Source organism: Bolinopsis microptera, chromosome 4 (genome assembly GCF_026151205.1).
Source record: "Bolinopsis microptera isolate Bmic1 chromosome 4, MBARI_Bmic_1.0, whole genome shotgun sequence".
NCBI classification, from domain to species: Eukaryota; Metazoa; Ctenophora; class Tentaculata; order Lobata; family Bolinopsidae; genus Bolinopsis; species Bolinopsis microptera.
Genome location: NC_087075.1, coordinates 639,330 through 711,418, shown reverse-complemented (window position 1 = coordinate 711,418; position 72,089 = coordinate 639,330). Strand labels below are relative to the sequence as shown.

The 72,089-nt window shown below is 40.9% G+C and overlaps 2 protein-coding genes across 2 annotated transcripts; one reads left to right on the top strand and one right to left on the bottom strand.

Moving 5' to 3' along the window:
* Window positions 1–39,513: 39,513 nt before the first annotated feature.
* LOC134813918 (uncharacterized) lies at window positions 39,514–41,113 on the bottom strand. Its single transcript, XM_063821851.1, has 5 exons — window positions 40,942–41,113; window positions 40,728–40,836; window positions 40,379–40,551; window positions 40,105–40,231; window positions 39,514–39,717 (listed from the first exon to the last, which is right to left on the bottom strand). The coding sequence occupies exons 1-4, from the start codon at window positions 41,022–41,024 to the stop codon at window positions 40,111–40,113; spliced, it is 486 nt and encodes a 161-aa protein (XP_063677921.1). The 5' UTR covers window positions 41,025–41,113; the 3' UTR covers window positions 39,514–39,717; window positions 40,105–40,110.
* A 911-nt stretch (window positions 41,114–42,024) lies between these two features.
* Window positions 42,025–43,631, top strand: LOC134813917 (uncharacterized). The gene is given in 6 exon segments (XM_063821849.1): window positions 42,025–42,202; window positions 42,308–42,368; window positions 42,370–42,417; window positions 42,594–42,766; window positions 42,914–43,040; window positions 43,428–43,631. Coding segments are annotated over 5 exon segments (486 nt in total). The 5' UTR covers window positions 42,025–42,119; the 3' UTR covers window positions 43,035–43,040; window positions 43,428–43,631.
* The last annotated feature ends 28,458 nt before the right edge of the window (window positions 43,632–72,089 follow it).

Sequence of the window (72,089 nt, the reverse complement as noted above, 5' to 3'; positions counted from 1 at the left end):
TTTTACCCTGAGTTATGTTTTAGTTCAATCTTGACACAATTTTAAAATTGTAATTTAATTATTTTATATATATGTATTGTCCATAACTAGGGTGGCCTGCTAACAGAACCATGATCTGCCTTGATTCATCCTTCAGCACAGAGAAAAGCTCCTTTTTTTATACATTATGATTACAGAGGATCTGATATTTAGATATATTGCTGTGCTGTAAAAATTGACTTTATTTATTTATTTATTTATTTTATATCAAATTGATTTATTGTAAACTTGTTTAATATGTAATAAATGGCATAAAATTGAAATTTTTGTTTAACTGAAATTTTTGTTTAACTGATTAATGATCTGCTATGTCTTCTTACGGTCGTGCTTATTTTATATGATTTGGTTGCAAGAGTAAGTATTTTTTGCAGAGTTAATTACAGATTTGAGGATCCTTTGGTATACCTTGAAGGTTTGTTCGAGATCATGGTCTCCATCAGGGTTTGTCTTAGTTTTAGATGTGTTGTTTATTCCTGGTCCGGTTAGCTTTGCGTCTCAGAACTAAAGAGGTCCACTATGCTTTAGTGAGCTATGCTGTCCACCTACGGGTTCCCCGTGAAATAGGAAAGGCTGTGATAAAGCTTCTCTGCAGATCTGTCTGAGATGAACTGTTTTCGAGCATTGAGATCTTCCGCTGTAGAAACTGATTAGAACCAGTAAGGGTGTCGTCAAAATCTGCTGTTACTAGATGATTGTAGAGCGTCCATTCACACTTCAATGAAGAGTGTGGCAAAGCTAACCCGGCCCCCTAATCCTAGATCAATTAGCTCAAGATAAGCCCTTAGCTGTCTAGTTACTGGAGGAAGAAGTGCCAGCAATTCACGCTATCAGTGTGTCCTCATAGTCAGAGTGAGAGAGTTGAAATCCCTAACTCTGTCTTATCACGAGCCTGTGTCTAGCGTGTGTCAGCCCTTGTGCATTAGCTGTCTTAACTGAAAAGACCTGAAAAGTGGTTACTGGAGGGAGAAGTGTGTCTTTGTAGTCAGAATGAGCTAATTGGGATCCCTATCTCTGTGATGGGTGACTTCGATGGGACCTGAAAGCTTACAGAGAATTTCCTGGTGGTTTAATACCTAGCTCTTAGAGCTAGGTACCTGTGTCTAAAGTGTCATCATTTGTAGGTGTACTATCTTGTACCATAACCTGATATCTGAAAGAGAAATTTCCTGGTGCTTGGTAGCTATTAGTGTTGACTTCTTGGTTCCTATGGGAATTTTGAGTTGGCAAATCCCAACCTTTGCTCTCAACAAGAGAGCACACCACTCGTTAGTGCCAACCAGGCCACACAACTTGGAGGTTCAGAGAGTATTTTGTGACCCAGACCCGAAGCAGTGGCGTAACAATGGGCTCCGCTGACCCTGCTGTGCACAAAATCGTCGTTTGAATGTGGGACAATTTTGAAAAATTTAACTGGGGTACTGGCAAAACTGCACGTTTTGCTCTAGAAACACACTTTTTTAGAGATTTTACCAGCGGATCCTCTGTAATCACCTAATTTGTTCAATTTTAGGGACGTGTGCCAATAGGGGAGGGGCGCCAACAGGGGGCGCATTTTCGACGGGGGCGCCAACAGGCAAGGTTACGCCACTGACCCGAAGGCCACCCATAGGGGCTTCTGAGCGTTTCAATGTAACTACATCGTATTCATGATCTAAAAACAAGCCTGGTGTAACATATTTTATACTTTGCAGACAGGGGATCGTCTACACATGTAGTGATATTTAGTGATATTTATAGGTTTTGTTTACTTTCTGAGTACAGGGACCACATCTCACAAACGTACACTTCCGCCTCGCATTCAACACACTAACCCTTAACATCAATCAAACCATATTAGGCTCCCACGTTTCGCACTTCTCATTGGTCAGTTCCATTCCCGCCATTTTCACTCCACACTAGATACATACCTACAGTAAAACAAAGTATTTTAGTAAAACAAAGTATTTTATTTATTAGCAGTGCAATCAATTCATATGATATAATTATAAGAATATAATAATAAATAAAATAAATACAACATTTATAAACCGCCTTATAGCTAAATCATATAACTCGATATAATTTAATCCTGGAGATAAACTCCAGTGCTTTCTAAAGCGGCTCTTACATTAACTGAGCTTAGTTTAATAATAGTATGTCACACCTATTAACTGTTACGTTTGAGTTTTTTTAGATCTATTTTTATATTGATATGATTTTTATATACCTATATATATTCATCGCATAATTTCCATGTCCGCCTGAACAAACCTGGCACCATCAAATCTTACCTCTAGAAACCCCAGAACTCATCAAGCCTAGTCTGAATTCAAAACTAGTTGACCAGCTACGTACAGTTTCCTGGACAACTGGAACCTTTTGGGCCATGCACAAGCCAATAGCATGTATGGTCCTGCAGTGGGGTCTCCTTGTCCTTGGATCTGTGTTTTGATCCGTCTTTTCTTAAAATTTTCCATTTGTGTCACTTAGACTCACCTATTAAATGTTAATCGACACCACTGGTCCTAGTTAGATTTAGCCAGGTGTTGCTGGGTTTCAAGTAAAAGCTTTTTGATACGGCTCTTGATAATTGAGATGGGGGAGGAAAGGTCGGAAAATTTACTAGAGCCAGGGACCATGACATTGTTTTCATTAGGAGTGCATTTGTCGAATATTTTATCAACCAAACTGTTCCATATAGTCGTACCTTTGAAGACAAAATTGTGTTTAGAAATGTCAAGTTTGTGTCGGGGGACCCGCATAGTTTGGCTACATGTTCTGGAACTTGTTTGGAATAAACTTGTCAGAGAGATGGGTTGATGCAGTTTCAAAATTTTAAACAGTTCAGTGGATATATGTTGGGTGTACAGGTTGTGGATTGACATGATTTTCTCGGTATTGAATATTGGCTTAGTGTTTTCCAAAGCAAAGCTCCTTTTTGCGATGTGTTCACTGTATGGTCTTGCACGTGCAAATGTTTCATAGTACTCTGCCCGGTCAAAGCTAGGTTTGCTTCCAAATAGAAGGCGTACGCATCTTTTTTGGATGGAGAACAGTTTAGAACTTCACGTCATGCACCTGTTCACCGTTGTAGCATAGTATTATGCCTTGACCTAATTTAATCCAGTGTTCTCGGCCCACAGGTTCCTCCTATTAAAAATTTTTTGATTTTGGTAAATGTGTGCTGACTCCACTATGTATTTAACCTAATATTTAGTGTATTACAGGTAGACATTGACTTAGGTAGGTATTTTTTCTCTTATGTAGATATTAAGAATTTGGTAGATTTATTATATTATTAATTGTATGACTATTTCCATTAACGGGTGATACTCGTAAAATATCTGTTCCATATACAGGACCGTCGACGAGTCCAACTCGGCGCGCGTCCTGGTAGGTTGTAAACATACAACTATTTCCATTATTGAGACGTTTTAAATATTTTAAATATGTTAATATTTAATTTTAGAGGATTTTTGAAGTTTTTTGACATACTGTGCATGCCACTTTTCGCGCGCAAAGCGCCGCCGAAGGCAACATAATATCTCTGATATTTGGATACGAAACATGTATCAAAAGTTTCTATAGGACTGGTTCACAGTGTGAACAGATTCCAGATTTATATATTTTTAGACTGATATTTAATAAATGATTAAAAGAACCAATTTTAAAGTTGCCATACTAAAACCTTTAGGTCCAAAAATATACTTGACGGATGTTACTCGTCTAAATTTCTTCGAAGTAGCGCGCGCCGCTTTCTTTTGTCATACGTTGTATGACACGCCGCGCACGAGTGCGCGGCTCCCCCTGTATCGTAGAAACTCTACACTATAGTTGATAGTGAAGCGACAGTGGGGGTCACCACGTGATACAAGCTTTCTTCTCGTGCCCGATGGCACGAGCTACGAAGTAGCGCGCGCCGGGCCAAATCATTAACAACGGTCAAAAATATACCCATTATGCTCACTTAAAAACAATTTTAAATTATAGTAGGCTATCATTCTATTAATGCACCACACGTAACTTTTTCAACCCGTTCTCTAGCTGGTCCTGAACGACTATTCGAAACCCTAACCCTCTAATCTGATCCCAACCCTAACCCTAACCCGGCCAATCCTTAACAAAAGCATTTGCTGAAACCCTAACCCTAACGAGAAATTAGACTAACTTCCTCATTCCTTATACGGTCATATCACGTGATCGAGACAGTTTTTCGCCAATATCTCGTCAGGAGAGCATTTTAACCCTAATATATGTCATGGGGGGTGATTCGGAATCAGCGTCCGAAAGTTTTCATACGTTGTATGACCCGCCGCGCACGAGTGCGCGGCTCCCCCTGTATCGTCAGGACCGTGAAACGACCGTGGGGCCGGGGTCGCAACGTGATACAATTCGAAAGTACATCGATTGAAGTTGGTTTCAACTGTTGGAGGCCCTTTTAGAACAATCTCGAAGATCGACTGTAAAGTGATTTAGCACGCTCGGCGAAGTCCTCCAATGCTTTTTAGAGGGTATCAAATAATTTAACTATATTAACTATGATTAAGTTTAGTGGCGCGCTAGTGCATGACGTGCACGTGAAAGACTTTAAGGTGAAAATGATGAGAAAGATACATAAAAACTAATAACTTTTAATAAACATGCTTTTAAGACTGTCAGCGAGTCCAACTCGGCGACCGTTTTGGTAGGTTATTAATTTACCTGGCACAAGCTATGTAAGTTATTAATAATCTACAACAATTTCTTCGAAGTAGCAGCTATGCAACGCGAACGAAGTACAAAGTACAAAGTAGCGCACACCTGATCAGTCCATTAACAATAAACAATGTTAACTACATATGTTGTCCATTGTTAATGGACTAGCCCAGCGCGCGCTACTTCGTAGCAGTGTAGCACTTGTATTTCGTAGCACTTGTATTTCGTAGCACTTGCTTTTCGAGAAGAAAGCGGCGCGCGTTACTTCGAAGAAATTTAGACGAGTAAAATACGTCATCCCAAATCACAAATCGCGCGCATTGCTGTAACTTCTTTCAAACTTTTTGAATCGAGATAAAATCTTTTGATATGTATTTAGAATCAATATATGTGATATGCACTTATACAAATCACTTAAAATACTTTTGAAAGAGAGTAACAAGCTCAAAAACCCTAGTGACGTATTTCTCTGTGAAAAGCACAATAGCGTGAATATCTTTTGTCGAGGTGCCTCGAAAGTGATTCTAAACGATTCCTCGTTCAATTTCGGTAATTGTTTCATGTCAACTTAGTGCAGAGCTGAATAAAGCAAGTTATAAAACTATTTCATACGTTTCAAATTGAATGTGCTTTCGGTGGAGATATAGCGCGCGCCTTACTTGAGTAAATATTTTCAGAAATAGTACTGCCAAAGGCAGAAGACTGAACAAAAAGAATTTACTTTGACCATTGCCATTGGTGGTTGATTTGGATAGTACACGCATGATTTTCAATAAAGTTGTCCATTATTTATGTTTTCAATCAGTCACAGCTTACTTGTAAAAGTCAAGACAATATACAATAAAGATTGTAACTTGTTTATATCGTTAATTTACTACTTTCTTCAATTATAAATGCAGTACTGAGAGTATCACTATCAGCAGAAAAAAAGAAACCTTATCAGCAGAAAAAAGAACAATATTTATTGCAATATTTCAAAAGGGACTGATTGAGCGAGCACTACTATCTTGAAACGGGTAGTCGAAACGTGAGTCACCTCATCAAATTAAACCGATGAATATTGCAATTTCTCAAATGTTCCGCGGTCAATTAATCATGAAAAGCTCCAAAGTGCCTACTAATCAGATAATTGTACCTCGAGTAAGTAAAGTAACCATCTTACTATATACTAGCTAGTACTTTTAATTAGTGAATGAGGAGTTCTTTGGGGGTATGAGGGATTCTGTCTGTTCATAAAGTTGTGAGTTGCCCGTTCTTAACCTTACCGCTTATCTTTTAAATGAAAATCTTTATCCCTCCCCGGACCAGACTTAATAATGGTTTCTTACTGTCGATTTAAATTCAGTAGGCGAATATAATTCTTTGTAGAGATACTGATAGTAGCTAAACGTTAAGCTATACACAAAATAATCAGCGCGAGGGGTACTGACTACACGTGGGGTACTGACCACACGTGGGGTACTGACCACACGTGGGGTACTGACCACACGTGGGGTACTGACCACACGTGGGGTACTGACCACACGTGGGGTACTGACCACACGTGGGGAACTGACCACACGTGGGGTACTGACCACACGTGTGGTACTGGCCACACGTGGGGTACTGACCACACGTGGGGTACTGGCCACACGTGGGGTACTGGCCACACGTGGGGTACTGGCCACACGTGGGGTACTGGCCACACGTGGGGTACTGGACACACGTGGGGTACTGGCCACACGTGGGGTACTGGCCACACGTGGGGTACTGACGACACGTGTGGTACTGACTACACGTGGGGTACTGACTACACGTGGGGTACTGACCACACGTGGGGTACTGACCACACGTGGGGTACTGACCACACGTGGGGTACTGACCACACGTGGGGTACTGACCACACGTGGGGTACTGACCACACGTGGGGTACTGACCACACGTGGGGTACTGACCACACGTGGGGTACTGACCACACGTGGGGTACTGACCACACGTGGGGTACTGACCACACGTGGGGTACTGACCACACGTGGGGTACTGACCGCACGTGGGGTACTGACCACACGTGGGGTACTGACCGCACGTGGGGTACTGACCACACGTGGGGTACTGACCACACGTGGGGTACTGACCACACGTGGGGTACTGACCGCACGTGGGGTACTGACCACACGTGGGGTACTGACCACACGTGGGGTACTGGACACACGTGGGGTACTGACCGCACGTGGGGTACTGACCACACGTGGGGTACTGACCGCACGTGGGGTACTAAATACACTTATGGGGATGGGCACCAAACCACGAGAAGTGTGGATTTGTTATGTAAACAGGAGGTGAGGAGGTTTGTTTTATGTTTTATGTTTTATGTTTTATGTTATGGTTGGAGTTAGTTTGTTTTGACCTACAGCTGTTCACCTCCCTACCAGTAGCCAGAACCAGATTCCCTAGTTTATTAATGAAATATTAAATTTAATATTCTTTATTTGATCGACATTGGTGTTGCGACAGTTGACTGGTTTAGTCACGTGGGGTACTGCTTGTCACGTGGGGTACTGCTTGTCACGTGGGGTACTGCTTGTCACGTGGGGTACTGCTTGTCACGTGGGGTACTGCTTGTCACGTGGGGTACTGCCTGTCACGTGGGGTACTGCTTGTCACGTGGGGTACTGCTTGTCACGTGGGGTACTGCTTGTCACGTGGGGTACTGCTTGTCACGTGGGGTACTGCTTGTCACGTGGGGTACTGCTTGTCACGTGGGGTACTGCTTGTCACGTGGGGTACTGCTTGTCACGTGGGGTACTGCTTGTCACGTGGGGTACTGCTTGTCACGTGGGGTACTGCTTGTCACGTGGGGTACTGCTTGTCACGTGGGGTACTGCCTGTCACGTGGGGTACTGCTTGTCACGTGGGGTACTGCTTGTCACGTGGGGTACTGCTTGTCACGTGGGGTACTGCTTGTCACGTGGGGTACTGCTTGTCACGTGGGGTACTGCTTGTCACGTGGGGTACTGCTTGTCACGTGGGGTACTGCTTGTCACGTGGGGTACTGCTTGTCACGTGGGGTACTGCTTGTCACGTGGGGTACTGCTTGTCACGTGGGGTACTGCTTGTCACGTGGGGTACTGCTTGTCACGTGGGGTACTGCTTGTCACGTGGGGTACTGCTTGTCACGTGGGGTACTGCTTGTCACGTGGGGTACTGCTTGTCACGTGGGGTACTGCTTGTCACGTGGGGTACTGCTTGTCACGTGGGGTACTGCTTGTCACGTGGGGTACTGCTTGTCACGTGGGGTACTGCCTGTCACGTGGGGTACTGCTTGTCACGTGGGGTACTGCTTGTCACGTGGGGTACTGCTTGTCACGTGGGGTACTGCTTGTCACGTGGGGTACTGCTTGTCACGTGGGGTACTGCTTGTCACGTGGGGTACTGCTTGTCACGTGGGGTACTGCTTGTCAGGTGGGGTACTGCTTGTCACGTGGGGTACTGCTTGTCACGTGGGGTACTGCTTGTCACGTGGGGTACTGCTTGTCACGTGGGGTACTGCTTGTCACGTGGGGTACTGCTTGTCACGTGGGGTACTGCTTGTCACGTGGGGTACTGCTTGTCACGTGGGGTACTGCTTGTCACGTGGGGTACTGCTTGTCACGTGGGGTACTGCCTGTCACGTGGGGTACTGCTTGTCACGTGGGGTACTGCTTGTCACGTGGGGTACTGCTTGTCACGTGGGGTACTGCTTGTCACGTGGGGTACTGCTTGTCACGTGGGGTACTGCTTGTCACGTGGGGTACTGCTTGTCACGTGGGGTACTGCCTGTCACGTGGGGTACTGCTTGTCACGTGGGGTACTGCTTGTCACGTGGGGTACTGCTTGTCACCTCACGTCAATTTCAAGGCGGAATTATTGCAATTTAGATTACCTGAGAGATGGCAGCTGCTTAATAAGGCAAATATTTGAAATTCAATTTAATGAGGGACTCAGTGCAAGCCGCATATTTGAGTATTAGATTAAATTTGGAGTCCACCCCTTGTTTTGTGTGTAAAAATAACTTTTAAATTGCGTTTTATTTGACAGACGTCTGTTCACGGCAAGTCTCTCATTTAAACATTATAAAACGATCAGGCTGATGGTGTGGTGATTGGCGGAGTGGTCTATATATATGATCTATAATACTCTATATTATATATGTATATAATATCGTCTATATAGGTTCATACTAAAGCAGGAGGAGGCTGGGTATTAAAGTATTAATGAAGTTTGAGGACTGACAGTAGGAATAGATGGTGCACTACCTAGTAGGAATCTTATTTTCAGATCGCTAAAAATTTCATAATCCGTTGAAGTTGTACTGTTTTTAGTGTGTACACTGTACTTATGAAGTAGTGTTGTACTCGTTATTATTATTCTACAGCTGTGGGGTGTAGGGCCTGCATATGTTTAATATTATATTCTATATTCTTGATGTCTAACTTTCTAGGATCTGTCTCTTTCTTGATTGATTATGTCACTGAACCTTTATTATACCTACATGTATTGTATGGTTTCTGCTTCTATTTAGTTTAGTGTGGTTTACAATAAAAGATGTTTTAATTTTGTCTTTGCCTTATGATGAGTTATACTTTGTTCACGTTTACACATTTGCTCACATCACTCACAGTCAGCCGCTCTGACATGGTTAACCACCTTCCTTGTGTTGTTGGTTAATCATATGAGCGGGATATAAATACCTCATTTCATTTCATTTCATTTCATTATTCTACAGTGGGGTGAAGTAGGGCCTGCATGTGTTTACGTTTCGCTGATTTGAACTACGGTGAAACTCAAACTCAAACTCACAGACAACTCGAAATTAATTTCAAAGTTGGCAAGAGCGTAAAATGTAAGTATAGCGTCAGGCGATTAAGGGGGGGGGGGGGGGGGGGGGTTCAACCTTGACGTCACCACAATTTGCAGGTAAATTTCTCATGATTTATTGATACCGCAGCGCGGGGGCGTTAAGTTGAGGGTAATTTATAAGGCTTCATGAATCCACCAGCTTAGTAATTAGATTGCTTGGGACTTGGGAGGTTAGATCGCAGCTGCTATGTGGGGCTCAAACCATAAATTTTAAGTTTAAATACTCGTCTACTTCCTGTTTACAAAGCTCAAGTTACCAATAGTTTATACCTTAAAAGCTCTATTTTGCACATACCCACACATTTTGTTAAACTGTCCTATCCCGCTCGACTGTATTATCATTACTGGACACTATCCCGCTTCGACTGTATTATCATTACTGGACACTATCCCGCTCGACTGTATTATCATTACTGGACACTATCCCGCTCGACTGTATTATCATTACTGGACCCTATCCCGCTCGACTGTATTATCATTACTGGACACTATCCCGCTCGACTGTATTATCATTACTGGGCACTATCCCGCTCGACTGTATTATCATTACTGGACACTATCCCGCTCGACTGTATTATCATTACTGGACACTATCCCGCTCGACTGTATTATCATTACTGGACACTATCCCGCTCGACTGTATTATCATTACTGGACACTATCCCGCTTCGACTGTATTATCATTACTGGACACTATCCCGCTCGACTGTATTATCATTACTGGACACTATCCCGCTCGACTGTATTATCATTACTGGACCCTATCCCGCTCGACTGTATTATCATTACTGGACACTATCCCGCTCGACTGTATTATCATTACTGGACACTATCCCGCTCGACTGTATTATCATTACTGGACACTATCCCGCTCGACTGTATTATCATTACTGGACACTATCCCGCTCGACTGTATTATCATTACTGGACACTATCCCGCTCGACTGTATTATCATTACTGGACACTATCCCGCTCGACTGTATTATCATTACTGGACACTATCCCGCTCGACTGTATTATCATTACTGGACACTATCCCGCTCGACTGTATTATCATTACTGGACACTATCCCGCTCGACTGTATTATCATTACTGGACACTATCCCGCTCGACTGTATTATCATTACTGGACACTATCCCGCTCGACTGTATTATCATTACTGGACACTATCCCGCTCGACTGTATTATCATTACTGGACACTATCCCGCTCGACTGTATTATCATTACTGGACACTATCCCGCTCGACTGTATTATCATTACTGGACACTATCCCGCTCGACTGTATTATCATTACTGGACACTATCCCGCTCGACTGTATTATCATTACTGGACACTATCCCGCTCGACTGTATTATCATTACTGGACACTATCCCGCTCGACTGTATTATCATTACTGGACACTATCCCGCTCGACTGTATTATCATTACTGGACACTATCCCGCTCGACTGTATTATCATTACTGGACACTATCCCGCTCGACTGTATTATCATTACTGGACACTATCCCGCTCGACTGTATTATCATTACTGGACACTATCCCGCTTCGACTGTATTATCATTACTGGACACTATCCCGCTCGACTGTATTATCATTACTGGACACTATCCCGCTCGACTGTATTATCATTACTGGACCCTATCCCGCTCGACTGTATTATCATTACTGGACACTATCCCGCTCGACTGTATTATCATTACTGGACACTATCCCGCTCGACTGTATTATCATTACTGGACACTATCCCGCTCGACTGTATTATCATTACTGGACACTATCCCGCTCGACTGTATTATCATTACTGGACACTATCCCGCTTCGACTGTATTATCATTACTGGACACTATCCCGCTCGACTGTATTATCATTACTGGACACTATCCCGCTCGACTGTATTATCATTACTGGACACTATCCCGCTTCGACTGTATTATCATTACTGGACACTATCCCGCTTCGACTGTATTATCATTACTGGACACTATCCCGCTCGACTGTATTATCATTACTGGACACTATCCCGCTTCGACTGTATTATCATTACTGGACACTATCCCGCTCGACTGTATTATCATTACTGGACACTATCCCGCTCGACTGTATTATCATTACTGGACACTATCCCGCTCGACTGTATTATCATTACTGGACACTATCCCGCTCGACTGTATTATCATTACTGGACACTATCCCGCTTCGACTGTATTATCATTACTGGACACTATCCCGCTCGACTGTATTATCATTACTGGACACTATCCCGCTTCGACTGTATTATCATTACTGGACACTATCCCGCTCGACTGTATTATCATTACTGGACACTATCCCGCTTCGACTGTATTATCATTACTGGACACTATCCCGCTCGACTGTATTATCATTACTGGACACTATCCCGCTCGACTGTATTATCATTACTGGACACTATCCCGCTCGACTGTATTATCATTACTGGACACTATCCCGCTCGACTGTATTATCATTACTGGACACTATCCCGCTCGACTGTATTATCATTACTGGACACTATCCCGCTCGACTGTATTATCATTACTGGACACTATCCCGCTTCGACTGTATTATCATTACTGGACACTATCCCGCTCGACTGTATTATCATTACTGGACACTATCCCGCTCTACTGTATTATCATTACTGGACACTATCCCGCTTCGACTGTATTATCATTACTGGACACTATCCCGCTCGACTGTATTATCATTACTGGACACTATCCCGCTCGACTGTATTATCATTACTGGACAGTAATTATGTGAGACATGCCCTTTAAAGTATGACTGTGCCAAAAAAACTAGCTAAATAATGGAAAAATCAAATAAATAGAATTGAAAATGGTCTCGAAAAGTCAAAAAAATGTGACTTAAATTTGTGTAGACTAAAAATTTGCGAAATTTGTGATTGAAATTATGGTAACCTAAATTGTTGTAACCAAATTTATTGTGAATCAAATTTATTGGCCTTAAGGTACTTTGCTTCACCGAGTTTTGTAAGTATGAACTTCATAATTCCGTAGGAGCTCTACCTTCAGTATGAGCTCTACCTTTGCGTTAGCCTCATATTATTAACTTCTATATCACTTCTTTATTAATTTCTTTATTAACTTATTATTATATGCAACTTCTTCATTACCAAAATATAAAACGTGAAGGATCGTAAGAAAGTATAATCTTTTATATGAAGATATTCTCGCGTTATAGTGAGTACGTTTCCGCGCCAACAAATTCAAAACTCGATAATTATTATTTATATACATTAATCTAATATGGCCACGTTAATATCTTGCAGAATCCTTGAGGGTTGAGTCCAGTTTGAGTTGGGACTGCACCCTGCACCGTCTGTAATGTCCTATATTGGTAGGGGGTGTACCCTGCACCGTCTGTAATGTCCTATATTGGTAGGGGGTGCACCGTCTGTAATGTCCTATATTGGTAGGGGGTGTACCCTGCACCGTCTGTAATGTCCTATATTGGTAGGGGTGTACCCTGCACCGTCTGTAATATCCTATATTGGTAGGGGGTGTACCCTGCACCGTCTGTAATGTCCTATATTGGTAGGGGGTGTACCCTGCACCGTCTGTAATGTCCTATATTGGTAGGGGGTGTACCCTGCACCGTCTGTAATGTCCTATATTGGTAGGGGGTGTACCCTGCACCGTCTGTAATATCCTATATTGGTAGGGGGTGTACCCTGCACCGTCTGTAATGTCCTATATTGGTAGGGGGTGTACCCTGCACCGTCTGTAATGTCCTATATTGGTAGGGGGTGTACCCTGCACCGTCTGTAATGTCCTATATTGGTAGGGGGTGTACCCTGCACCGTCTGTAATGTCCTATATTGGTAGGGGGTGTACCCTGCACCGTCTGTAATGTCCTATATTGGTAGGGGGTGTACCCTGCACCGTCTGTAATATCCTATATTGGTAGGGGGTGTACCCTGCACCGTCTGTAATATCCTATATTGGTAGGGGGTGTACCCTGCACCGTCTGTAATGTCCTATATTGGTAGGGGGTGTACCCTGCACCGTCTGTAATATCCTATATTGGTAGGGGGTGTACCCTGCACCGTCTGTAATGTCCTATATTGGTAGGGGGTGCACCCTGCACCGTCTGTAATATCCTATATTGGTAGGGGGTGTACCCTGCACCGTCTGTAATGTCCTATATTGGTAGGGGGTGTACCCTGCACCGTCTGTAATGTCCTATATTGGTAGGGGGTGTACCCTGCACCGTCTGTAATGTCCTATATTGGTAGGGGGTGTACCCTGCACCGTCTGTAATGTCCTATATTCAGTTGGGCCTGCACCGTCTGTAATATCCTATATTGGTAGGGGGTGCACCCTGCACCGTCTGTAATGTCCTATATTGGTAGGGGGTGTACCCTGCACCGTCTGTAATATCCTATATTGGTAGGGGGTGTACCCTGCACCGTCTGTAATGTCCTATATTGGTAGGGGGTGTACCCTGCACCGTCTGTAATGTCCTATATTGGGAGGGGGTGTACCCTGCACCGTCTGTAATATCCTATATTGGTAGGGGGTGTACCCTGCACCGTCTGTAATATCCTATATTGGTAGGGGGTGTACCCTGCACCGTCTGTAATGTCCTATATTGGTAGGGGGTGTACCCTGCACCGTCTGTAATATCCTATATTGGTAGGGGGTGTACCCTGCACCGTCTGTAATATCCTATATTGGTAGGGGGTGCACCCTGCACCGTCTGTAATATCCTATATTGGTAGGGGGTGCACCCTGCACCGTCTGTAATGTCCTATATTGGTAGGGGGTGTACCCTGCACCGTCTGTAATGTCCTATATTGGTAGGGGGTGTACCCTGCACCGTCTGTAATATCCTATATTGGTAGGGGGTGTACCCTGCACCGTCTGTAATATCCTATATTGGTAGGGGGTGTACCCTGCACCGTCTGTAATATCCTATATTGGTAGGGGGTGCACCCTGCACCGTCTGTAATGTCCTATATTGGTAGGGGGTGCACCGTCTGTAATGTCCTATATTGGTAGGGGGTGTACCCTGCACCGTCTGTAATGTCCTATATTGGTAGGGGGTGTACCCTGCACCGTCTGTAATATCCTATATTGGTAGGGGGTGTACCCTGCACCGTCTGTAATATCCTATATTGGTAGGGGGTGTACCCTGCACCGTCTGTAATATCCTATATTGGTAGGGGGTGCACCCTGCACCGTCTGTAATGTCCTATATTGGTAGGGGGTGCACCGTCTGTAATGTCCTATATTGGGAGGGGGTGTACCCTGCACCGTCTGTAATGTCCTATATTGGTAGGGGGTGTACCCTGCACCGTCTGTAATATCCTATATTGGTAGGGGGTGTACCCTGCACCGTCTGTAATATCCTATATTGGTAGGGGGTGTACCCTGCACCGTCTGTAATATCCTATATTGGTAGGGGGTGTACCCTGCACCGTCTGTAATGTCCTATATTGGTAGGGGGTGTACCCTGCACCGTCTGTAATATCCTATATTGGTAGGGGGTGCACCCTGCACCGTCTGTAATATCCTATATTGGTAGGGGGTGCACCCTGCACCGTCTGTAATGTCCTATATTGGTAGGGGGTGTACCCTGCACCGTCTGTAATGTCCTATATTGGTAGGGGGTGTACCCTGCACCGTCTGTAATGTCCTATATTGGTAGGGGGTGTACCCTGCACCGTCTGTAATGTCCTATATTGGTAGGGGGTGTACCCTGCACCGTCTGTAATGTCCTATATTGGTAGGGGGTGTACCCTGCACCGTCTGTAATGTCCTATATTGGTAGGGGGTGCACCCTGCACCGTCTGTAATGTCCTATATTGGTAGGGGGTGTACCCTGCACCGTCTGTAATATCCTATATTGGTAGGGGGTGCACCCTGCACCGTCTGTAATGTCCTATATTGGTAGGGGGTGTACCCTGCACCGTCTGTAATATCCTATATTGGGAGGGGGTGTACCCTGCACCGTCTGTAATGTCCTATATTGGGAGGGGGTGCACCCTGCACCGTCTGTAATGTCCTATATTGGTAGGGGGTGCACCCTGCACCGTCTGTAATATCCTATATTGGTAGGGGGTGTACCCTGCACCGTCTGTAATGTCCTATATTGGTAGGGGGTGTACCCTGCACCGTCTGTAATGTCCTATATTGGTAGGGGGTGTACCCTGCACCGTCTGTAATGTCCTATATTGGTAGGGGGTGTACCCTGCACCGTCTGTAATGTCCTATATTGGTAGGGGGTGTACCCTGCACCGTCTGTAATATCCTATATTGGTAGGGGGTGCACCCTGCACCGTCTGTAATGTCCTATATTGGTAGGGGGTGTACCCTGCACCGTCTGTAATATCCTATATTGGTAGGGGGTGTACCCTGCACCGTCTGTAATATCCTATATTGGTAGGGGTGTACCCTGCACCGTCTGTAATGTCCTATATTGGTAGGGGGTGTACCCTGCACCGTCTGTAATATCCTATATTGGTAGGGGGTGTACCCTGCACCGTCTGTAATGTCCTATATTGGTAGGGGGTGTACCCTGCACCGTCTGTAATATCCTATATTGGTAGGGGGTGTACCCTGCACCGTCTGTAATGTCCTATATTGGTAGGGGGTGTACCCTGCACCGTCTGTAATGTCCTATATTGGTAGGGGGTGTACCCTGCACCGTCTGTAATGTCCTATATTGGTAGGGGGTGTACCCTGCACCGTCTGTAATGTCCTATATTGGTAGGGGGTGTACCCTGCACCGTCTGTAATATCCTATATTGGTAGGGGGTGCACCCTGCACCGTCTGTAATGTCCTATATTGGTAGGGGGTGTACCCTGCACCGTCTGTAATATCCTATATTGGTAGGGGGTGCACCCTGCACCGTCTGTAATGTCCTATATTGGTAGGGGGTGTACCCTGCACCGTCTGTAATGTCCTATATTGGTAGGGGGTGTACCCTGCACCGTCTGTAATATCCTATATTGGTAGGGGGTGTACCCTGCACCGTCTGTAATATCCTATATTGGTAGGGGGTGTACCCTGCACCGTCTGTAATGTCCTATATTGGTAGGGGGTGTACCCTGCACCGTCTGTAATATCCTATATTGGTAGGGGGTGCACCCTGCACCGTCTGTAATATCCTATATTGGTAGGGGGTGTACCCTGCACCGTCTGTAATATCCTATATTGGTAGGGGGTGTACCCTGCACCGTCTGTAATATCCTATATTGGTAGGGGGTGCACCCTGCACCGTCTGTAATATCCTATATTGGTAGGGGGTGTACCCTGCACCGTCTGTAATATCCTATATTGGTAGGGGGTGTACCCTGCACCGTCTGTAATATCCTATATTGGTAGAGGGTGTACCCTGCACCGTCTGTAATATCCTATATTGGTAGGGGGTGTACCCTGCACCGTCTGTAATGTCCTATATTGGTAGGGGGTGTACCCTGCACCGTCTGTAATGTCCTATATTGGTAGGGGGTGTACCCTGCACCGTCTGTAATGTCCTATATTGGTAGGGGGTGTACCCTGCACCGTCTGTAATGTCCTATATTGGTAGGGGGTGTACCCTGCACCGTCTGTAATGTCCTATATTGGTAGGGGGTGCACCCTGCACCGTCTGTAATGTCCTATATTGGGAGGGGGTGCACCCTGCACCGTCTGTAATGTCCTATATTGGTAGGGGGTGTACCCTGCACCGTCTGTAATATCCTATATTGGTAGGGGGTGTACCCTGCACCGTCTGTAATATCCTATATTGGTAGGGGGTGTACCCTGCACCGTCTGTAATATCCTATATTGGTAGGGGGTGTACCCTGCACCGTCTGTAATGTCCTATATTGGGAGGGGGTGTACCCTGCACCGTCTGTAATATCCTATATTGGTAGGGGGTGTACCCTGCACCGTCTGTAATATCCTATATTGGTAGGGGGTGTACCCTGCACCGTCTGTAATGTCCTATATTGGTAGGGGGTGTACCCTGCACCGTCTGTAATATCCTATATTGGTAGGGGGTGTACCCTGCACCGTCTGTAATATCCTATATTGGTAGGGGGTGCACCCTGCACCGTCTGTAATATCCTATATTGGTAGGGGGTGTACCCTGCACCGTCTGTAATGTCCTATATTGGTAGGGGGTGCACCCTGCACCGTCTGTAATGTCCTATATTGGGAGGGGGTGCACCCTGCACCGTCTGTAATGTCCTATATTGGTAGGGGGTGCACCCTGCACCGTCTGTAATGTCCTATATTGGGAGGGGGTGCACCCTGCACCGTCTGTAATGTCCTATATTGGTAGGGGGTGTACCCTGCACCGTCTGTAATATCCTATATTGGTAGGGGGTGTACCCTGCACCGTCTGTAATGTCCTATATTGGTAGGGGGTGTACCCTGCACCGTCTGTAATATCCTATATTGGGAGGGGGTGTACCCTGCACCGTCTGTAATATCCTATATTGGTAGGGGGTGTACCCTGCACCGTCTGTAATGTCCTATATTGGTAGGGGGTGTACCCTGCACCGTCTGTAATATCCTATATTGGTAGGGGGTGTACCCTGCACCGTCTGTAATATCCTATATTGGTAGGGGGTGTACCCTGCACCGTCTGTAATGTCCTATATTGGTAGGGGGTGTACCCTGCACCGTCTGTAATATCCTATATTGGTAGGGGGTGTACCCTGCACCGTCTGTAATGTCCTATATTGGTAGGGGGTGCACCCTGCACCGCCTGTAATGTCCTATATTGGTAGGGGGTGTACCCTGCACCGTCTGTAATATCCTATATTGGGAGGGGGTGTACCCTGCACCGTCTGTAATGTCCTATATTGGTAGGGGGTGTACCCTGCACCGTCTGTAATATCCTATATTGGTAGGGGGTGTACCCTGCACCGTCTGTAATATCCTATATTGGTAGGGGGTGTACCCTGCACCGTCTGTAATATCCTATATTGGTAGGGGGTGTACCCTGCACCGTCTGTAATGTCCTATATTGGTAGGGGGTGCACCCTGCACCGCCTGTAATGTCCTATATTGGTAGGGGGTGTACCCTGCACCGTCTGTAATATCCTATATTGGGAGGGGGTGTACCCTGCACCGTCTGTAATATCCTATATTGGTAGGGGGTGTACCCTGCACCGTCTGTAATATCCTATATTGGTAGGGGGTGTACCCTGCACCGTCTGTAATGTCCTATATTGGTAGGGGGTGCACCCTGCACCGCCTGTAATGTCCTATATTGGTAGGGGGTGTACCCTGCACCGTCTGTAATATCCTATATTGGTAGGGGGTGTACCCTGCACCGTCTGTAATGTCCTATATTGGTAGGGGGTGTACCCTGCACCGTCTGTAATGTCCTATATTGGTAGGGGGTGTACCCTGCACCGTCTGTAATGTCCTATATTGGGAGGGGGTGCACCCTGCACCGTCTGTAATGTCCTATATTGGTAGGGGGTGTACCCTGCACCGTCTGTAATATCCTATATTGGTAGGGGGTGTACCCTGCACCGTCTGTAATGTCCTATATTGGTAGGGGGTGCACCCTGCACCGTCTGTAATGTCCTATATTGGTAGGGGGTGTACCCTGCACCGTCTGTAATGTCCTATATTGAGTTGGGCCTGCACCGTCTGTAATATCCTATATTGGTAGGGGGTGCACCCTGCACCGTCTGTAATGTCCTATATTGAGTTGGGCCTGCACCGTCTGTAATGTCCTATATTGGTAGGGGGTGTACCCTGCACCATCTGTAATGTCCTATATTGGTAGGGGGTGCACCGTCTGTAATGTCCTATATTGGGAGGGGGTGCACCCTGCACCGTCTGTAATATCCTATATTGGTAGGGGGTGCACCGTCTGTAATGTCCTATATTGAGTTGGGCCTGCACCGTCTGTAATATCCTATATTGGTAGGGGGTGCACCGTCTGTAATATCCTATATTGGGAGGGGGTGCACCGTCTGTAATGTCCTATATTGAGTTGGGCCTGCACCGTCTGTAATATCCTATATTGGTAGGGGGTGCACCCTGCACCGTCTGTAATGTCCTATATTGGGATAGGGGGTGTACTGCCTAGTGCCTAATATTGGGATGATCCTGTACATGTCAACATCTCATCACCGTAAGTATCAATTTTGCTTGTACAAGACATTCATGCGTTGCTAAGATACCAACTTCTAATCCAATAATACGATCATCAGCTCACACTTGACAAATGAAGCCATGTCTCGTATTATAGTATTATTTCTTCTCTCCTCCTCTTTCATTAACATTGCAGCTTTAATACATGTAGAAGGTCGTGTTTATTGTTTGTTTTTTTAGAAACATGCTTGTGCCATGTGGCAGCAATGTAATGTCCTATATTGCAATGTGGCAGCAATGTTTACAAAACCAACTGCTCAGGTTTCTGATCGTGATAATCGTGATTTGAACCCCCCCCCCCCCCCCCCCCTTATGATTTGAGTATTTGTTAAGTTTGTTGTAGTAAAGTAAGATTAGGGGCAATTTATTAGGGTCAAGTATTTATTTAGGTTTTAGGGTTTTAGTACAGTTTTTGCCATAGTTATTTAATTCTTATAGTCCACAAGGGTAGACAAATTTCCCAGGCTTTCCATGCAGCATCTTTTAGAGCCCTTTTAGTGCAATAGTAATACAAAAGTACAAAGAATGTATCAGCTCACTTCTTATCCCTTATATCACGAAGCTGGCGCATGATTGGCTCATATTGAACACGTGACATACTGTTACTATGGTTACAAAATTCGTGGCGACTTACAGTCTGAGTCTCTAATCTCTATTAGTATTAATAACTTTTTTGTGTTTACCATTTCTATATAAATTGCTCACTATTTCAATTGATAAACCTTGAAATTTTAGGCCGAAATTTTACGTGTAATTCTATTGTGTCCCCGAAAGATATTTTTACCTGTTTTTTGTTTTGAAACTACCACTAAAATTTATGTTAAGAATTTGATCTTTTACTCTCATATTCAATGTCCATGATCAGACTGTGATCTCGAGCTCTCTGGGTTACTATAATTGTAGCCATTATAGTAAGTCTACTCCTTTTGATGGTATAACCTGTAAGCTGAATTAGTTTTTTATATTTAGGCCGGGTTTGTACTTGTAAATATACCGAATAGAAACTTGCCTTGTTTTGACACCTCCAGTAAACGAATTACGTAAGTTATTAAAGGGTTGCGTGTGGGCAGTTACTTTTGGGCCACCCTGTATATATATATATATGAGTAAAAGCATTATTTGCTGTGCTCCCCCTGCTTATAATGACCCCTGTTTATAAGGAGATACTAGAGCATTTCACTAATTGTCCTTATATAAAGAGCATAGCACAATACATATACTATATACACAATACATTAAGCACTATGTGAATGTCTTACTGGACAATGGAACAACCAATAGTGGCACTTTGGACTCAATATAAAGGAGCGTGACAATAGTCAATATGCAGTATTATTAATAGCTCCACGTGCATATATAACTCATTTAAAAACATATCACTTTACACTCCACCCCTCCACGTGCAGGGTGCACGTGCAGGGTGCACGTGGAGGGTACACGTGTAGCATATTGAACATGCTAAACATACTCACTCTGGAGTCTGGTACCCTATAATCATACGCTCATTGTAATGAGATTGCCGTTCTATTTATTACATTATGTTTATTACACTATATTAATTACATTATGTTTATTACACTATATTTATTATATTGTGTTTATTACACTATATTTATTACATTATGTTTATTACACTATATTTATTACATTATGTTTATTACACTATATTTATTACATTATGTTTATTACATTATATTTATTACATTATGTTTATTACATTATATTTATAACGTTATGTTCATTTCTGTCCCTTTTATGTCTCGCAACGCGGCTTGAATATAATAAAGCAAGTACTATGTAGCACTAGTTGTAAAGATTTAGAGAAATAATGGGATACAATACTATCTACTTGAACAATGATAATGAGAGAATACACAATATTGTACTACGTGAATCTTTACTAGTCAATTGCTTTACAGAATAACACACTCCACTACGCACTCTCACTGCAATGACTAACAAAGGTAATTAGTAATTCAATATATAATAACTCAATCACTTCAATTATATAAAGTATCCAAATCACTATCAATCAATGTAACTTCTCTACTACAATACGCCGACACTATTACTTGTCTTCTGTTGAGATCTCTACAATACACCGACACTATTACTTGTCTTCTGTTGAGATCTCTACAATACACCGACACTATTACTTGTCTTCTGTTGAGATCTGTGGAGTTCTTCTCTGAAGTTCTTCGTACTGGAATCTATCTTAAGTACAATCCAATTGACTTATATTCACCGATAGTCCACACTGGTCACACCGACCGTACACTGTAATCTATCTTCTCACCGATAGTACACACTGGTCACACCGACCGTACACTGTAATCTATCTTCTCACCGATAGTACACACTTCACACCGAAGAACACAACTCCTAACACAAGTCCACCAACATACAACCGCAACTGGCGTGGCTAGCAGCACTGGTACACCGTAGAGCAACCACCAACGTCGAGTAGACGAATAGCCTCCAAGATCACATCATTTTCCTAGAATGGATTAAATTACGTTAGTATGGTATTTAATGAATAATGATGTACTTAATTATATAATATCATCATTAACAGTATATTCACGTGGTTTGGTAAATGGTATTGTTTTGATTCCATCACATGTAGTCCAAACTCTCGGAAGCACTACTCGGCAATAACGATAAACCTCAGCTAATTGGACACTAATTACTAGCTACCTAAGCTGATAGCAAGCCATGAATGCCGTAATTCTCTGTACGAAAACTTGTCTGTCACCACTTGATGACGTCATCAAGTTAGGCGGTTTTTAAAAACTTCTTTTTTTACAAAGTAACAACGTTTCAAGTCGATTTTGCTCCAATAAGAAGTAATTTTATTTACATTTGAGGGCATATTGAAGTTAGATAATCATTCAAGCATTCCGAAAATCTACTGGAAATTGGTTTTAGCTTGATCCTTCATTTAAGTATTTGCTATTGATATGATTTAGTACTTTTTTGAACAATAATTTTATAAAAACGCAAATTTAGCTATTTAGTATTTTATATTTGTGTGTACGTGATGTGTGCGGCTTATCCATTAATATTAGTTGCCGCTAGTCTGTACTCAAACTCCAATTACATTCAGTTTCACAAGCTCCTTCGAGCTATCTCATGCTACCTTAAGCTAGCTCTAGCTACCTCAGCTCGCTCTAGCTACCTTCAGCTCGCTCTAGCTACCTTCACCTTCAGCTCGCTCTAGCTACCTTCAGCTCGCTCTAGCTACCTTCAGCTCGCTCTAGCTACCTTCAGCTCGCTCTAGCTACCTTCAGCTCGCTCTAGCTACCTTCAGCTCGCTCTAGCTACCTTCAGCTCGCTCTAGCTACCTTCAGCTCGCTCTAGCTACCTTCAGCTCGCCCTAGCTACCTTCAGCTAGCTCTAGCTACCTTCAGCTAGCTCTAGCTACCTTCAGCTCGCTCTAGCTACCTCAGCTAGCTCTAGCTACCTTCAGCTCGCTCTAGCTACCTTCAGCTCGCTCTAGCTACCTTCAGCTCGCTCTAGCTACCTTCAGCTAGCTCTAGCTACCTTCAGCTCGCTAGCTAGCTACCTTCAGCTCGCTCAGCTACCTCAGCTCGCTCTAGCTACCTTCAGCTCGCTCTAGCTACCTTCAGCTCGCTCTAGCTACCTTCAGCTCGCTAGCTAGCTACCTTCAGCTCGCTCAGCTACCTCAGCTAGCGCTAGCTACCTTCAGCTCGCTCTAGCTACCTTCAGCTCGCTCTAGCTACCTCAGCTAGCTCTAGCTACCTCAGCTCGCTCTAGCTACCTTCAGCTAGGTCTAGCTACCTTCAGCTAGATATGTAAGCATGATTTGGAACATTACTTGCAGTTACTTATTTAGAGACAGCAGAGATTGCGTCATTATTGTTCCATTTGATACCTCTAATACTAATGATTATAGTAATTTTTTTCCCTACTCTTGCCGAAGGCAAAAAGATCGTAGGGAATAAGTAATCGGGTTTGGATATATGAGGTGGCCCGATGGACCTGCGGTGACGACAAAAGTCTGCTCCTTCGCAATATAGACCACTCCCTTATAATTAAGTGTATAGGAAGCGTCTGTTATGCTGCGCGCGACGCTAGCCATGTGTTAATTAATTACAGTAAAATTCCTCCTTCGCAAAGTTATTTTCCGCAATTTTCTTGATTCATTTATTGTTGATGCGCGGCGCTGCATTGGTCAAATAAATCGTCAATTTTTACCATGCACGAATCCCACTCATTTATAAAAACACAGTATGTAAATATGGTGCACTTTTTTCCAGTCACACTTTTCACTCAAAAGAATTAATGCCATAATGGTACAAGTACATGGTATTGGTAGGGAAAATTGATCGTGCGTGGTTAAACCGCGGCGAAATTCTTGTTATTATATAATATTCAGATTACTAATGCTTGCTCTAAACTAACTATCCTAGCACCAGATGGCACTACATTTAAATAACTCTGAGATGGTGCAGTACAGTGTTATCACCAGTAACTCTCTCTCCACCGTTCTGGGCATTTACACTGTTCTAAGTCTTATCGTGGGTACGTTATCATGTTCATACCCCCAACCCCCATTATTATTCATACCCCCAACCCCCATTATTATTCAAACCCCCAACCCCCATTATTATTCATATTTTTAGGTTTTGAGTCGATTTTTACTAAATCTTTACATTAATACCTACGAGAAGCAATAGATAGGTAGTGCACCCCCTACAATAGATAGGTAGTGCACCCCTACAATAGATAGGTAGTGCACCCCCTACAATAGATAGGTAGTGCACCCCCTACAATAGATAGGTAGTGCACCCCCTACAATAGATAGGTAGTGCACCCCCTACAATAGATAGGTAGTGCACCCCCTACAATAGATAGGTAGTGCACCCCCTACAATAGATAGGTAGTGCACCCCCTACAATAGATAGGTAGTGCACCCCCTACAATAGATAGGTAGTGCACCCCCTACAATAGATAGGTAGTGCACCCCCTACAATAGATAGGTAGTGCACCCCCTACAATAGATAGGTAGTGCACCCCCTACAATAGATAGGTAGTGCACCCCCTACAATAGATAGGTAGTGCACCCCCTACAATAGATAGGTAGTGCACCCCCTACAATAGATAGGTAGTGCACCCCCTACAATAGATAGGTAGTGCACCCCCTACAATAGATAGGTAGTGCACCCCCTACAATAGATAGGTAGTGCACCCCCTACAATAGATAGGTAGTGCACCCCCTACAATAGATAGGTAGTGCACCCCCTACAATAGATAGGTAGTGCACCCCCTACAATAGATAGGTAGTGCACCCCCTACAATAGATAGGTAGTGCACCCCCTACAATAGATAGGTAGTGCACCCCCTACAATAGATAGGTAGTGCACCCCCTACAATAGATAGGTAGTGCACCCCCTAAAATAGATAGGTAGTGCACCCCCTACAATAGATAGGTAGTGCACCCCCTACAATAGATAGGTAGTGCACCCCCTACAATAGATAGGTAGTGCACCCCCTACAATAGATAGGTAGTGCACCCCCTACAATAGATAGGTAGTGCACCCCCTACAATAGATAGGTAGTGCACCCCCTACAATAGATAGGTAGTGCACCCCCTACAATAGATAGGTAGTGCACCCCCTACAATAGATAGGTAGTGCACCCCCTACAATAGATAGGTAGTGCACCCCCTACAATAGATAGGTAGTGCACCCCCTACAATAGATAGGTAGTGCACCCCCTACAATAGATAGGTAGTGCACCCCCTACAATAGATAGGTAGTGCACCCCCTACAATAGATAGGTAGTGCACCCCCTACAATAGATAGGTAGTGCACCCACTACAATAGATAGGTAGTGCACCCCCTACAATAGATAGGTAGTGCACCCCCTATGGCCTACAATAGATAGGTAGTGCACCCCCTACAATAGATAGGTAGTGCACCCACTACAATAGATAGGTAGTGCACCCCCTACAATAGATAGGTAGTGCACCCCCTATGGCCTACAATAGATAGGTAGTGCACCCACTACAATAGATAGGTAGTGCACCCCCTACAATAGATAGGTAGTGCACCCCCTATGGCCTACAATAGATAGGTAGTGCACCCCCTACAATAGATAGGTAGTGCACCCCCTACAATAGATAGGTAGTGCACCCCCTACAATAGATAGGTAGTGCACCCCCTACAATAGATAGGTAGTGCACCCCCTACAATAGATAGGTAGTGCACCCCCTACAATAGATAGGTAGTGCACCCCCTACAATAGATAGGTAGTGCACCCCCTACAATAGATAGGTAGTGCACCCCCTACAATAGATAGGTAGTGCACCCCCTACAATAGATAGGTAGTGCACCCCCTACAATAGATAGGTAGTGCACCCCCTACAATAGATAGGTAGTGCACCCCCTACAATAGATAGGTAGTGCACCCCCTACAATAGATAGGTAGTGCACCCCCTACAATAGATAGGTAGTGCACCCCCTACAATAGATAGGTAGTGCACCCCCTACAATAGATAGGTAGTGCACCCCCTACAATAGATAGGTAGTGCACCCCCTACAATAGATAGGTAGTGCATCCCCTACAATAGATAGGTAGTGCACCCCCTACAATAGATAGGTAGTGCACCCCCTACAATAGATAGGTAGTGCACCCCCTACAATAGATAGGTAGTGCACCCCCTACAATAGATAGGTAGTGCACCCCCTACAATAGATAGGTAGTGCACCCCCTACAATAGATAGGTAGTGCACCCCCTACAATAGATAGGTAGTGCACCCCCTACAATAGATAGGTAGTGCACCCCTACAATAGATAGGTAGTGCACCCCCTACAATAGATAGGTAGTGCACCCCCTACAATAGATAGGTAGTGCACCCCCTACAATAGATAGGTAGTGCACCCCCTACAATAGATAGGTAGTGCACCCCCTACAATAGATAGGTAGTGCACCCCCTACAATAGATAGGTAGTGCACCCCCTACAATAGATAGGTAGTGCACCCCCTACAATAGATAGGTAGTGCACCCCCTACAATAGATAGGTAGTGCACCCCCTACAATAGATAGGTAGTGCACCCCCTACAATAGATAGGTAGTGCACCCCCTACAATAGATAGGTAGTGCACCCCCTACAATAGATAGGTAGTGCACCCCCTACAATAGATAGGTAGTGCACCCCCTACAATAGATAGGTAGTGCACCCCCTACAATAGATAGGTAGTGCACCCCCTACAATAGATAGGTAGTGCACCCCCTACAATAGATAGGTAGTGCACCCCCTACAATAGATAGGTAGTGCACCCCCTACAATAGATAGGTAGTGCACCCCCTACAATAGATAGGTAGTGCACCCCTACAATAGATAGGTAGTGCACCCCCTACAATAGATAGGTAGTGCACCCCCTACAATAGATAGGTAGTGCACCCCCTACAATAGATAGGTAGTGCACCCACTACAATAGATAGGTAGTGCACCCCTACAATAGATAGGTAGTGCACCCCCTATGGCCTACAATAGATAGGTAGTGCACCCCCTACAATAGATAGGTAGTGCACCCACTACAATAGATAGGTAGTGCACCCCCTACAATAGATAGGTAGTGCACCCCCTATGGCCTACAATAGATAGGTAGTGCACCCACTACAATAGATAGGTAGTGCACCCCCTACAATAGATAGGTAGTGCACCCCCTATGGCCTACAATAGATAGGTAGTGCACCCCCTACAATAGATAGGTAGTGCACCCCCTACAATAGATAGGTAGTGCACCCCCTACAATAGATAGGTAGTGCACCCCCTACAATAGATAGGTAGTGCACCCCCTACAATAGATAGGTAGTGCACCCCCTACAATAGATAGGTAGTGCACCCCCTACAATAGATAGGTAGTGCACCCCCTACAATAGATAGGTAGTGCACCCCCTACAATAGATAGGTAGTGCACCCCCTACAATAGATAGGTAGTGCACCCCCTACAATAGATAGGTAGTGCACCCCCTACAATAGATAGGTAGTGCACCCCCTACAATAGATAGGTAGTGCACCCCCTACAATAGATAGGTAGTGCACCCCCTACAATAGATAGGTAGTGCACCCCCTACAATAGATAGGTAGTGCACCCCCTACAATAGATAGGTAGTGCACCCCCTACAATAGATAGGTAGTGCACCCCCTACAATAGATAGGTAGTGCACCCCCTACAATAGATAGGTAGTGCATCCCCTACAATAGATAGGTAGTGCACCCCCTACAATAGATAGGTAGTGCACCCCCTACAATAGATAGGTAGTGCACCCCCTACAATAGATAGGTAGTGCACCCCCTACAATAGATAGGTAGTGCACCCCCTACAATAGATAGGTAGTGCACCCCCTACAATAGATAGGTAGTGCACCCCCTACAATAGATAGGTAGTGCACCCCCTACAATAGATAGGTAGTGCACCCACTACAATAGATAGGTAGTGCACCCCCTATGGCCTACAATAGATAGGTAGTGCACCCCCTACAATAGATAGGTAGTGCACCCCCTACAATAGATAGGTAGTGCACCCCCTACAATAGATAGGTAGTGCACCCCCTACAATAGATAGGTAGTGCACCCCCTACAATAGATATGTAGTGCACCCCCCTACAATAGATAGGTAGTGCACCCCCTACAATAGATAGGTAGTGCACCCCCTACAATAGATAGGTAGTGCACCCCCTACAATAGATAGGTAGTGCACCCCCTACAATAGATAGGTAGTGCACCCCCTACAATAGATAGGTAGTGCACCCCCTACAATAGATAGGTAGTGCACCCACTACAATAGATAGGTAGTGCACCCCCTACAATAGTTAGGTAGTGCACCCCCTACAATAGATTACCATGTTATAATATTATACGGTTCTTGAGAGTGTAGCTGAAGACATGTCATTATGTGTGTATATAGCACTGTAACTATTAGATTATATATATTATATAAGTTAACAGCAGCTCTACCCAGGTCTAGTTGGGAACGTTGTAGTATTTTGGACGATAAACCGAATGAAGCAGAGCAATATAGGAATAGACCATTTCTCTAACATATTGGTGCAGCACCTGGCCATCGCGGATGTTATGTACAGTGTTGTAGCGGTGATACCTGCTGCCTTTGTCCACTTTTGCAGAAGGTATGAAAATCTATGTACAATGTGCAATGTATAATGTACTATGTATAATGTACACTTGTTGCAATTATTATTTTTTTAATAAAATTCGGGTTCGGTACTCGTTGGCGTGAAACAGTGTGGGATTTGTCTCACACCAACAATTCCGGACCCCAACATTCCCTCTTCCTAAAACAGCCCCCCCCCCCCCCCCCCATGACGACTGGCCCCCACTAGGTGGCCGTTAGGAGACACCCCCCCCCCCCCCCATGACGACTGCCCCCACTAGGTGGCCGTTAGGAGACACCCCCCCTATGACGACTGCCCCCACTAGGTGGCCGTTAGGAGACACCCCCCCTATGACGACTGCCCCCACTAGGTGGCCGTTAGGAGACACCCCCCCCCCATGACGACTGCCCCCACTAGGTGGCCGTTAGGAGACACCCCCCCCCCCCCCCCTATGACGACTGCCCCCACTAGGTGGCCGTTAGGAGACACCCCCCTCCCCCCTATGACGACTGCCCCCACTAGGTGGCCGTTAGGAGACACCCCCCCTATGACGACTGCCCCCACTAGGTGGCCGTTAGGAGACACCCCCCCCCCCCCCCCATGACGACTGCCCCCACTAGGTGGCCGTCAGGAGACACCCCCCCTATGACGACTGCCCCCACTAGGTGGCCGTTAGGAGACACCCCCCCCCCCCCCCCATGACGACTGCCCCCACTAGGTGGCCGTTAGGAGACACCCCCCCCCCCCCTATGACGACTGCCCCCACTAGGTGGCCGTTAGGAGACACCCCCCCCCCCCCCCCCATGACGACTGCCCCCACTAGGTGGCCGTTAGGAGACACCCCCCCCCCCCCCCATGACGACTGCCCCCACTAGGTGGCCGTTAGGAGACACCACCCCCCCCCCCCTATGACGACTGCCCCCACTAGGTGGCCGTTAGGAGACACCCCCCCCCCCCCCCCCCCCCCATGACGACTGCCCCCACTAGATGGCCGTTAGGAGACACCCCCCCCCCCCCCCCATGACGACTGCCCCCACTAGGTGGCCGTTAGGAGACACCACCTGTTATATGTCTGGTATTCTGATCTACGTGCCCTTGGTTGCTGACATCCACTTCATCATGGCCCTTTCTCTTCATCGTTTCCTCTTCTGCTCTTCTCCTCTCCGGTAAGCATTATACTATTCAGCACTATACTATTCAGCACTATACTATTCTCATTATACTATTCAGCACTATACTATTCTCATTATACTATTCAGCACTATACTATTCTCATTATACTATTCAGCACTATACTATTCAGCACTATACTATTCAGCACTATACTATTCAGCACTATACTATTCTCATTATATATAATATAGATATCATGGGAAACTGCTTATCACAAACGTTTGTGGAGTAGCAGAAAGCATTGTATTGTTCAGGTACGGGATACTGGTAACTAGAAAGTAAGCATTGTATTGTTCAGGTACGGGATGCTGGTAACTAGAAAGTAAGCATTGTATTGTTCAGGTACGGGATACTGGTAACTAGAAAGTAAGCATTGTATTGTTCAGGTACGGGATACTGGTAACTAGAAAGTAAGCATTGTATTGTTCAGGTACGAGATACTGGTAACTAGAAAGTAAGCATTGTATTGTTCAGGTACGGGATACTGGTAACTAGAAAGTAAGCATTGTATTGTTCGGGTACGGGATACTGGTAACTAGAAAGTAAGCATTGTATTGTTCAGGTACGGGATACTGGTAACTAGAAAGTAAGCAGTGTATTGTTCAGGTACGGGATACTGGTAACTAGAAAGTAAGCATTGTATTGTTCAGGTACAGGATGCTGGTAACTAGAAAGTAAGCATTGTATTGTTCAGGTACGGGATACTGGTAACTAGAAAGTAAGCATTGTATCGTTCAGGTACGGGATACTGGTAACTAGAAAGTAAGCATTGTATTGTTCAGGTACAGGATAATGGTAACTAGAAAGTAAGCATTGTATTGTTCAGGTACGGGATACTGGTAACTAGAAAGTAAGCATTCTATTGTTCAGGTACCGGATACTGGTAACTAGAAAGTAAGCATTGTATTGTTCAGGTACGGGATACTGGTAACTAGAAAGTAAGCATTGTATTGTTCAGGTACGGGATACTGGTAACTAGAAAGTAAGCATTGTATTGTTCAGGTACGGGATACTGGTAACTAGAAAGTAAGCATTGTATTGTTCAGGTACGGGATACTGGTAACTAGAAAGTAAGCATTGTATTGTTCAGGTACGGGATACTGGTAACTAGAAAATAAGCATTGTATTGTTCAGGTACGGGATACTGGTAACTAGAAAGTAAGCATTGTATTGTTCAGGTACGGGATACTGGTAACTAGAAAGTAAGCATTTTATTGTTCAGGTACGGGATACTGGTAACTAGAAAGTAAGCATTGTATCGTTCAGGTACGGGATACTGGTAACTAGAAAGTAATCATTCTATTGTTCAGATACGGGATACTGGTAACTAGAAAGTAAGCATTGCATTGTTCAGGTACGGGATACTGGTAACTAGAAAGAGAGCATTCTATTGTTCAGGTACGGGATACTGGTAACTAGAAAGTAAGCATTCTATTGTTCAGATACGGGATACTGGTAACTAGAAAGTAAGCATTGTATTGTTCAGGCACGGGATACTGGTAACTAGAAAGTAAGCATTGTATTGTTCAGGTACGGGATACTGGTAACTAGAAAGTAAGCATTGTATTGTTCAGGTACGGGATACTGGTAACTAGAAAGTAAGCATTGTATTGTTCAGGTACGGGATGCTGGTAACTAGAAAGTAAGCATTGTATTGTTCAGGTACAGGATAATGGTAACTAGAAAGTAAGCATTGTATTGTTCAGGTACGGGATACTGGTAACTGTAAGCATTGTATTGTTCAGGTACGGGATACTGGTAACTAGAAAGTAAGCATTGTATTGTTCAGGTACGGGATACTGGTAACTAGAAAGTAAGCATTGTATTGTTTAGGTACGGGATGCTGGTAACTAGAAAGCAAGCATTGTATTGTTCAGGTACGGGATGCTGGTAACTAGAAAGTAAGCATTGTATTGTTCAGGTACGGGATACTGGTAACTAGAAAGTAAGCATTGTATCGTTCAGGTACGGGATACTGGTAACTAGAAAGTAAGCAGTGTATTGTTCAGGTACGGGATGCTGGTAACTAGAAAGTAAGCATTGTATTGTTCAGGTACGGGATACTGGTAACTAGAAAGTAAGCATTGTATTGTTCAGGTACGGGATACTGGTAACTAGAAAGTAAGCATTGTATCGTTCAGGTACGGGATACTGGTAACTAGAAAGTAAGCATTGTATTGTTCAGGTACGGGATACTGGTAACTAGAAAGTAAGCATTGTATTGTTCAGGTACGGGATACTGGTAACTGTAAGCATTGTATTGCTCAGGTACGGGATACTGGTAACTAGAAAGTAAGCATTGTATTGTTCAGGTACGGGATGCTGGTAACTAGAAAGTAAGCATTGTATTGTTCAGGTACGGGATACTGGTAACTGTAAGCATTGTATTGCTCAGGTACGGGATACTGGTAACTAGAAAGTAAGCATTGTATTGTTCAGGTACGGGATACTGGTAACTAGAAAGTAAGCATTGTATTGTTCAGGTACGGGATACTGGTAACTGTAAGCATTGTATCGTTCAGGTACGGGATACTGGTAACTAGAAAGTAAGCATTGTATTGTTCAGGTACGGGATACTGGTAACTAGAAAGTAAGCATTGTATTGTTCAGGTACGGGATACTGGTAACTAGAAAGTAAGCATTGTATTGTTCAGGTACGGGATACTGGTAACTAGAAAGTAAGCATTGTATTGTTCAGGTACGAGATACTGGTAACTAGAAAGTAAGAATTGTATTGTTCAGGTACGGGATACTGGTAACTAGAAAGTAAGCATTGTATTGTTCAGGTACGGGATACTGGTAACTAGAAAGTAAGCATTGTATTGTTCAGGTACGGGATGCTGGTAACTAGAAAGTAAGCATTGTATTGTTCAGGTACGGGATACTGGTAACTAGAAAGTAAGCATTGTATTGTTCAGGTACGGGATACTGGTAACTAGAAAGTAAGCATTGTATTGTTCAGGTACGGGATGCTGGTAACTAGAAAGTAAGCATTGTATTGTTCAGGTACGGGATACTGGTAACTAGAAAGTAAGCATTGTATTGTTCAGGTACGGGATACTGGTAACTAGAAAGTAAGCATTGTATTGTTCAGGTACGGGAAACTGGTAACTAGAAAGTAAGCATTGTATTGTTCAGGTACGGGATACTGGTAACTAGAAAGTAAGCATTGTGTTGTTCAGGTACGGGATACTGGTAACTAGAAAGTAAGCATCGTATTGTTCAGGTACGGGATACTGGTAACTAGAAAGTAAGCATTGTATTGTTCAGGTACGGGATACTGGTAACTAGAAAGTAAGCATTGTATTGTTCAGGTACGGGATACTGGTAACTAGAAAGTAAGCATTGTATTGTTCAGGTACGGGATACTGGTAACTAGAAAGTAAGCATTGTATTGTTCAGGTACGGGATACTGGTAACTAGAAAGTAAGCATCGTATTGTTCAGGTACGGGATACTGGTAACTAGAAAGTAAGCATTGTATCGTTCAGGTACAGGATACTGGTAACTAGAAAGTAAGCATTGTATTGTTCAGGTACGGGATACTGGTAACTAGAAAGTAAGCATTGTATTGTTCAGGTACGGGATACTGGTAAACTAGAAAGTAAACATTGTATTGTTCAGGTACGGGATACTGGTAACTAGAAAGAGAGCTCATTTTACTGTGGCATTTATTTGGGTATATTCCAGCTGCTGTTCCGTCATCACAGCCTTCAGCAAGGGAGAGGTCCACTTCTTTCCGGGTTAGTAGTGTACTGATGTAGACAAAACTCTTGATTTAAATCGTTATCCTTATCTCTAGAGTAAGTCATCTCACTATTTCAGATAGTGCTATGTGTAGAGTAAGTCACCTCACTATTTCAGATAGTGCTATGTGTAGAGTAAGTCACCTCACTATTTCAGATAGTGCTATGTGTAGAGTAAGTCACCTCACTATTTTAGATGGTGCTATGTGTAGAGTAAGTCACCTCACTATTTCAGATGGTGCTATGTGTAGAGTAAGTCACCTCACTATTTCAGATAGTGCTATGTGTAGAGTAAGTCACCTCACTATTTCAGATAGTGCTATGTGTAGAGTAAGTCACCTCACTATTTCAGATAGTGCTATGTGTAGAGTAAGTCACCTCACTATTTCAGATGGTGCTATGTGTAGAGTAAGTCACCTCACTATTTCAGATGGTGCTATGTGTAGAGTAAGTCACCTCACTATTTCAGATAGTGCTATGTGTAGAGTAAGTCACCTCACTATTTCAGATAGTGCTATGTGTAGAGTAAGTCACCTCACTATTTCAGATAGTGTTATGTGTAGAGTAAGTCACCTCACTATTTCAGATAGTGCTATGTGTAGAGTAAGTCACCTCACTATTTCAGATAGTGCTATGTGTAGAGTAAGTCACCTCACTATTTCAGATAGTGCTATGTGTAGAGTAAGTCACCTCACTATTTCAGATGGTGCTATGTGTAGAGTAAGTCACCTCACTATTTCAGATGGTGCTATGTGTAGAGTAAGTCACCTCACTATTTCAGATAGTGCTATGTGTAGAGTAAGTCACCTCACTATTTCAGATAGTGCTATGTGTAGAGTAAGTCACCTCACTATTTCAGATAGTGCTATGTGTAGAGTAAGTCACCTCACTATTTCAGATAGTGCTATGTGTAGAGTAAGTCACCTCACTATTTCAGATAGTGCTATGTGTAGAGTAAGTCACCTCACTATTTCAGATAGTGCTATGTGTAGAGTAAGTCACCTCACTATTTCAGATAGTGCTATGTGTAGAGTAAGTCACCTCACTATTTCAGATAGTGCTATGTGTAGAGTAAGTCACCTCACTATTTCAGATAGTGCTATGTGTAGAGTAAGTCACCTCACTATTTCAGATAGTGCTATGTGTAGAGTAAGTCACCTCACTATTTCAGATAGTGCTATGTGTAGAGTAAGTCACCTCACTATTTCAGATAGTGCTATGTGTAGAGTAAGTCACCTCACTATTTCAGATAGTGCTATGTGTAGAGTAAGTCACCTCACTATTTCAGATAGTGCTATGTGTAGAGTAAGTCACCTCACTATTTCAGATAGTGCTATGTGTAGAGTAAGTCACCTGAACTCACCCTTGAGACGCCTGCTTCTCTCTACCCTTCTAGGTAAACGCTTACTTAAACTTCTAAAATCACATTTTTCTAAAATCACGTGACACAAATAAACCAATAAGAACACAGTTTTAACACTACTCGATTTCTAAATTAAGCGCAGTTTTGTCGATTTTTAAAGATCCCGTTAACCAAAATGTGTCGAGAGACAAACTATTTAAGATAAATTGATGGTTAAAAAATAAGAAGAGCACCGTAAAATAAACTGCACGCCGCAGTTTATTCGATATTTTGCAATAATAAATCTTCAAGAAATGAACTCAGAAGCTTATGAGTATTAGTACAGTGAACCCCTCCCTGCTACTGGAGTAGTATTAGTACCTACACTTTGTGTCATAGTTTTTATTAGAGTGCTAATAATAGCAGGGGTATACGAACCCCTGTACACCCCTGAATAATAGTATCTACTTGAAATTATCTAGATAAGTAAATAAAGAAATTACGGGTTTTATCTAGATAATCCTATCTAAATATTATCTAGATGCCAACCCTGCTCAAAGTTAAATATATATTATATATTATATAAATATAAATATAAATCATTAATTAAAATTTAAAATTTACATTTCGCAGGAGTAGTGCCCTTTGTACTGGTAATCTCTACAAATATCTGTCTCTGCGTTCTTGCTAGAATAAAAATAATGCAAGAAAACGAGGTTAGTTTCATAATAATATTACTAATAATGATATAAAAATTTCTTTAGTCATATAGGTTAATTATAATTTTACTAAGTATCGCACTAAATCGTCTTAAATAAAATCAACCCTTCGAAGTTGGATGATTGAAATCTTCCTTCCATTTTCATGATCAGTTTACTTTTAATTTTATTGGTGAGTATAGTTTACCGGCTTATGCGATTATTCCATGGTTTACACTACTGTAACCATAATTACATTAGGTAACCATAATTACATTAGGTAACCATAGTAACATTATGTAACCATAATTACATTAGGTAACCATAATTACATTAGGTAACCATAGTAACATTAGGTAACCATAATTACATTAGGTAACCATAGTAACATTAGGTCGTAGTGGCACTTAACAGAAGAATGTCTGAAGGAGTAGCAAAGTGCTCAGTTTCACGCAAACCTCCCAGCACAGCTATAAAAGGTAAAAATACAATAAAGCTCTAGACTCTAATGTATAAACTCCAAGCACAGCTATAAAAGGCCGCACATAAGTTCGGCCATATTTTGCGAAAAGTGCGATCCCAGCTGATTCTGCCTAAAATTGCTTGATATGCAGCTAGTGTGCGGCACTATTAGTGCGGCTAGTGTGCGGCGAATATTTGAGAAATGTGGCAAACATGCGGCGAAAAGTTAAACAATACTACATGGGGTTAGTTTAATAATTCTTTCTATAAGAAAAAATGAGTATTGCACGATTTACAAAACAATTTTCTTCTACTGATAGTGATAAAGGTAACAACTTAATTCCTAAGTTCTCAATGCATTATGTTACTGGGCCGCGCTCCAGGTAATGCATTATGCAGCCGACATGGTAATGAGTTGTATCACCTCGTGACCCCCATTGTCGTTTCACTACGATACATGACAGGGGGAGCCGCGCACTCGTGCGCGGCGGATCATACAACGTATGACAAGTAATGAGTACCAACTAAGCCCAATTTTTAGCTGTATTTACCCTAATTTGCAACTGAACTCGCTGCAATATTTCTGAACTCCAAACTTTACGATAAATTGTTGCTTTTTATACCTGAAATTATAAAAAATTGTACGGGAAGTTCCAAATAATTGTGCGAAAAAGTGCGGAATATAGTTAAACGAACTCGTCGCATGTTGCCTCTGTAAGAATACAGTAAAGCAAAGGCGGCTCGTGAGACCTGGCTGGCGGTTTACTTGGGTGTCTGGTCGACGGAATGATAAATTACTGATTACACGCGCGGCAAACCTGACACCTTATGTTACACGGCACACGCCCATATTTTTTGACAAATTACACGCATGTCGCAGCAAACTTAAAACGGAATCGGAAGAAATGTCGATACAACCAAAGAACTCGTACTGTAGTACAAAACGATCGACACGTGCAGTGTGAGCGTGAGACCTGAGACGCGCAGGCCATAGTTTTAAAATTAACTATCAAGGTCATGGGGGGTGATTCGGAATCAGCGTCCAAAAATACACCGATTCAGATCAATTTCATACCCAAAGGGCCTTTTCACAAGAATTTTCTTAAAATTTGAGCGAGCGATTTAGTAGGAGCGGTGTCCTAAACCCTAAAAACCATTTAATTAACGATGTCAATTCTTCGCAGCTCGGAGAGGCCCAGTTAAGTAGCGCATTTTGCTGATCTAACGAAGCGAGAAGCATAATTGAGTGCGCGGCGCGGCCTAGTATGCAGTAACACATCCCGCTACAATATAAAAACCATCAATTTATACAGCAATACGAGCGCTGATATGCTTTGTACTTGTAGTGTTTTCAATTAACTATGTGTTAAATTTCGATCTGCAAGTTATCCAAATATGAAATAAGTTTTGGACACCTTGAAATTGAAATTCGTTAGGAGCAGACTGCTGACTGCTCTTAAAGAATTTCGACTGAGTCACGTGCGCGTGAACTCGAACGTGAACTCGAACGTTTGCGCAGTAAAATTGCAGATTTAAAAAATAAAATATAATTGATAATTGCGCGGCTTATTGGTAAAATGAAAAAAAATAATATTTGCGCGCGCAAATAATTAAGAAATAAATTAATAAGTAATTTAATAAATAAATAAGTCACTATCTTTACAGGTATCCTTACAGTTGTAGGGCTATGCTCGGTTGCTATAGTAACGTGGACACCCAGTATTGCTACTCACTTGTTTACTTACATCAACAAAGTTGATCGTGGCCCGGTCTGGCTGGAACGAGTTAGAATCTGTGCTTACTTTCTCGGATCATTTGGTAATTTATAAAGGAGCAGCTGAGTGTAGTTTGGTAATTTACTAAAGTAGCAGAGTGTAGTTTGGTAATTTACTAAAGTAGCAGAGTGTAGTTTGGTTATTTACTAAAGTAGCAGAGTGTAGTTTGGTAATTTACTAAAGTAGCAGAGTGTAGTTTGGCCTTGGTAATTTACTAAAATAGCAGAGTGTAGTTTGGTAATTTACTAAAGTAGCAGAGTGTAGTTTGATGATTTACTAAAGTAGCAGAGTGTAGTTTGGTAATTTACTAAAGTAGCAGAGTGTAGTTTGGTAATTTACTAAAGTAGCAGAGTGTAGTTTGGTAATTTACTAGAGTAGCAGAGTGTAGTTTGGTAATTTACTAGAGCAGCAGAGTGTAGTTTAGTAATTTACTAGAGTAGCAGAGTGTAGTTTGGTAATTTACTAGAGTAGCAGAGTGTAGTTTGGTAATTTACTAAAGTAGCAGAGTGTAGTTTGGTAATTTACTAGAGCAGCAGAGTGTAGTTTGGTAATTTACTAGAGTAGCAGAGTGTAGTTTGGTAACTTACTAAAGTAGCAGAGTGTAGTTTGGTAATTTACTAAAGTAGCAGAGTGTAGTTTAGTAACTATTATTAATTAATTTCTCAGATTATTAATTCCCGAACAAGCGATGTTTTATAACGTGACTATAAATTTCAGCTAACCCAGTGCTGTACATGGTGGTTAATAGAGATTTCGTGGCATATCTCCGGATACTAGCAGCACGACGGAGGTGCAAGGACTCCCTCCCTCCGCCCAGACACAACACAGCTCACGTTGCAGTAGTGAGAACCTTTAGGAAGTGTAAAATGGAACGCCTTCGGAGAATCAAGGAAAACACTCATGGTTGTCATGGTAGTAGCCTGGCAATGAAGACTCCGTCTGTTATGTTCGAAGAAATGCGGTCACACGAAAATATTATCAGAGTAGTAGATACTGCTTTATAGGAGGCAATAAAAGGTAGACTGTAGTGTTGTTACACTACAGTATACTAATGCTATTAGTTTTAATTAGTATAATTAGTATTTTAGTCTGAATTGAGTGTTTTAAACTAATTACAACACTACAAATCTATTACATTTATTGAGCTATTTAAGAATTTATTTTGACATTTCGTCCCTGATAAAGGCGTGTAGCCGAAACGTCGACATTATTTTGTTTATTACACTGAGTGGAGACTCTCACTTCGTCCCCAACAATCAAATATGATCAAGTATCAACCCACTCACAAGAACGAAAAATATACATGTTTTCAGAATCCCCTGTAAAAGGAACCTTTTTCATATTTCTACATTTTCGTAGATTCAGCAAATGCAATAAAACAAACATATTAGCGTTTTTTAATGCAGGTTACATTTTTAATAATATAAAAATAAAATATAGAATTGCACATCAGTGGAAGGTTACAGTGATTTTTAGGATCGTAAAAATATATTTTCAAACATCGTAATTAAAATTACAAGAACAGTCAGTTTTTCATGCCGTATTAATATCTTTTTTGTTTGTTCCACAGTCCCAATGTTAGTGTTACTGTGGCAACCGCTCCGATTTTACCATTTCAAGACTTCAAACTGAGAAATTAAGTTTTATTTAGCTGACAATAAATGGTAACATTTAACATTTTGTAAGATCTACAATATAAACGGTTTCGTTTTAAACTCTAAAATCATATCAACATCATCTTGTCATAACCAAGTCACTCTTACCACAGTTTAGTAGTAGAAGAGCTCAATAGCACCAAGTCACTCTTACCACAGTTTAGTAGTAGAAGAGCTCAATAGCAGTCTTACCACAGTTTAGTAGTAGAAGAGCTCAATAGCACCAAGTCACTCTTACCACAGTTTAGTAGTAGAAGAGCTCAATAGCACCAAGTCACTCTTACCACAGTTTAGTAGTAGAAGAGCTCAATAGCAGTCTTACCACAGTTTAGTAGTAGAAGAGCTCAATAGCAGTCTTACCACAGTTTAGTAGTAGAAGAGCTCAATAGCACCAAGGTAGTCCTTGATCCATTCTCCGAAAACTTTGTATTTGAGTCCGGCTTGGGTGATAGCTCCACTCATACTACGGCTGATATCGGCATCAAATCTGAAGATTTATTTACGAAATAGCGGCTAGTTGAACATTCAGTAGATTACAGGTAAGCAGTATATAACAGTTAATTGGCTGTTTAAAGTTACTTTTTAAATTTAATTTCTTACTTCTTCAATACAAAAACTCAATACACAAACTCACTGGGGTCCCAGGAAGTAGGTGATAGAGTATCTATCAAAGTCAACTTCAGCAACTCTGTGTCTGACTGAGGGCACCTTGTTGTCGATGAGGTCATCTACCAGTTTACCGATGTTGACGAGGAAAGCATTGTCTCCTGTCACGGGGGCGGGTCTGTACTGGTTCTTGTGTAGGATCTGACAATGATTTGAAACTTTTATCAAATAATACAGATTTATACAGCAATAAACGTATATAAAAACAATGGCGATAAAGAATGTTTTACGATTTACTTAATCGTAAAATTTTAATATTCTGAGAATAATGAGAAATATTGAGATTGTTTATTTTGATCAGTAGAGGTTTATTTTACCTCAAGACCACCGTTGTTGAAGGTGGAGAGGACGGTGACGGTAGAGTCAATGTGTTCTAGCTCTCTCAGGAGAGTTCCGTCAAAGTCAGAGTACATGTTGCTGTTGATCCTGGAAGAATTTATTATTTATAATCATAGGGACTGCCAAACACAAGGATTTTTTAAAGGAATATCAAGTACCCATCATATATAGCTGAGGTGGAATGTAACTCACTGTCTTCGGATGGGGTATTTTCTGAGTCCCATAGCAGAGAACTCGTCCTCAGAAAAGAGAGCGGGCAGGTTAGGGTACTCCATAGATCGAGCAATGCTCCTGATGAAGGCTCGTCCAATGTTCCTTCTGATTTCAAATCCAGTCTGGAAGGTCTCCTTGAATCCTTTGTCGAAGGTGCAGTTTCCAGTCTCGGGCCACACGTTGGGTTCCTGGCAGTCGTATCTGAGTTTCTCGAGGATGTCGTCACTCTCGAAGCTTGCAGCTCGGGTCTCGTGGGGTCCAATGTTGTAGAGGTTCTTGTATTGAAGGGTGTTCTCAACATCGTCAAGTCCGGGGCAGTATCCTGGATATTAGTAATTTTAGATCATTTTAATCATATGAGCTGCGTCTTACTAGGGGGTAAGTTCTACAAATGGATAGATAATTAGTTGCCACTATCAATTAATTAAGATAATTAGTTGCCAAAGGGCACCACTCACCTCAATGAAAAGAGCAAGGAAGTATAAAACAATAATTCCCCTGGAAGACTAAAGTAAGGTTATTTAACTTTAGATGGATTACAATGAGATAAAACATGTGCGAATTAGTCAGTAAATAAAAACATAATCAATAAAAATTATTTGCTATACTAGAGATTATTTTTATTGTTATTGTTTATTTTTTTTTTTACTGTCTAATTCCGACAAATGGTTGTATCTTAATTGTATCATCTAAAGATAAATAACTTACTTTAGTCTTCCAGGGGAATTATTGTTTTATACTTCCTTGCTCTTTTCATTGAGGTGAGTGGTGCCCTTTGGCAACTAATTATCTTAATTAATTGATAGTGGCAACTAATTATCTATCCATTTGTAGAACTTACCCCCTAGTAAGACGCAGCTCATATGATTAAAATGATCTAAAATTACTAATATCCAGGATACTGCCCCGGACTTGACGATGTTGAGAACACCCTTCAATACAAGAACCTCTACAACATTGGACCCCACGAGACCCGAGCTGCAAGCTTCGAGAGTGACGACATCCTCGAGAAACTCAGATACGACTGCCAGGAACCCAACGTGTGGCCCGAGACTGGAAACTGCACCTTCGACAAAGGATTCAAGGAGACCTTCCAGACTGGATTTGAAATCAGAAGGAACATTGGACGAGCCTTCATCAGGAGCATTGCTCGATCTATGGAGTACCCTAACCTGCCCGCTCTCTTTTCTGAGGACGAGTTCTCTGCTATGGGACTCAGAAAATACCCCATCCGAAGACAGTGAGTTACATTCCACCTCAGCTATATATGATGGGTACTTGATATTCCTTTAAAAAATCCTTGTGTTTGGCAGTCCCTATGATTATAAATAATAAATTCTTCCAGGATCAACAGCAACATGTACTCTGACTTTGACGGAACTCTCCTGAGAGAGCTAGAACACATTTGACTCTACCGTCACCGTCCTCTCCACCTTCAACAACGGTGGTCTTGAGGTAAAATAAACCTCTACTGATCAAAATAAACAATCTCAATATTTCTCATTATTCTCAGAATATTAAAATTTTACGATTAAGTAAATCGTAAAACATTCTTTATCGCCATTGTTTTTATATACGTTTATTGCTGTATAAATCTGTATTATTTGATAAAAGTTTCAAATCATTGTCAGATCCTACACAAGAACCAGTACAGACCCGCCCCCGTGACAGGAGACAATGCTTTCCTCGTCAACATCGGTAAACTGGTAGATGACCTCATCGACAACAAGGTGCCCTCAGTCAGACACAGAGTTGCTGAAGTTGACTTTGATAGATACTCTATCACCTACTTCCTGGGACCCCAGTGAGTTTGTGTATTGAGTTTTTGTATTGAAGAAGTAAGAAATTAAATTTAAAAAGTAACTTTAAACAGCCAATTAACTGTTATATACTGCTTACCTGTAATCTACTGAATGTTCAACTAGCCGCTATTTCGTAAATAAATCTTCAGATTTGATGCCGATATCAGCCGTAGTATGAGTGGAGCTATCACCCAAGCCGGACTCAAATACAAAGTTTTCGGAGAATGGATCAAGGACTACCTTGGTGCTATTGAGCTCTTCTACTACTAAACTGTGGTAAGAGTGCTATTGAGCTCTTCTACTACTAAACTGTGGTAAGAGTGCTATTGAGCTCTTCTACTACTAAACTGTGGTAAGAGTGACTTGGTGCTATTGAGCTCTTCTACTACTAAACTGTGGTAAGAGTGACTTGGTGCTATTGAGCTCTTCTACTACTAAACTGTGGTAAGACTGCTATTGAGCTCTTCTACTACTAAACTGTGGTAAGAGTGACTTGGTGCTATTGAGCTCTTCTACTACTAAACTGTGGTAAGAGTGACTTGGTTATGACAAGATGATGTTGATATGATTTTAGAGTTTAAAACGAAACCGTTTATATTGTAGATCTTACAAAATGTTAAATGTTACCATGTATTGTCAGCTAAATAAAACTTAATTTCTCAGTTTGAAGTCTTGAAATGGTAAAATCGGAGCGGTTGCCACAGTAACACTAACATTGGGACTGTGGAACAAACAAAAAAGATATTAATACGGCATGAAAAACTGACTGTTCTTGTAATTTTAATTACGATGTTTGAAAATATATTTTTACGATCCTAAAAATCACTGTAACCTTCCACTGATGTGCAATTCTATATTTTATTTTTATATTATTAAAAATGTAACCTGCATTAAAAAACGCTAATATGTTTGTTTTATTGCATTTGCTGAATCTACGAAAATGTAGAAATATGAAAAAGGTTCCTTTTACAGGGGATTCTGAAAACATGTATATTTTTCGTTCTTGTGAGTGGGTTGATACTTGATCATATTTGATTGTTGGGACGAAGTGAGAGTCTCCACTCAGTGTAATAAACAAAATAATGTCGACGTTTCGGCTACACGCCTTTATCAGGGACGAAATGTCAAAATAAATTCTTAAATAGCTCAATAAATGTAATAGATTTGTAGTGTTGTAATTAGTTTAAAACACTCAATTCAGACTAAAATACTAATTATACTAATTAAAACTAATAGCATTAGTATACTGTAGTGTAACAACACTACAGTCTACCTTTTATTGCCTCCTATAAAGCAGTATCTACTACTCTGATAATATTTTCGTGTGACCGCATTTCTTCGAACATAACAGACGGAGTCTTCATTGCCAGGCTACTACCATGACAACCATGAGTGTTTTCCTTGATTCTCCGAAGGCGTTCCATTTTACACTTCCTAAAGGTTCTCACTACTGCAACGTGAGCTGTGTTGTGTCTGGGCGGAGGGAGGGAGTCCTTGCACCTCCGTCGTGCTGCTAGTATCCGGAGATATGCCACGAAATCTCTATTAACCACCATGTACAGCACTGGGTTAGCTGAAATTTATAGTCACGTTATAAAACATCGCTTGTTCGGGAATTAATAATCTGAGAAATTAATTAATAATAGTTACTAAACTACACTCTGCTACTTTAGTAAATTACCAAACTACACTCTGCTACTTTAGTAAGTTACCAAACTACACTCTGCTACTCTAGTAAATTACCAAACTACACTCTGCTGCTCTAGTAAATTACCAAACTACACTCTGCTACTTTAGTAAATTACCAAACTACACTCTGCTACTCTAGTAAATTACCAAACTACACTCTGCTACTCTAGTAAATTACTAAACTACACTCTGCTGCTCTAGTAAATTACCAAACTACACTCTGCTACTCTAGTAAATTACCAAACTACACTCTGCTACTTTAGTAAATTACCAAACTACACTCTGCTACTTTAGTAAATTACCAAACTACACTCTGCTACTTTAGTAAATCATCAAACTACACTCTGCTACTTTAGTAAATTACCAAACTACACTCTGCTATTTTAGTAAATTACCAAGGCCAAACTACACTCTGCTACTTTAGTAAATTACCAAACTACACTCTGCTACTTTAGTAAATAACCAAACTACACTCTGCTACTTTAGTAAATTACCAAACTACACTCTGCTACTTTAGTAAATTACCAAACTACACTCAGCTGCTCCTTTATAAATTACCAAATGATCCGAGAAAGTAAGCACAGATTCTAACTCGTTCCAGCCAGACCGGGCCACGATCAACTTTGTTGATGTAAGTAAACAAGTGAGTAGCAATACTGGGTGTCCACGTTACTATAGCAACCGAGCATAGCCCTACAACTGTAAGGATACCTGTAAAGATAGTGACTTATTTATTTATTAAATTACTTATTAATTTATTTCTTAATTATTTGCGCGCGCAAATATTATTTTTTTTCATTTTACCAATAAGCCGCGCAATTATCAATTATATTTTATTTTTTTAAATCTGCAATTTTACTGCGCAAACGTTCGAGTTCACGTTCGAGTTCACGCGCACGTGACTCAGTCGAAATTCTTTAAGAGCAGTCAGCAGTCTGCTCCTAACGAATTTCAATTTCAAGGTGTCCAAAACTTATTTCATATTTGGATAACTTGCAGATCGAAATTTAACACATAGTTAATTGAAAACACTACAAGTACAAAGCATATCAGCGCTCGTATTGCTGTATAAATTGATGGTTTTTATATTGTAGCGGGATGTGTTACTGCATACTAGGCCGCGCCGCGCACTCAATTATGCTTCTCGCTTCGTTAGATCAGCAAAATGCGCTACTTAACTGGGCCTCTCCGAGCTGCGAAGAATTGACATCGTTAATTAAATGGTTTTTAGGGTTTAGGACACCGCTCCTACTAAATCGCTCGCTCAAATTTTAAGAAAATTCTTGTGAAAAGGCCCTTTGGGTATGAAATTGATCTGAATCGGTGTATTTTTGGACGCTGATTCCGAATCACCCCCCATGACCTTGATAGTTAATTTTAAAACTATGGCCTGCGCGTCTCAGGTCTCACGCTCACACTGCACGTGTCGATCGTTTTGTACTACAGTACGAGTTCTTTGGTTGTATCGACATTTCTTCCGATTCCGTTTTAAGTTTGCTGCGACATGCGTGTAATTTGTCAAAAAATATGGGCGTGTGCCGTGTAACATAAGGTGTCAGGTTTGCCGCGCGTGTAATCAGTAATTTATCATTCCGTCGACCAGACACCCAAGTAAACCGCCAGCCAGGTCTCACGAGCCGCCTTTGCTTTACTGTATTCTTACAGAGGCAACATGCGACGAGTTCGTTTAACTATATTCCGCACTTTTTCGCACAATTATTTGGAACTTCCCGTACAATTTTTTATAATTTCAGGTATAAAAAGCAACAATTTATCGTAAAGTTTGGAGTTCAGAAATATTGCAGCGAGTTCAGTTGCAAATTAGGGTAAATACAGCTAAAAATTGGGCTTAGTTGGTACTCATTACTTGTCATACGTTGTATGATCCGCCGCGCACGAGTGCGCGGCTCCCCCTGTCATGTATCGTAGTGAAACGACAATGGGGGTCACGAGGTGATACAACTCATTACCATGTCGGCTGCATAATGCATTACCTGGAGCGCGGCCCAGTAACATAATGCATTGAGAACTTAGGAATTAAGTTGTTACCTTTATCACTATCAGTAGAAGAAAATTGTTTTGTAAATCGTGCAATACTCATTTTTTCTTATAGAAAGAATTATTAAACTAACCCCATGTAGTATTGTTTAACTTTTCGCCGCATGTTTGCCACATTTCTCAAATATTCGCCGCACACTAGCCGCACTAATAGTGCCGCACACTAGCTGCATATCAAGCAATTTTAGGCAGAATCAGCTGGGATCGCACTTTTCGCAAAATATGGCCGAACTTATGTGCGGCCTTTTATAGCTGTGCTTGGAGTTTATACATTAGAGTCTAGAGCTTTATTGTATTTTTACCTTTTATAGCTGTGCTGGGAGGTTTGCGTGAAACTGAGCACTTTGCTACTCCTTCAGACATTCTTCTGTTAAGTGCCACTACGACCTAATGTTACTATGGTTACCTAATGTAATTATGGTTACCTAATGTTACTATGGTTACCTAATGTAATTATGGTTACCTAATGTAATTATGGTTACATAATGTTACTATGGTTACCTAATGTAATTATGGTTACCTAATGTAATTATGGTTACAGTAGTGTAAACCATGGAATAATCGCATAAGCCGGTAAACTATACTCACCAATAAAATTAAAAGTAAACTGATCATGAAAATGGAAGGAAGATTTCAATCATCCAACTTCGAAGGGTTGATTTTATTTAAGACGATTTAGTGCGATACTTAGTAAAATTATAATTAACCTATATGACTAAAGAAATTTTTATATCATTATTAGTAATATTATTATGAAACTAACCTCGTTTTCTTGCATTATTTTTATTCTAGCAAGAACGCAGAGACAGATATTTGTAGAGATTACCAGTACAAAGGGCACTACTCCTGCGAAATGTAAATTTTAAATTTTAATTAATGATTTATATTTATATTTATATAATATATAATATATATTTAACTTTGAGCAGGGTTGGCATCTAGATAATATTTAGATAGGATTATCTAGATAAAACCCGTAATTTCTTTATTTACTTATCTAGATAATTTCAAGTAGATACTATTATTCAGGGGTGTACAGGGGTTCGTATACCCCTGCTATTATTAGCACTCTAATAAAAACTATGACACAAAGTGTAGGTACTAATACTACTCCAGTAGCAGGGAGGGGTTCACTGTACTAATACTCATAAGCTTCTGAGTTCATTTCTTGAAGATTTATTATTGCAAAATATCGAATAAACTGCGGCGTGCAGTTTATTTTACGGTGCTCTTCTTATTTTTTAACCATCAATTTATCTTAAATAGTTTGTCTCTCGACACATTTTGGTTAACGGGATCTTTAAAAATCGACAAAACTGCGCTTAATTTAGAAATCGAGTAGTGTTAAAACTGTGTTCTTATTGGTTTATTTGTGTCACGTGATTTTAGAAAAATGTGATTTTAGAAGTTTAAGTAAGCGTTTACCTAGAAGGGTAGAGAGAAGCAGGCGTCTCAAGGGTGAGTTCAGGTGACTTACTCTACACATAGCACTATCTGAAATAGTGAGGTGACTTACTCTACACATAGCACTATCTGAAATAGTGAGGTGACTTACTCTACACATAGCACTATCTGAAATAGTGAGGTGACTTACTCTACACATAGCACTATCTGAAATAGTGAGGTGACTTACTCTACACATAGCACTATCTGAAATAGTGAGGTGACTTACTCTACACATAGCACTATCTGAAATAGTGAGGTGACTTACTCTACACATAGCACTATCTGAAATAGTGAGGTGACTTACTCTACACATAGCACTATCTGAAATAGTGAGGTGACTTACTCTACACATAGCACTATCTGAAATAGTGAGGTGACTTACTCTACACATAGCACTATCTGAAATAGTGAGGTGACTTACTCTACACATAGCACTATCTGAAATAGTGAGGTGACTTACTCTACACATAGCACTATCTGAAATAGTGAGGTGACTTACTCTACACATAGCACTATCTGAAATAGTGAGGTGACTTACTCTACACATAGCACTATCTGAAATAGTGAGGTGACTTACTCTACACATAGCACTATCTGAAATAGTGAGGTGACTTACTCTACACATAGCACCATCTGAAATAGTGAGGTGACTTACTCTACACATAGCACCATCTGAAATAGTGAGGTGACTTACTCTACACATAGCACTATCTGAAATAGTGAGGTGACTTACTCTACACATAGCACTATCTGAAATAGTGAGGTGACTTACTCTACACATAGCACTATCTGAAATAGTGAGGTGACTTACTCTACACATAACACTATCTGAAATAGTGAGGTGACTTACTCTACACATAGCACTATCTGAAATAGTGAGGTGACTTACTCTACACATAGCACTATCTGAAATAGTGAGGTGACTTACTCTACACATAGCACCATCTGAAATAGTGAGGTGACTTACTCTACACATAGCACCATCTGAAATAGTGAGGTGACTTACTCTACACATAGCACTATCTGAAATAGTGAGGTGACTTACTCTACACATAGCACTATCTGAAATAGTGAGGTGACTTACTCTACACATAGCACTATCTGAAATAGTGAGGTGACTTACTCTACACATAGCACCATCTGAAATAGTGAGGTGACTTACTCTACACATAGCACCATCTAAAATAGTGAGGTGACTTACTCTACACATAGCACTATCTGAAATAGTGAGGTGACTTACTCTACACATAGCACTATCTGAAATAGTGAGGTGACTTACTCTACACATAGCACTATCTGAAATAGTGAGATGACTTACTCTAGAGATAAGGATAACGATTTAAATCAAGAGTTTTGTCTACATCAGTACACTACTAACCCGGAAAGAAGTGGACCTCTCCCTTGCTGAAGGCTGTGATGACGGAACAGCAGCTGGAATATACCCAAATAAATGCCACAGTAAAATGAGCTCTCTTTCTAGTTACCAGTATCCCGTACCTGAACAATACAATGTTTACTTTCTAGTTTACCAGTATCCCGTACCTGAACAATACAATGCTTACTTTCTAGTTACCAGTATCCCGTACCTGAACAATACAATGCTTACTTTCTAGTTACCAGTATCCTGTACCTGAACGATACAATGCTTACTTTCTAGTTACCAGTATCCCGTACCTGAACAATACGATGCTTACTTTCTAGTTACCAGTATCCCGTACCTGAACAATACAATGCTTACTTTCTAGTTACCAGTATCCCGTACCTGAACAATACAATGCTTACTTTCTAGTTACCAGTATCCCGTACCTGAACAATACAATGCTTACTTTCTAGTTACCAGTATCCCGTACCTGAACAATACAATGCTTACTTTCTAGTTACCAGTATCCCGTACCTGAACAATACGATGCTTACTTTCTAGTTACCAGTATCCCGTACCTGAACAACACAATGCTTACTTTCTAGTTACCAGTATCCCGTACCTGAACAATACAATGCTTACTTTCTAGTTACCAGTTTCCCGTACCTGAACAATACAATGCTTACTTTCTAGTTACCAGTATCCCGTACCTGAACAATACAATGCTTACTTTCTAGTTACCAGTATCCCGTACCTGAACAATACAATGCTTACTTTCTAGTTACCAGCATCCCGTACCTGAACAATACAATGCTTACTTTCTAGTTACCAGTATCCCGTACCTGAACAATACAATGCTTACTTTCTAGTTACCAGTATCCCGTACCTGAACAATACAATGCTTACTTCTAGTTACCAGCATCCCGTACCTGAACAATACAATGCTTACTTTCTAGTTACCAGTATCCCGTACCTGAACAATACAATGCTTACTTTCTAGTTACCAGTATCCCGTACCTGAACAATACAATTCTTACTTTCTAGTTACCAGTATCTCGTACCTGAACAATACAATGCTTACTTTCTAGTTACCAGTATCCCGTACCTGAACAATACAATGCTTACTTTCTAGTTACCAGTATCCCGTACCTGAACAATACAATGCTTACTTTCTAGTTACCAGTATCCCGTACCTGAACAATACAATGCTTACTTTCTAGTTACCAGTATCCCGTACCTGAACGATACAATGCTTACAGTTACCAGTATCCCGTACCTGAACAATACAATGCTTACTTTCTAGTTACCAGTATCCCGTACCTGAACAATACAATGCTTACTTTCTAGTTACCAGTATCCCGTACCTGAGCAATACAATGCTTACAGTTACCAGTATCCCGTACCTGAACAATACAATGCTTACTTTCTAGTTACCAGCATCCCGTACCTGAACAATACAATGCTTACTTTCTAGTTACCAGTATCCCGTACCTGAGCAATACAATGCTTACAGTTACCAGTATCCCGTACCTGAACAATACAATGCTTACTTTCTAGTTACCAGTATCCCGTACCTGAACAATACAATGCTTACTTTCTAGTTACCAGTATCCCGTACCTGAACGATACAATGCTTACTTTCTAGTTACCAGTATCCCGTACCTGAACAATACAATGCTTACTTTCTAGTTACCAGTATCCCGTACCTGAACAATACAATGCTTACTTTCTAGTTACCAGCATCCCGTACCTGAACAATACACTGCTTACTTTCTAGTTACCAGTATCCCGTACCTGAACGATACAATGCTTACTTTCTAGTTACCAGTATCCCGTACCTGAACAATACAATGCTTACTTTCTAGTTACCAGCATCCCGTACCTGAACAATACAATGCTTGCTTTCTAGTTACCAGCATCCCGTACCTAAACAATACAATGCTTACTTTCTAGTTACCAGTATCCCGTACCTGAACAATACAATGCTTACTTTCTAGTTACCAGTATCCCGTACCTGAACAATACAATGCTTACAGTTACCAGTATCCCGTACCTGAACAATACAATGCTTACTTTCTAGTTACCATTATCCTGTACCTGAACAATACAATGCTTACTTTCTAGTTACCAGCATCCCGTACCTGAACAATACAATGCTTACTTTCTAGTTACCAGTATCCCGTACCTGAACAATACAATGCTTACTTTCTAGTTACCAGTATCCCGTACCTGAACAATACAATGCTTACTTTCTAGTTACCAGTATCCCGTGCCTGAACAATACAATGCTTACTTTCTAGTTACCAGTATCCCGTATCTGAACAATAGAATGCTTACTTTCTAGTTACCAGTATCCCGTACCTGAACAATAGAATGCTCTCTTTCTAGTTACCAGTATCCCGTACCTGAACAATGCAATGCTTACTTTCTAGTTACCAGTATCCCGTATCTGAACAATAGAATGATTACTTTCTAGTTACCAGTATCCCGTACCTGAACGATACAATGCTTACTTTCTAGTTACCAGTATCCCGTACCTGAACAATAAAATGCTTACTTTCTAGTTACCAGTATCCCGTACCTGAACAATACAATGCTTACTTTCTAGTTACCAGTATCCCGTACCTGAACAATACAATGCTTATTTTCTAGTTACCAGTATCCCGTACCTGAACAATACAATGCTTACTTTCTAGTTACCAGTATCCCGTACCTGAACAATACAATGCTTACTTTCTAGTTACCAGTATCCCGTACCTGAACAATACAATGCTTACTTTCTAGTTACCAGTATCCCGTACCTGAACAATACAATGCTTACTTTCTAGTTACCAGTATCCCGTACCTGAACAATACAATGCTTACTTTCTAGTTACCAGTATCCGGTACCTGAACAATAGAATGCTTACTTTCTAGTTACCAGTATCCCGTACCTGAACAATACAATGCTTACTTTCTAGTTACCATTATCCTGTACCTGAACAATACAATGCTTACTTTCTAGTTACCAGTATCCCGTACCTGAACGATACAATGCTTACTTTCTAGTTACCAGTATCCCGTACCTGAACAATACAATGCTTACTTTCTAGTTACCAGCATCCTGTACCTGAACAATACAATGCTTACTTTCTAGTTACCAGTATCCCGTACCTGAACAATACACTGCTTACTTTCTAGTTACCAGTATCCCGTACCTGAACAATACAATGCTTACTTTCTAGTTACCAGTATCCCGTACCCGAACAATACAATGCTTACTTTCTAGTTACCAGTATCCCGTACCCTGAACAATACAATGCTTACTTTCTAGTTACCAGTATCTCGTACCTGAACAATACAATGCTTACTTTCTAGTACCAGTATCCCGTACCTGAACAATACAATGCTTACTTTCTAGTTACCAGTATCCCGTACCTGAACAATACAAAGCTTACTTTCTAGTTACCAGCATCCCGTACCTGAACAATACAATGCTTACTTTCTAGTTACCAGTATCCCGTACCTGAACAATACAATGCTTTTCTGCTACTCCACAAACGTTTGTGAATAAGCAGTTTCCCATGATATCTATATTATATATAATGAGAATAGTATAGTGCTGAATAGTATAGTGCTGAATAGTATAGTGCTGAATAGTATAGTGCTGATTAGTATAATGAGAATAGTATAGTGCTGAATAGTATAATGAGAATAGTATGTGCTGAATAGTATAATGAGAATAGTATAGTGCTGAATAGTATAGTGCTGAATAGTATAATGCTTACCGGTGAGGAGAAGAGCAGAAGAGGAAACGATGAAGAGAAAGGGCCATGATGAAGTGATGTCAGCAACCAGAGGGCAAGTAGATCAGAATACCAGACATATAACAGGTGGTGTCTCCCTAACGGCACTAGTGGGGGCAGGCGTCATGGGGGGGGGGGGGGGGATGTCTCCTAACGGCCATCTAGTGGGGGCAGTCGTCAGGGGGGGGGGGGGGGGGGGGGGGGGGTGTCTCCTAACGGCCACCTAGTGGGGGCAGTCGTCATAGGGGGTGGGGGTGGGTTCCTACGGCCACCTAGTGGGGGCAGGTCGTCATGGGGGGGGGGGGGGGTGTCTCTCTACAGAGCCCCCTAGTGGGGGCAGTCTTTCATGGGGGGGGGGGGGGGGGGGGGGCCCAACGGAAAACCTTTTTGGGGGGGGGGGGCCCCCCAGGTTTTTCTTTTCAAGGGGGGGGGGGGGGGGCTTTCCTAACGGCCCCCTTGTGGGGGGGCATTTTTCGTCATGGGGGGGGGGGGGGGGGGGGTTTTTTTCCCCCCTAAAAGGGGGCCACCTAGGGGGGGGGGGGCCCAGGTCTTTTTCTTTGGGGGGGGGGGTTTTCCCCGGGAGGGGGCCCCACCTGGGGGGGCCTCGTCAGGGGGGGGGGGGGGGGGGGGGGGGGTTTTTCCCTAACCCCCCCCCCCTTTTGGGGGGGGGCAGGGGGTCATAGGGGGGGGGTTCCCCTAAGGGGGCCCCCTAGTGGGGGCGGGGTCGTTTTTTAGGGGGGGGGGGGGGGTTTTCCAAAAGGGGGGCCAAACCGGGTGGGGGGGGGGGGTGGGGTTCTTTTAGGGGGGGGGGGGGGGGGGGGTTTTTTTCCAACGGGGGCCACCTGGGGGGGGGGCAGCGTCAGGGGGGGGGGGGTTTTTTCCCAAGGGGGCCACCTAGGGGGGGGGGCAGTTTTTCTTTGGGGGGGTTCTCCTTAAAAGGCCCACTAGGGGGGGGGCCCCGGGTTCTTTCAAGGGGGGGGGGGTGTTCCAAAAAGGGGCCACCTGGGGGGGGGCGGGGTGTCATGGGGGGGGGGGGGGGGGGGTCTCCTAAGGGGGCCAACCTAGGGGGGGGGCAGTCGTCTTGGGGGGGGGGGGGGGGGGGGGGGGGGGGGGGGGGTACTGAAAACATATTTTAACATAAGTACAAAAAAAAAAAACAAAATAAAAAACAAATTAAACGGTCGACTTGAAATAAATATTATCACCATCATACCTATAAAAACATAGTAGTAACTTGCATTGTGTCCCAATTTCATGATTTAAAACTCTAAATTGAGAGAATGTGTTATCAGAACAACAGTTAAACTTTTTCAATATTACCAAGTATTATAAACTGGTTTAGTAGCTTATACCCAAACACCCCTCTATATCTTAAATAAGAGTAAGCTTAAAAACTGGTAATTTATAATAAAACATACTTCATTTAAGATTTAATATAATGGATGAAAACAAATAATGATAAATTAAAGTAATGAATGACTATTATTTTGAGATAACTGGTTTACTATGTGACTTAATTTTCTCATGCAATTCAAATCACAATGTTTGACTGGACACAAATCAAAATTAATCTTAAATAGCTCTGGGAAGCAATCTTGTGTGTACTTGTGCAAAGATTGTCGGATTTTGTGAGGTCAAGTACAGTGTCAACAACATCTTTATTTATACTTAAGATGAAATGAAAATACAGACAAAGCACATTGCAGGGTTACCACACACGCCGAAGATAGGTGTTCCTGTTAGGTACAGGACTCCAAACTCAAGCTATTAGGGGTCGTTCAATATACGTAATCAGTTTTTGGACAATTTTTTTTCCCCCCTTCCCCTCCGTAATCAGTTTTATCACATAGCTATTGTGTCAAATTACACTACGGGATCATTTGGAAACCTTCTCCCCCTCGGGGATTACGTAAATATGTGTCGACCCCTGAGTACCAGGTACTATACTATGAAACATTAACAATCCGTTGTGTGAATAATTTTCATAAAAATTGTACGATCATAGACGCTCGTTTAATAAAATTTTTGGCAAAATACGCGATGGTCCATTGTGTTCGTAACATATTCAATGCTTGTATCTATCAATGCTTATAAACGACATAAAGTGTTTCCTAATTGCACATGAATGTTTGCGCAGCGTACGAGGCGACAAGCCTTGACGGGTGATTACTGGTAAACTATTTGTTCCAAGACCGTCGGACGATGTCCGCCCACGCGTTTTTGTAGGTTATATACTCTACAAATTTGCAGTGCATACAGTTTGGGATTTGCAAAATTATACTCGTCTAAATTCTTCGAAGTAGCGCACGCTGCTTCCTTTTGTTCTCCACCAGAAAACAATGTCAGGGTCCCTGGCTTAGTAAATTTCCGACCTTTCTTCCCCATCTCATTTATCATGAGCCGTATCAAAAAGCTCGTACTTGAAAACCAGCATTTGTCAAACTACCTGGGCGTGAAATTGAGTGGCTCCCCCCTAAATAGACTGGGGCATTGGAACCAGTTAGTCAATCAGCATCACATCCCTTGCATACAACTATACAAAGCGCTAATTATACCTGTTTCAAAAGCATCTCTGTCTGGAAGTTCTGACTGCCGTGTGAATCTTTGATCTATTTTTTGGATCTATTTTTATATTATATGATTTTTTATTTCCTATTATTTTCCTCGCCTAATTTCCATGTCCCGCCTGATTCAAACCTGGCACCATCAAATCCTACTCTAGAAACCCCTGAACTCATCAAGCCTTAGTCCGAATTCAAAACTTGTTGAACCAGCTACGTACAGTTTCCTGGACAACTGGAAACACTTTTGGGCCATGCACAAGCAATTGCCATGTATATGGTCTGCAGTGGGGTCTCCTTGTCCTTGGTTCTGTGTGTTGATCGCTTTTCTTAAATTTTCCATTTGTGCTCTTAGAATCACTTTTAAAATGTTAATCGACACAACTGTCCCTAGTTAAATTTAGCAATGGCACGACTACTCGAAACGGAACTGTTAAATAGGGTGACATACTATTATATTCTTTATAATTATTTCATATGAATCGATTTGCACCTGCTACATAAAAAAATATACTTTGTTTTACTAAAAATACTTTGTTTTACTAAAGAGGCAAGCGGCTGGGTCTGCATTTCATTATCAATTGAAATGTTTTGGGATTGTGATTTGGACATTCTACCTAGCTTGTTTGTTCCTAGTATGCTCCTCTCACGTATTTTCTTTCTGTTCGCGACGTTCATGATGCTTGAAAATAAAGAGCCGTGCAAAGCGCTAGTGACTGGCGTGCCATGTAAATAAGTAAAAACTAAAAGGAAAATCACGAAAAAAACACTTTTATTGAGGTAGTCGTGCATTTTGATTTTATTAAATTATTATATTCGCACTTGTTTCTTCGATAGCTTACTGAAGAGATATGGGACTGAATTTTTGGTTATAGTGTTGGTGGGGTACTTCGGCGCGTCGACGCGCCGCGCGAACTAGCTTTCTTGCTTCAGCATCTTCGATGCGCCGTCATCGTCGTCGTCGATCGTCGCGTCGATCGTTGCTCTGCTTCGCCAGTAGCAAACGTTTGGAAGGATTGTCATTGTCATCAAGGTATAGCGACGCAATCTTAATATACACATTGTTATAACTTTTTCATTTCAGTACCCAGCGTGTGTTGATTTTCGCGCAGAATAAATTGGGGAAAATGGCGCCGCAACTATATCCGTTATAACTTGCAGTCATTTATATCTTATATTTTATATTTTGTATGCTTTCTAACGTAACGCGAAAATAAGTGTTTCCACTCCGGTTTTGGGACCCAATGTTAGCCTCTGCAGCCAACTGTGCCAGCCCAATATACTCGAGAAGTATTGATCACACCCTATTTTATTGAACAAGAGATCATAATTTTTTTATATTCAGATACTTTCAAAACAGCCAGCAGTTTCGTCCGTGTGATGTGTTGTCCTTCTCCTTTCTGTGTACCCGTCGTTTGTTTTGTGAAATGTATTGTAGTAGTGTTTTATTATTTAAATCGAACGTAACTCAATAGTTAATTAATAACAAACAACAAATTACTATTTTTCAATTTATTTGATTAAGATCGACTATTACAACAACCAAACTTAATTTTTCATATAATTAACCCTTTTATATAGTGTTTAAAGATCGATGGCATATCCTAAAATTCGATAATGAACTTCATATTATTAGTGCCGCGTGCTGTTTAATATTTTGGAATCAATCCACAATGTGCGATAACATACTTTTGTGCTTGGCACGGTTTTAGGCTTTGAGTTTGTGCTCCAAAGTGGTTAAATCGAGGTGCTAGTATAAGCTCTTGCAGCAATGGCTCCTTTTGCCAAATAATAAAACAAATGTTAATAAAACAAAAGTAAATTTATAACAATTATTCAATCTAACATATCATAAATTCTAATATTGGAAAATCAATGCAGGGAATGGATGTCTTAAACTATAATTTTGTTTTCACCTTAATAATCTATTTACTTTCAAGTTGAAAATTTAGTTAAGTATGAAATGCCACCACATCATAGTTAGGGTAAAATATAATTTCTTTAAAAATTTTAAAATTGAGAAGTAGCTTCTTTGACTTAAAATTTAAAATTTAGCAAAAGAATATCTATTTTTTAAATAGTTGGTACAGTTTATGACAGTACTGGCATGATCAATTTGATTGTGGCTGGTACAAGGACACAGTGCTTGTAAGGGCTTTACCGAACCCTGGGGACCACAAATGTGTTGGATTCAGGCGCTGATGTTTCTATGTAGAGCAATTTATTTATTTCGGAGCTATGGTTAGTGGTATAGCTGGTGGTCATGTTTAATGGTCAGTTTATCTTTGTGTGCTAATTTCCTTCAGATGCTTAGTGATGTGAGTAAATCAGTGCCTTCTACAATATATCACCGTTTAACTTTTTAAATTTGTTTTTACCACAAGAAACTGTGGCACTAAGGTCATAGGATTTATTAAAATTTGTTACTCTCATTGAACTCATTATAGTTTAAGCGTTTTTTTTTCCCAGCACTACTACACAAACAAAACCTGTCGGCCCACCGAGGAAACACAGTCCGCAGAAACCAGGAACCCAGTGTGCTCCTCTATTCTGCGATGTGTGTATTTACTATAAAACTAGCTAAATGCAGTTAGTTAAATTTTTCTGGAATTCTGTAAAGTCGTTTGAGTAGTTTTATGTGTCAAAGTAATGTCATTGATAATCTATATATTTGATCCCCGGTGGGCAAACACTCGACCAAGCTAAGGCAACCTTTTCTGGTTTCACCATACGAAGTAAGGAGATTTGAACTCATACTCAGCCTACAACTCCACCAATGGGACGAGACGTCCGTGAGCCTCAAAATTATATTGCATTTACCAGTCAGCCAAACACTATACACACATACATACGTAAAAAAACAATAGGTATAATGCCATTACTTTCATTTAAAAGAAAATATATCTGCTATCTAATTTTAAAAATATTGAAGATAAACGCTGAAGAGAGGAGAAGGAGAGAGGGGTTTGGGAGAGTAGAGTAGGAAAACACAGGATCCTGGTGCCGCAGGATTTTAAAATTTTGTTGTATGATGATTCGTTTTTTGTCCGTTCTTAATTAATATAATGTTGGATACCTTGTCATGGTTTTTGCAACTAAACACCGTGGTTACTCTATGATTATGGTTACTAATCATCTATTTCAATGAATTCATTTGCATCAAAGTTGTAAATGTAACTGCACCAAAGCTGTCGGTCATTTTAGATTGTTGATGCTATCAAAGATTTCTTAAGTTTATTCTTGAATATACTGTGGGGAGGTGAGAGTCTATTTCAATTGTTGCTTACGGCAGTATTCTAATACTAGTTGATTGATAGAATGAATATGAGATGGAGTGGGTGGTGATGAAAGTAGTTGTCTCTTCTTTTGTGACCTGTTGATAAAGAGAACTATTGGACTGGTGCATTGGAACTTATTAATTTTAAAAATTTTCCTGTAAACAGTGCAATATTGAAGATTGTGGACTGTCAGGAAGTTATACTCGTTAAGATTGGTTTTTACTGGGTTCTAGTCAAAGAAATCTTTGCCTAACATCTGCTTGATAACTTAAACGGTCTTATCCCAGTGATAGCCTTACTGGGCATCATGTTTTGGAAACTTATTGAAGTATGCATCATTATCACAAAGAGTATTCTTTGCATTCTTTTGTGTTTTAAATTTGGCTTCTAGTTGATTATTTGATACACCTCCCAAACAGATATTCCATAACATAGGTGTGATTCAAAAAGGGTGTGTGTGGTTACAGGTCCTTATATAGTTTTTAGTTACACAGCGTCTATTTCCACTAGTCTACCTATCTCACATTTCAATTTTACGGTTAAACGCTCTTATGTGAGCATCCCAGTTCAGTTTTTGGTCAATAAGACTCCAAGAAACTTAGTTTCCTCACCTTTTATTATCTATATTATTTGTGTCAGTTACTTAATTCATTGGTGTTTGAATCTGGTTCATTTCTTCAGTTCGTTAAAGTGGATTTAGCTAGATTTCTTTATTGTTTGATTTGCAGCAAGTTACTTCTTCATATATGATGAACAAGTTTAAGAATTTTTTTAGCTTTGCAGTAAAGTGTTTTATACATTTATCTACAACAAATATGTTGGTGTCATCGGCAAAGAATGTTATAAACTTACCTAGGTCTGTTACTCTGTATATTTCATTGATGTAGTAATGAAAAAGCAAGCGGACCTAATACTGACCCTGAGGAACACAAAATATTACAGACGTTGTTCGGATTCTTCTCAAGTACATGAACATATTGCTGACTATTAGAAGGTCAGCTGGCTATCAATTTATTTGCAGTCCCCCGAATTCAATAATCATTTTCCGTTTTTTAAGCAGTTTATCAATGACAGATTGTGTCAAAGCTTTATTAAACAATGTAATGCCTTGTACGTGATTTTTTTATCTCTTTAGATGTTTCAATGTAGTCGACAGATGAAGTTGAGTGCATGGCTTGTCGTGATTTTTTCTAAGCCATATTGATTTTCATATAATAATCCTTGCGACTGAAGAAACTGTTAAAGCCCTGGACAGAATATGATTTTTTCAAGTATTTTTACACGAAATATTGCTTAGGTGGAGATAGGCCTGTAATTTCAAGAAGCTTCAGGCATTTGCTTTCTTAAATTTGGACTTATTTTTACATACTTTTAGGTCGTCGGAAAAAGTCCCTGTTGGCATCATTCGTTGTACAATACCCGATAGTAGTGGTTATTTTTGCCTGATACTGCTTTACTATATGTACTGGTATGTACGCTGCCTTGCCATCTTAAGTTCGATATGATCTAGCCACCTCCTCAGGTGAGAAGTCATGTAGATTTATATTAGCTGTATCGATTTAGGTAAGAAGTCTCAAGAAACTTGAGCTGATTTATTTGTATCTCTCCTAGTTCGGTTGTAGCGCTGCATTAAGGTTAGATTGCTAGGGATACAAAATATTATTGAATGCATAGCTATAACTCTGCGATCAGTTATCTTTTCATTGTCTCATGGTTAATATAGGTCTGATATACTGTTTCTTGTTTGCCCGATTTTATTTTATCAGTTCCCAGGTTTTCTTGGAATTTCCTGAGTTTCATGAAACTGTCTGAATAATATTTCAGATACAGCTTTTTTACGAACCCCTTTTTTAGAGCCTGTATTTGTTCTTTGTATTCATCATATCGGTTTCTTTTATTACAGCGATAGAACACAGCATGTTGCCCCTTTTGTGTCAGTTTCGACTTGTTTACCACTTAACTTTCCTGACTTTCGCCCAGTCATCATAAAGCCATGGCAGTGGTTTACTGAGGCTATAATCCCGCAATAATCCATGTTGTTTGGATAGTGCGCTTAGTGGTTTTGGGTACGGTAGTTTGCAAGGTTTCGTCTATGCTGTTTTTAAAGAATATAATGAAAGTTAGTAAAATCGATAAATTGGTTCATTGTTCTAGTTTGTTACCAAGGACACTTCAGCAAATTTATCAGTGTTTGATTTACAATAGTCATAATATTGAGTGTGCTTGTGAATATTTTTGGGTCATTCTAATGCCAGTCAAATATTGTAAATATAGGGAGGTGATGGATAGTGATCATTTATGACTCTCAGAGTCAGAAGTAACAGGTCTAAGGTCTATTTGTAATGTTGTTGTCGAGGCACGAGGCATTACACCCAGGCTTTTCTTGAGTTGTAATGATATCATGAAAGAAAGCCTTTACTAAATAGGGAATCTTCATACTGTGCAATAATGCTACTGTGTTACTATGGAGATTATGTTTAAAATCACCTGCTATGTGTTGTTTTGGTGCTTATCAGTATTGACGGACAGTTCTTGGGAGAGCTTGCCTCTGCATTGCCCACCTTGGGATGGGCGGTTTTATTACTCACCTATAGAAGTAGATTTCCTAGACTACCTATTGTTACAAAGAGGGTTTCTAGATTTTCTGTTATTGTGAAAGAGTTGTTATTTTTGACAGCATTGAAGGAGTTCTAGGACATATTGAGCTACTCCTGAGCCTTTTACTTTCGAGGCGAAGTATCTGATAGAAGCTCTCATAGACTAGTGAGTTCGTACAAGTTTTTCATTTCAGGCCTACATTTCGTTTCAGAGAACAATTACAGAGAATTGTTAGTAAACACTTAGCTATTTCCATTTGCCAGCGAGTCAAAGTTTGATTTGTTGCCATCAAGTTTGTGAAAAATATTAGTGTGTTTTGCACTGTTAATTCGTTAGCAAAGTGCGGGTTTATGTCTTTTTACAGAATAATGAGTCACAGCTTTCAAGTACCATCAGAGATTTACGTATGACAGCATCTGATCAGTGTTGTCATCATTGTCATCTTTCAGAAGCTTAAATGGGTTATAAAGGTGTTACTGTAGGTGGATACATTTTTATTGCTGTACAGTCATACTTTTTTATTTTGTTTGTCATGGTGTTATAAAATTAGAGTGACTGGGACAAGTACAGTGGTAGCATTCATTTATTAGATTGACCTAAGTAAATACTTTTTAAACAGTGGGCAACAGGACCTCTTATTTAAGAACATTCATGTTGGAGGGCTGATTAGCCTTCAAACAATGAGGTGTCCTCCGGCGGCATGGAGCATAAAGTGTTGAACCTAACCTTACCGTCCCTCCTCCCCCTCTCCTCCTATCACGTCCCTCCATTGCATCCTAACTAGGACTGTATTACGGTTTAAAGTAGCTAGTTTGGCCACTCCCTTCATATTGAATTTTTTGCAGGTAATCCGTTCGGCCCTTATCTGTCAATCTCCCTGGACAGGTTAGGCACAGGTTATCCAGTGTTTATTGGCTAGGAAGTCATCAAAGCCATCATACAGAATGGACCACCAAAGTTTTTGGGGAGTACATCACGACGAATAAGTTTCTATAAAGGAAGACTTTCCTATTTTATCAGCATTTCGAGTTGGTAAAAAGAGGACATAGAAATACTTGGGCCAGTTGGATTGGCCTCTTGAAATTTGTCAATCTTTGACTACTAGATGACTAATATTAGCAAAGAATTTCACGCTGAGATTTAACAGATGGTCTTCAACATCATTTACCACACTTAATATACAATGTTCTTGTCTCAATGCAAGTTATGGTTATTGTCATCTATTGTAGGAGTCCAAACATTCCGACCAGGCAGAGCCACTTACAAAGCTCCTTGTGTGATCCTCTCTCCAAAATTTCATACCTGCTCCATTTGAATCAGAGAAGATACAAGTAATGTCCGATTTCTTTCCATCTATTGATCTGGAAGGTGAAAACTATATCGTACTGCACCAGTGACTGACCCATTCTGGATAGAGTGCTTGTAGTGAGCATGACTCCTTCTGGTATCTGTAAAATGATCTTGGAGTAACTACTTGTGCGTGGAACTGGGTTGTTCTTTTCAGTGATGAGGACTTTGCATTCACCTCATGGAAAGAGTCAATATGCTAGACTCTGGATGTATACCGGTTCATTGTTCCTGAATGTTCAGGCCAGATACCCTCGCCTTCTTCATAGCGGTTGATCAACACGCTTGTTCATTACAGGGTTTCCTTCTGCAAGAACTCCCATTGATTTTCAGGTACAAGTGTAGCAATTTTATCGGGATCTCCACGGTTTTCTTATTCTCATCTCTGGATCCGCTTTTACTTGTACTCTCTCCAAAGATTCATACTGAATGCCCATTCTCCTGTCTGAACTCTGAAGATGATAACTCGCAGTATTGGAGAAGGTCTTGAATCAGCATCACTGTCGATGAATTCTTCAACGGTGTCTTCCACAGTTTTCTCCTCATGTTTTGATTGAAATAATTTTCGTGCAATACATACAGAATGAATGGTTAATAATTTAATATAGATGTTGGACCATTGCTCTGTGTTCGGGATGATTCCTGGAAGAATCCAGTTCTTTTATGCGGGGCACCCTACTAAAGCCAAATTGAGATTATAATAATCATATTCTAGAGAAATAATCAGATATCGAATACCATCAAATAATATGATATATATGAGTAGTACCATATTTACTATGCAATAATGCCCCAACCAACAATAGTGTAAATTTTTATATAGAATTCAATTTCCATCTTCATCATTAAACCTCAATACCTAGTCAATTTAATGCCAAGCAAAATTAAATAACTTTCTTATATACCTTACTGTATTAATACAAAATTAATTAAACATTTGGAATCTGTTGACCAGTGAATAATTTTCTAAGCCGAATGCAAGTGAAATAATTTAGATGGCTATAATGAATGCCTAATGTGAGTATCATTTGTCAATGTCCTTGTAAAAAAAAGTCTGTACAAGAGATATGAGTAACTTAATATAGAAGAAAAAAAGGAAGTTGTCGTTGTTGTAAATAAATAATATATCTAGATTAAATTAGATTTTAAAATATCATTCAGTCAATGTGTCGTCAATAAACTGTTACGATTATCAAATGTTAAAACTGGGTGATACAGTCACCAAAAAAAAATACTAAGTATGATAAGTTTATAAATTAAATGTGGGCTATAAAAAACTACACTAAGTATAATAGGTCAATAAATAAAAGTGGTTTAAAGGTGGTCTTGGATTAGAAGGTGCTTTTCATTTAATGCAGAACCAGATGATGGGCTGATCATGAGGAATTGTCGTCTGTTTGGAAGATTGATCGCTCGTTCGGTTATCTCACAGCATCGCGAACCACTGTTTCCTGAAATTAAAAAGTATTATTATGTTTAATCAAACAGATAAATGCATTATCCGGCCAAGTTTCAACAAAAACTGAAAGTTTGAACTGGTGACGTTTAATAAGTGAAACCCATGTTTATTTTTACGCACAGATGATTTTGTTTTGGCCATTTACTGTAAAGAATAATAAAGATCCGCTTTAGTGCAGTCTCTGCCGCAAGCATCTTTTCAGCAGTCCCTTCAAATGTGCGATAAGATGTCTGGAAAATCGCAGGGTGACGCCAATTGATGCTCGGAGAATGGGTGTATATTGTATATGAAAGAAGATATTACATGTCACAATACCGAGTTATCTTAATATATATATAAGCGAGACGATTATTTGTATGTATATATCCGCTCCCCCCCCCGCCATTTTACTGAACACACGGGCATCAACTTTAACGCAACTTTCCGCAATAACCGTTTAAAAGATATACATCTGAAACTTTTTTGACTGGGTCAAATGCTTTAATGGCCTTCAAATCAGCATGAAAAAATAAAAAATTGGCCAAGATTAATAATTTTAGTGCACAAATTTGGCTCCAAGTGGTGTCAAAAACGCGAATTATATAGGGTAATTATCTTTTTTGTCTCTCGAGTCTTTAAAACCACTTTTGGGTTAGACGGGTTCAACTGCTAGAATAATTCCTCTGGACAAACCAGAAAATGTGACATCATCCTTTGAGACAGTATGTAGCTCAATAAACTTTTTTCCCTGTTTTGCAAGCTGCTCAAAGTTGTATCCAGGACAGGGTCGTTACTTTAACTTAACACTTGGCAAACGGCATTGAAAAGCGTCTTATTTGGATAAGTTCGGCCAGGTATCCTAATGTTGAAATACAATATTACAAAGTTTGGTAACATAAACTTGTTTACGCAAAATTACAAAAGGGAGATTTACATTCTTTTAAATTTGATTTAAACGTTTAACTAAACCTGTCCAGAGCATTGCCGACTGCTATATCCAGGGTTTCTCGAATATCATGTAGCTTGTTCATGTAATGATACCTGTGTATTGCCTCCGACATCGTTAGGAGTACTGTGGGTATCTGCAACCTGTACTGTCAGTATACATTACACATGATTATATTGTATTCAGATACTCAGATGTTTTGATTGTTTTGTATTCCCTTGTATACACATCAATCATGCATTATATCAATTTTAAACATTTAATTAGTTTGATATCTGAATAATGTCACTGTTCATAGATTTCCTTATCCATGTGCCAGATGTATGTAAAATATCTTTTCCTTTGTAAGATTAAAACAAAATAAATCAAGCTGTAACTCAATCAACTGAGAGAAATGGATTGAAATCTGTTTTCACCAAAACTACGAGAACTATCATTCTGAAGAAAATAAACGATTAATTCACAAAACAAATTAGTATACAGAACCTGTCTCCCCATCTCTAACATGAGGCGATACAATGGTTAACAGGCATGAGTGGAATGTTCCAGAGTTGCGCCAGAGTGCGCGCTACAACTGCAGTGCTGACTAGCGGCGCTCCCATGCCCGGTCCTTTAGTATAACTCACACAGTCTATATCGGATAATTGATACACCTGCTTCCTGAAAAGAAGAGGATAGTGCTTACGCTGCACGTTTTTCCTTTACAAGTAAACTACACATACAAGTTTCAGTATGGCTCGGTGAAAGTCACAGGATGAGTTTGTTAAGTTTTAAAACAGCAACTTACATCGATAAGCCTGTTTGACTAGTTTGAGGATATTGTCTCGGTGATGTTGCGCGGTGTTGTGACGTGGTAGAAACGTGACCCCGTGGTGGCACAGGTAGGTGCGTCGGGGTGTTGGGACAATTTCTTCAAGATCCGCACAGTCCTATCCTATCGTGTTTGCACTTCCTTCCAACCGATTGAGATAACCATTGTTTCAGCTAACTATAAAGATGGAAATTAATTGTGCTGAAAAAATGGTTGCTTACTATTCTTTGTTCTAATTAATACAGTATATAAAATCAAATTGATTGAGACAGTAAATTAGGCAGTAATATACCATACTATAGGAATGTTACGGTAAATGAAATAAGTTAAATAAAAAAGTAACGGTAGTCATATTTCTTAAACGTTCACAATGTAAGCTAAGCTAAGTCGCTGAAAAAATCAGCAGTCTCGTTCGACTTAATTTCCTTCGAATCTATAATATGTTTAATTTTTTTTCTTAGGCTCATCTCTGACGATCTGACCATTATCATCATTTTCTCTGATTCACCACTATCCTGATCACTGTGCCTTACAGAAAGTTTTCTTAATATCATAATCAGTTTCTCTAACGTGACCACGCCCGAACAAACATAATCATGTCTATTGACAAGATCTCCTCTCATCATGCGCAAACACAAGGCTCTCTATAGAGTTTATCAGAGTGATCCCCAATGGGGTCAGGGGGTTTGTGAGGAATAGAGGGAGTAGCTCGGATAACACCGTCCTAACATCCTAAAACTAGAATTCTCAGGAATTAACAACACAGTATCACGCTCACTTCCTCCTGAAAACGGGTATTCCTGTCTGATATATCCCCCCAGTTGTTCCCACATAAATATGTTCAACACCCCCTCTCCGTCCCGCACACACTTTACTGTTGGTACGCAACCCACGTCACATGTTATAATGCTCACTGTACATTCCGTCAGATCGTGATTGGTGTTTGGTTGTCGTGAGTTCTGACAGAGAGGCGACCCATCTCAGATGCAGTACCTGGGTGGATCCTGTGGAATCCGAACTGGAAGGTGGAGTGAATTGTCGTGCTCTGGTTGTTTCATCGATGGGTTCTTCTTTTCTACAGATCCCACAATTTTATAACCTGTAAATTGGAAAAAGCATTATGGAAAGTTTGTTAAATGCACATGGCTATAATTTGGAAAGATTTGAATGATATTTTGACCTTTTTGAGGAGAATTCAGCAAGAGATCAGAATTATTACTCACACTCACAAAAACATTCAATATATATAATGAGCATTAAAACTAAAGAAAGTAAATACAACTTACCCCTTCGTCTCCCCAGTTGCGAATACCTTCCCATCCCTGACTTCACACAGTGCCTCCAGCGGATTATCGTGAGCATTTGATACCTATGCTGTACTTCCTAGTCTCAATATCACACACAGAAAATGATTAGTCACTTGAAATGGACAGTGGGTGTGAAGTTGCCTGGAAAATCAAAAATACGCCGACAAGAGGTCCGCGTGTGTAGAATCAGTATCTTTTTTGGAGATCATCATCTTTGCAGGGACAGGAAGACGATCTCGCCCTCGGATGGTGATGACTGCTGTGAGGTCTTGGGTCGGATGGGAGATGATGTCGAAGGGGAAAAGGGGCTCTGGTTTTTTTTTTAGTTTGAGACATCTTTTGGGCTTCTTCATTGTGCTTTGTGTTTTTAATAAATTGTTGTCTACCACCTCTACAGTTGCTATCTGTAGATCATTATTATAATAACGGTCCGGGATATAAAGCTTGGTATCGTGATTATGCACTCAAAAGCAACATTGACAAACAGTGTAATGAATGACTTCTAATTTTTGCCTTCATAAAACACAGAAAATTACATCTGTCTTTGATTCGTTCTTCTTAACATTATAAAATCAGTCAGTACTTTAAATAACGCAAATCAAATATTTAAATATGCTGTGGTAGTCGTTAAAGTCAAAATATATTTGTCAAACTGTAATTCCGTGTAGTTGTGGTCACAAAAAACAGTAGCCTGTTTGAGATTTTGTAGCAACAATAAACTGTTTAATTCTCGAGTTAATTATCTTTATATCATATTCATTGTGTATTCTTGTAATCCGATAACATTCTAGTTGACTGTACTTTATTGAAATCTTTTTCAGTATTTTAAGATTAAAATTTCGTAGTTCAGATAACTCAGAAATCAGAAACTCATGATCAATCTTTGTATCCTCAATGTCCGACGGATGTTGTCTCCTTTTTTCTTTTTTTTGTTCTTTCTGAACTACTCTTTTTTTTACCTTGATCTGTATCTTGCTCCTCCGTGGATTGACTGACTTTTTCCTTTTCTTTTTATTCTTCTTGCTCTTTCTTCTTCTATTCTTCTTTTCTTTTTCGGACGTCTTAATCACTGCCACCACTAGTATCTTCCATCCAACATTGCTTTCATCTGAGCTATCCTCCAACTCTTTTTGGTGTGCCTCCATATCCTGGGTATCGTGCTGAGGAATTATTTTAATTATTTCTAATTATTAATTAGATAAATTGCCACATGCCTAGCTTGAAAATATTTCCTACTTACTTGGCACTTGTGTAGCGTCTGTAGAAGCATGATTCGGGCGTTGTCTGCCACGCTATCCCGATTAGAAGCTTGCTTGCATTCATTCATCAATTATTAAGTGATAATTGTATAACATCAATTTTTATTGCTTGATTGGATTTTCAAAAATAAATGTGTATGCGGAATCAAAGAATTTGATCGTTCATTACTGATGGCAAATCGGTCGATTACAATTTTAACGACACTCTAAAATAGCAATTTCACGTAGACCAACGAAGGATCTCTAGGCACAAGCAATTCATACCTTCTGCCGCATCATGTGATAACATTCTGGATCCTCGTGCATCTTACAGGAACTGTTCGTTTCTGAAGGTTCCCTTTAGAGGCTAAGTACACTCTGTATCTCTGTTCGGTGAACATACTGTTTGCATCGCCCAACTATTGCTTCACTTGTACCTCCTTCCCTAGTGGAACTCACAAGCCCTTTGTTGGGGCAGACTTCAGAAAATTCTCGCACTGCAACGAAAAACTTACCATTATGTGCCCATAACTTATCCCTCGAAACTTTTTACTCGAAATTACTAGTACCAGAATAGCCTCGATATAAAATTAATCATAAAGACGTATTTAAAAGTTTATAAATCATACTTGATACACTTGTTTGTTTAGTAAACCAACTTGTACACGTTCTTCACCTCGCTGTTCTCCGGCTGGTTCGGGCACAAGTCTCGGGTTTCTGCTCAGACCTGCCTCCGTGACCATCTTCTAATGGATCTTTGTAGAACAAGTCCAGTTGTTTTAACTTGTTGCTCTTTATCTCGAGTTGGAGCCAGGCGTTCTCGAGCTTGGGGGGATACTGAACCCTTCGACATTTCTGCTACAGGGTGGGATGATTGTAAAACAATGGATTTTTTAGATGGTTTAGAGTCTCTGTAGGAAGATGAATTAATCAATTCAGGAACGAAACTTAGAAGCTTTCACTTAATAGAATGAATCGTGCAAAATAACAAAAGATTTGATTAATTAGAATATGCCAAACTTTATGTAGTCAGTAAATACTCGTTCTGATCATTAATCAGCGATATAATAAACATGAACTAAAAATTAAGAGCTTAGTTGGTCATACGTTATACTAACATCCACTAAGTCTTATATATCGGTTTGACCCATAATCATTCATTTTACGTAGTCGGTTTGTAGCATGTTCTTGAATAATTAAATGTAAACATCAACTCTAATTAATTATTTGAATCCAGTCGAGATATAACTAAAAAGTCTAGGGCCCGGTCAAGGTGAAATTTTGAATAGGTAAATATTAAATCCTAAACAGAACCGATTGAGCTAAAAGGTACAAACAAAAGACATCTGAAACTAAACTTATATTGTTATTAAAACTACTTTAAATATAATTAATAATCAAATAACGTTATGATTAGATAAATCTGATTATCTGAAACTGTCAGCAAAAACTTTTGGTAAGGTTAGATGATATTTAAGGGAATTTAAAAGTAAGATACAGCTAACTGGTTGCTATTTTTTATGAATAAACGAGAATTTTATCAGCTGTGGAGACAGAAAATTTAAATACCCATTTAACCCTAAATTAAATGTTTCAGAGTTTTCTCAACCTTGACAGTTTTACCAATACCTAGCGTTAGACTAGTCCCGCAAAGACAACGCAGTACTATCCACTGAGGGTGGCAGTGCATTACCAATAACAAAAACGAAGATCCCAGGATTGTATAGAACTGAAGGGTAAGGGTCATGAGGAGCACATCATGGGGCCCGAACTCAGACACGGTGATGAAGATGAAGTTTTGACCATGAGAGCAACTGGCAAATCGAAAGTGATGATTTCGGGAACGACTTCGGGGTGTTTTGTTGCAGAATGTGAGCGGCTTCCCCAGAATCTATCCAGTGGCCAACTGAGATTATCGTCATGAACAACTGAAATATATTGTCTATATGATTTATGGCAATAGAATTCTCTCTTTTATTTATAAATCTTAAGAAGCCACGGGATAGTTAATTTATGGACACGTGGTCAGCCAATTAATCTACCAATTGCAATGTTCAGAGATAACACACTCACAGCTAGGATTTTATATAAAGTTTGTAAATATCCTTACCAATGCTGACAGGTTCATCATTAACATCTTGTAGTGTGCTTATCCGTGTCCTCTCATTTTCTCTTATATGATCCACACCAGTTAAGACCGTCTGTAAGTGATTATTAATTAGTGGAAATTCGTGAGTAACGACATGGAAACATACCATGCAAGGAGAGGTATTGTCAGCGATGAGAAGTCTGTACACTTGGGCAAGTATTTTATGGTCATAGTATTTCTAACATTTTTATCACAAATCGTTTTTATTATAGTAAAACGACGGACAATCCTATGCAGATTTAAAATACATAAACTCAGATTGGATCAAAATGTTAAGTCAATCACATAATCAAAATGCTAAACTGATACGTGAGAAGTTAGTTATATTTGTCCGTGTACCCACCAAGTGTCAAGGAGGTGAGATGCTAACATTTCAACCAGACATCGTACATACAGAGCCGTCCAGATTTACCGTCTTTATACATGAACGAGCAACTCAACTACTATCAACATCACCGACAGGTACTTGACAATATTATACCTTTTTTACTGAGTTAATTTGAAAATAATAAAAACCAAAGTTATCGTCACTTAACATTAGTGTTTATGTTTTTTTCAATTTAATCTCACAATGTGATACATGGTAAGCAATAGCTTCTCCTGTTCAAAATTTAACATCATATAACCCAGTCATCTGCTTTGTTTTAACGTAACCAGCATAATATCACTCCAAAAGCAAGCATACGGGAATGGGTTTCAACTCTTTCCCCAACACTTGAGTCGGATAGTTTTGACCCATTTTAAGGGAGGCATTGGATGCCAACATGGCTCCCAACGTAAGTACTCCGCAGATAAAATCAGGTCTATGTGGTGTCCTTGTCGATGGCGAGTCTTGTCACCAGAAGTTTTACTGTGATTAAATGGGTATTTACAGATCCGCAGGTAAGACCACTTTCAGGTACATGATCACTATTTGGGCTTCAAAATAATAGCCATTTAGAATAGTCCATGGTTTTGTAGTCACATGGGATTTTAGGACATGTTAAGTCGTCCATTCCTTTGGCGAACATAGCATTGTTGATGCACTGGCAAAAGACAAAGAAACATGGTGTAGAAATATCTCTCTTTTCAGCCCCATATGTTTCCTCGTGTTATTTTCTCGTGGGGTCTATGCTGTAGTAGAAGTAAGCACAGAATATTCCTGAAAAGAAGTTTTAAATGAATATCTAATTCAGGAATTTTTGTTATGAAGTCATGTATCTGTTTGAGTAAGCAATATTAAAGCGCTCAATTGGTTAGATAGATGGAAATCTTAAACATGGAACCAGATACTGATTTACTGCTATCATATTTTTAACATATGTAATGGTCGAT

Coding starts and splice junctions, on each gene's coding strand:
- LOC134813918 (XM_063821851.1), bottom strand. CDS start 41,024: ATGGAGTACCCTAACCTGCCCGCTCTCTTTTCTGAGGACGAGTTCTCT. Junction 40,837..40,941: donor AAATACCCCATCCGAAGACA/GTGAGTTACATT, acceptor AAATTCTTCCAG/GATCAACAGCAACATGTACT. Junction 40,552..40,727: donor TCAACAACGGTGGTCTTGAG/GTAAAATAAACC, acceptor AATCATTGTCAG/ATCCTACACAAGAACCAGTA.